At 37.3% G+C, this 71,201-nt stretch overlaps 5 protein-coding genes and 1 long non-coding RNA gene across 6 annotated transcripts; 2 read left to right on the top strand and 4 right to left on the bottom strand.

Annotated features, from left to right (window-relative positions):
* Positions 1 to 6,408: 6,408 nt before the first annotated feature.
* nkx6.1 (NK6 homeobox 1) lies at positions 6,409 to 9,291 on the bottom strand. The gene is made up of 3 exons (XM_016280991.1): positions 8,201 to 9,291; positions 7,905 to 8,077; positions 6,409 to 7,222 (listed from the first exon to the last, which is right to left on the bottom strand). Exons 1-3 carry the CDS (start codon positions 8,736 to 8,738, stop codon positions 6,977 to 6,979), a joined length of 957 nt encoding a protein of 318 aa, XP_016136477.1. The 5' UTR covers positions 8,739 to 9,291; the 3' UTR covers positions 6,409 to 6,976.
* Positions 9,292 to 11,339: 2,048 nt separating this feature from the next.
* LOC107591754 (uncharacterized) lies at positions 11,340 to 11,692 on the bottom strand. Its single transcript, XR_001609902.1, has 2 exons — positions 11,634 to 11,692; positions 11,340 to 11,417 (listed from the first exon to the last, which is right to left on the bottom strand). It is a non-coding gene; the product is annotated as an uncharacterized lncRNA (long non-coding RNA).
* A 20,666-nt stretch (positions 11,693 to 32,358) lies between these two features.
* Positions 32,359 to 36,679, top strand: LOC107591712 (neurofilament medium polypeptide-like). Its single transcript, XM_016280946.1, has 3 exons — positions 32,359 to 33,508; positions 34,362 to 34,486; positions 34,848 to 36,679. Exons 1-3 carry the CDS (start codon positions 32,480 to 32,482, stop codon positions 36,157 to 36,159), a joined length of 2,466 nt encoding a protein of 821 aa, XP_016136432.1. The 5' UTR covers positions 32,359 to 32,479; the 3' UTR covers positions 36,160 to 36,679.
* A 1,858-nt stretch (positions 36,680 to 38,537) lies between these two features.
* On the bottom strand, positions 38,538 to 42,460 carry LOC107591713 (neurofilament light polypeptide-like). Its single transcript, XM_016280947.1, has 4 exons — positions 40,167 to 42,460; positions 39,967 to 40,091; positions 39,558 to 39,883; positions 38,538 to 39,439 (listed from the first exon to the last, which is right to left on the bottom strand). Exons 1-4 carry the CDS (start codon positions 41,208 to 41,210, stop codon positions 38,847 to 38,849), a joined length of 2,088 nt encoding a protein of 695 aa, XP_016136433.1. The 5' UTR covers positions 41,211 to 42,460; the 3' UTR covers positions 38,538 to 38,846.
* Positions 42,461 to 42,540: 80 nt separating this feature from the next.
* Positions 42,541 to 44,441, top strand: LOC107591714 (phosphoglycerate mutase 2). Its single transcript, XM_016280948.1, has 3 exons — positions 42,541 to 43,054; positions 43,493 to 43,673; positions 44,039 to 44,441. The coding sequence occupies exons 1-3, from the start codon at positions 42,638 to 42,640 to the stop codon at positions 44,206 to 44,208; spliced, it is 768 nt and encodes a 255-aa protein (XP_016136434.1). The 5' UTR covers positions 42,541 to 42,637; the 3' UTR covers positions 44,209 to 44,441.
* Positions 44,442 to 52,168: 7,727 nt separating this feature from the next.
* On the bottom strand, positions 52,169 to 58,846 carry LOC107591716 (crk-like protein). Its single transcript, XM_016280949.1, has 3 exons — positions 57,490 to 58,846; positions 55,336 to 55,807; positions 52,169 to 53,859 (listed from the first exon to the last, which is right to left on the bottom strand). Exons 1-3 carry the CDS (start codon positions 57,798 to 57,800, stop codon positions 53,725 to 53,727), a joined length of 918 nt encoding a protein of 305 aa, XP_016136435.1. The 5' UTR covers positions 57,801 to 58,846; the 3' UTR covers positions 52,169 to 53,724.
* Positions 58,847 to 71,201: the final 12,355 nt, after the last annotated feature.

The following is a 71,201-nucleotide window of genomic DNA, read 5'->3' on the forward strand; positions in this document are numbered from 1 at the left end:
TATATATATATATACACACACACACACTTTTCCTCACTTTTGATCAAATGTTTGGAGCTGGACGACACTTGTTTGGCTTCATCGCTTTCCTCCAATAACAGGAAGTACACTATCAGCTGATTCCTGCTCTACCCATAATCCTCTCTCTCTCTCTCTCTCTCTCTCTCTCTCTCTCTCTCTCGCTCAATGTCACTATTGCTGAATGATATGAGATGTGAAAGAGCTTCTCCACAACTTTAATTTCATTAAAAGATATAATACATTCAGGGTGCACTTTATCACCTTTTTATTGTCTTTTTAATTCATCGCACTGGTCCTCTTTGTGTCGGCCATAACTTTTCTCCCGACAAGCGAGGGCTACGCATCTTGCCACACAATACAGCCCTAAATGCATGTATAATAAGGCTTTGATTTCAGTGGCATGCTGGGTCTCCTCAGCCAGCCAGGGAGAAATCTATTACTCCGCTGCCATTTTCCTAAGTGTTTGTACCCTACCATGACCCTGCTACTTTATCTGTTGGTTTTTATTTTCAGAGTGCATGCTGTCCATATGTTACTCTAATAGTTGCTATAATTCTTAGCCAATAGGGCTCATGTTTTATTGGGAGTGAGTTAGAAAAAAAAGAAGAAGACAAAAAAAAAGGACAAGGCAAGAATGCATTTTAATAAAAAACCTCTTTAGCAATACACTAATGGGCTGACATTGATGTATTTGCATAGAGATGAATTATACAGGCCTGGCTTGACGTGACTTTTAAAATATGATTGAGGAGGGTTATTATTGCTGCACTATGCTATGTGTTAGCAGGTTATTTTAGCATGGCTAGTGCTAATAAAATGCAGGACTCAGGACTTGGCCGATGAGGGCAGTTTATTCATGGCCTGAGCCATCTATTAAAGGTGCTCATTTTGCCATTATTCCCCCCTAGACCTCCGCACTATAAGCATTAAACAAAATGCCAACAGCTTGCTTTATGGTTTTTGAATATGATTATATGTATTTCACAGTTTCCACAAAAATATTAACCAATATTTTATTACCTATAATGTTATTTAAACAATAAACAATCAAAAATGTTGCTTGAGCATCAAATCACCATGTGAAATTGATTTCTGAAGGATCATGTGACACTGAAGACTGGAGTTCAGGTTAAAATAGAAAATGTTAATAATATTTCACAACATTACTGCTTTTACTGTATTTTTGATCAAAGAAACACAGCCTTGGAGAGTATAAGAGACTCAAAAGCATTAAAAATCTTACTAACCCCAAATTTATGAATGATATTTTATATGAGATGTAAAATAATGTATATAGAAAATAAGTTTCACTATTAACTGCATGAAACAAAACCTGCCCCTTTTTCCACAGTGTAGGAGTCTTTCCATCAGATTAGTTTAAATGTGCTTATTTTAGGTTGTTTACCACCATCTGATTGTGAATCCAGATTTGCTTGTAAGCCACTGCAACTAGGGGCTTTGACAGATTATGAGAACATCATTAGACAAGATTACAGGAGATTATAAACACTAGTGTGCTCATACCACCCAGGATGCCCTCCGAAAACCTCAGCTCCTGGAGAACAATACAAATATACTCAAGAGACCACACATCAACCTCAAACCTCCACAATCACCTGCACCTCTACGAGTACAAGAGCAATGATTAACCAAACAGTTAATTTGCTTATTTGAAATAGATCATGTGTAAATACAACTTTAATGTAACATGAGAGAAGATTAAACTGTATTATTATGGACCCAACGTAATCATAAGGGTAGAATTAAACGGCAAAATAAGAGAAAATCTTTCATGCATTGAAAATATCGCAGGAAGCTCATTGCCCTGTGACAAGCACCCGGGGTATTCATAATAAGGGATCCCAAGGTGCTCTTTATCAGGACTCTCCAAATGGTTGGGAAAGAGATAAGGCCTAAGGCGCATGTAAGCCAGTGTTCATTCTCTACGCCTGCAGCCTCTTGTGACACAGTCTTGTATGTAATCTCTTGTAGTACACGTTCAACTGAGAGCACATCAATGGGGTTTTTTATCCAAAACACAGTTATCAGCTAAATTAGTCACACCACTAAATGTCAAAAGACATCTTATCAAATGCCACGGATGAAGACATGCTGAGAAAAACGCATGGGACCTGCAGTACAGCTGAGATCCAATGTGTCTTTTTATGCAGCCGGAGATGTTTGCAGGAGTAAAAGAAAAAAATAAGAGTTGTGCAACATTCAGAACTGAAAAATATAAACTGACTTACTTTCAATTAATGAGCCAGGGTTTGAATTTAATTTAAAAGGCCACACTCCACAGGAAGTTGAACTGCATAAACAGGAGGAGGAATTTACATGGCAATTTAAAGAAATTCAGCACAGGTGATGCATTCTGGGAAATGAAGTTCCACCCTGGTCCACAAAAGTTTATCCATTACATATGATATAAACTGAACACAAATATCTAGGTGGAATTTGATCTATCTGTCCTTTTTTTTGTTAAGTTTTTAAGTTTCATTTGTTTGTTTGTTTACATTTCAGAACTTTCAAGCAAGGCAACATTAGTTCAAATGTAAAATTTGCAGTTATATTAATTTCTTTGAATTTCAGTTCATTTTACTTCCTTACAATTCTGCATCTTGTTTGCACTCAATACAATTTGCAGTTATATGAATTTATTTGAATTGCAATTTATTTGAATTCTATATCCTTATATTCAAATTGCAATTCTGCTTCATGTTTGCAGCTCAATAAGATTTGCAGGTCTGTGAATTTATTTAAATTTCAATTCATTTTTTAAAACGTTACTTCCTTACATTCAAATTACAATTCAGCATCCTATTTGCAGCACAATAAAATGTGCAGTTCTACAAATTTCTTTAAATTTCAATGAATTTTAATTCTACTTCCTTACATTCAAATAAAAATTCTGCATCCTGTTTCCAGCTTCATTCAAATTCAGGAATTTAAAGGGCATTTCTGATTTGTGCACTAAAAAATTGGTGATAATGGCCAATCCAGAGATGCATGTCTTCTCAGGTAAAGGCTGTGGAAAGCAACTGCTATTTCTCAACTAATTAACCTCACTTCCAACAAGTGTCTGATGGGAGAGCAGCAGTGACCCGGGATCATGTGGCCAGCTGCAGCCCCAGCACTGTTCCTGAAGCAGTCACAGCACTACATCAGCAGGCACTCAGCAGATGCTAAGATATCTCCCCTGAGGAACACACGCCATGTTCACCACACCTGGACCACGCTGATGGATCATAATTCTACCCAGATCAGGAGAACGAGCAAGCCAGCAGAACCAGATCTTTCCTGCCTATGACTTCCTGTCTATGGTCCACCTGCTCTGCCTCCTTATCTCGCTCAAATGCACGGTTACATAATTTAAGGACATTATATGCAAGTGTCTGAGTTGAAAATTGGTCTATAATAAAATCTACAATGATGTTAAAATGGACGGTTATTGTTTAATTAGTCAAGGAATTTGTTTAACTGTGTCAGTTTAGCCTCTTTCATACTTAATCAATATTGCAAAACCTTTATTATTTGATTTATTATTTTCATTTAGTGCTGTAAATAAATATGGGTGTGTTCAAAATCATTTACTTTCCCTAATTTTCAGTTGCCATTCAGTATTGTTAGTTCTTTTGTATTAGCTTATTTCATGATGTCCTCATTCTGAAATAGCTTTGTACAGTAAGGGGATTAATGAGCATATTCATGAATGTATTTTAATTTGAAGCAATCAGAGATTAATTATTGCAGATGAGAGTTCATTAAGCTTTGACTCAACAGTAATTTGATACCGTATTGACATCAGGTCATTGGCCTACACATGCAGCCAAATAAAGATAGATTCATTGAAGTTTGACATGCTGCAATCTTCGGTGCTTAAGCCTAAGAAAATAATATGCAATGCAATGAAAACAGTATTGATGGTTTTGTAAAACGAACCGTTGAACGGATATAGAAAATAAGAAAAAATATATAGTGAAGTCTTCATTTTGAAAAAAGTTCTCAAATTTCTGTTTATTAAATTGGAAAGTCAAAGTCCTGCTGGGTAAACGCCATTTGATAGACGTCACCAAAGAATAAAAGAGAAATGGTTGTCAATTGAAAAAGGACTTATTGTAGAAAAATACTGAAATGGTGCAAAAAAAAGCATTGCACAATTGGGGGTAGGGGGAGGTTCAAATTGAGCATGTGCTCAGAAAAACTGTTCTGTTTTATTTTATTTTATTAATACAGCCAATTAAACGTTCAATAGTTGTAATATAGTAATATATGTAATATAGTTCAATAGAAAATTGGAGAAACGCTGGCACGCTTAAATGTTTTTGCCTAAACTGGCTTGAAGATAATAGCTGAAACAAGTTTGTTCTCAGGTGTCCTAATTTACACGTTACGGGTATAAATGACAAAATTATTTAGGGAATGGAAATGATCCTTTTCTTTTACAGTTTAATTTGTGCAAAGAAATCAAATTCGAAAAACTGTTCAAATGGCATTCATATCACAGAACCGTGACAGTTTTCATTCTGCGATGCGCTAAAACATCAGGCATTCTGCTTCTTGAGATGCTTTAAATTAAATATCTTTTCTTTGATTAGTAGCAGTTATTAATTTAGTCTAAAATATAGTATTACAAACTCGATTTGCACCGAGCCACACATCCAAGTGCATGAGGCAGAATAAGTTAGTCGCTTTTGTCAGTTCGATAACGTAAAATGCTGAACAGTTAATGGCTGTCCTATGCCTCATGTGGCTATATGATTTATATTTTATTTTATTTATTATTTTTTAAGATTAATAACAGTTTCAAACCATTTCGTTTATTTGGCATGCTATGGACCCTTAATGTCATCATTTAAGTTGTACATCAAAATCTAAATAAATAAATGAGTAAAAAGATTAAATGCGTGCACATGAAATGTAGAATGTTTCGAAATGAATACATTTTTTAGGTTAACTGGAGGTCTGCCTGCTATTATAAACGTAACCTAATAGATAATGCTGCACCGCTTCCAAAAATCGACTCATTTGGGTTAAGTAACTTGTGGAGAAGCATTGGACCTGTTGTCCTTCGAAAATACCCTCTCAAAATATTTTCTGATAGTACAACTGTGCATGGTGCATCATCTAAGTTGTACATCAAAATCTAAATAAATAAATGAGTAAAAAGATTAAATGCGTGCACATGAAATGTAGAATGTTTCGAAATGAATACATTTTTGAGGTTAACTGGAGGTCTGCCTGCTATTATAAACGTAACCTAATAGATAATGCTGCACCGCTTCCAAAAATCGACTCATTTGGGTTAAGTAACTTGTGGAGAAGCATTGGACCTGTTGTCCTTCGAAAATACCCTCTCAAAATATTTTCTGATAGTACAACTGTGCATGGTGCATCATCTCACCTTATGAATTACATTTCTCTGTTGGTTTGTTGAGAACAAATCGGTTGAGTGATTTCCAATTTCCAAAAAACATGATCTAATCGCTCGAATCAGCTGACATATCGAAGCTGTGGAGACCGCCAAAAAACGCTTTCTACTTTCACTATCCCGCCTATATTTGTGCCACCATGCCCTTTTTTCATCGACATTTCTCAATGATCGAAATTTGATCGAAAATTTAGCAAATTTTACTGTAAGTGCGCAGAGTAATGGCGTCTTTATAATAAAACAATTGGGTAAAATATGTGCTCTCACAGAGCAATAAGGGAGAACATGATTATTAATTTACTGAAATGCAAAAATATCAAAGTGTAAGGGCTGTTAAAAACGAATAATGGGCTAATAATAATAATACAAAATATTAAAATGTCTTTGAATAAGCGCTGCCATGTTGATAACTCTTTAGTTAAGGGATACAGCTAAAAATGGTCGTGCCCCGAAAATATCATCCGACATGTCCAAGTTTCTTGTGTTTTAAATGTTTTTTTGTTTTGTTTTTTGCCTTACATGTATTGTGGATCCCCTTAAGGTTTGATGCTGTTTGTTATTGTATTCTATGCTGTTACCTCTATGAGTTCTTGTATTCTACGTTTAATAAAAAAAATAATAAAAAAAGGGATACAGCTTCTTACCGAAGCGAAAGACAGTTTCAAATTGATCACTCACTCATCAGCAAGCATTATTATTAATGCTTGAACACGTTGTTGTAATTTACACACAAAATATTTATATTCTATTTAGTAATAACGAAAAGAAAAATATCCCATATGTTTAACATTTTATTAAATAAAAGTGCAATACACACGAACCTGGCAAGGCGCATTTTGCAGGATTCAAACACTGTTACAAAGTTAAAATATCATAAATTAATCATGAAAAAAATGAAAGAAACATCCTAACATTGGGAAACGAACACTATGCATTATATTACAAATATATGGTTAGGTGTTTGCTTATTTACACGTGTTATGGCCAGATCAATCTCTTGACTGAGCCTCAATTTAGGCTGACGCTCAGATGTCTTTTACCATGAGTGGTAAAATCTGAAAATGATTCTATGTTTCCATTGTTGATTATTTTTAAGAATCAAAGAGCTGAGGCAACTTACACCCATAGAAACAAAAAAAGAACTCAGGTGTGATCAGCACCTATACATATTAATTATATGAAAATGCAAATCACAAAGCCTAAGCCAAAAATTAAACTGAAGTGAAATGAACGAATTCTGCCATGTTTCCTATTCAAAATATTTTACACATAAATATTCACAGTAATATACTTCCTATGCGATACAACTCACGCCGTTAATTTACAAAAAAAGTACCGTTGTCTATGTGTTGAAACGTGTCTATTGCAGACACAGATGCACGTTCAGCTCCACCAATAGTGCATATTCCTCTGATTTGCATCCTTCCTCTCAAACCAGAGCCCAAACTTGGTGAACAAAACAGTAGCCTACATTATTTTTTGACACTTCTTGAAGGATTTGACAACCCATTTCCCGTTTCCAATTTACGAGCTCTCGTTTTCCGACGTGTGAATGATAAGAGCTGAATTTGGTTTGTGTTTTTTCAGTAACTGCGTTATTTTTTCCTCATCCGAATTTGGATCTAAAGGTTTGTTGTAGTCGTCGTCGTCGTCTTCATTTTCCGAAGCCCCTTTCAGCCTTTCGGTCTCTGAATCTTGTTTTTTCTTCGCCGTGGCCATTTCAGCCGCGTGCCGTTTTCTCCATTTTGTTCTTCGGTTTTGAAACCACACCTTTACAATGAAAATGAGTTAAAAACGTATTTGAATCCACACAGAAATAATGATTTATCTCCATCAAAGATAATAAACGGGGCATAATAAATGGGAATTCATCAAAAATTTCGCCCAGAAACATTTAACAAAATCTGCTTCTCACCATGAGAAACAGATGTGTCCTGCCTAACTTGAAAAAGCTGATATAATAAAGAAAGAAAGAAATAACTTGAGTTATTTATTTAAGAGTTAAAGAATTTAAGAGTTAAATAGCCTATCTGTAACAGCCTATAGGCTAACCAACTGCAGTGAGAAAAAATAAAATATTTGAACAGAAATAAAAATCGAACAGGTTTCTGTATGAAATTCAATTGTTTTATTGCAATAAACAATTACAGTGGTGCACGTTGCAATTTTTCAAACAAAATCTAATAATGCGTGAATAACTTTGATATGGATGAAAACAATAGGCCTACATTAAGTCGCATTCGGTCGTTGTATTAAATTTGAATAATCTGATGTAAAGAAAGAAATAGTTGTATAGCCTATAAAAGTTGTCAATTAAAGAGACATATAGGAAGGTTTGAATAAACACATTTACTAGGCCGATCCCACATCTACTTCTCTTCATACGTTCCATGGATTAATGATAATGAAGAATCGAGTCATTGTCATACACAAACTATTAGGACTGTCTTACCTTGACTTGGCTCTCTGTCATTCCTAAAGAGTAGGCCAACCGCGCTCTCTCAGGTCCAGCTAAATATTTCGTTTGCTCGAATGTTTTCTCCAGGGCAAATATTTGCTGCCCGGAAAACGTTGGTCGCGTGTGTTTCCTTTTCCCGTCTTTGTCCAGCAGCACTGAGTTATGATCTGTGAAGGGCAAGATTGAAAATCCAGCTAATTTTATTATTAGGCTACATCCTATTTATGTTTGTGCTTATCGTAATATTTCGGCTCGCTAACAGCCTTCAAGAAAGTTAATCGTGCACTTACGTGGCGAACACGCAAATCTGGCATCTCTCCAGTGTGGGCTTTGCATAACTCCAGGCCAGAATATCGGGGTTCTGCCTGGAAGATCTGTCAGAGGTTTCGGATAGCGAGCCACCGCCACGGCCGCGGCACTGGGGCTGAAATACAGCCCTGGAGGTGGAGGAGGGCTCAGGCTGCTGAAGCGGGGCAGTCCAGACAAGATTCCAGCGGGAGACGATGCCGCCGCCGCCGCCGCTCCGGTGAACATCGAGGGTCGACTGAGGATGTCGTTTATTCCGTGAGGTGTGGCGATTGAGCACTGAGCACCGAAAGTCGAAAGTCCAGTGGATATTTTGATCCCCGGGGACGAGACCGGGATACCACCTGGATTCGGAGAGGTAGCTGTCGGTGAAGTGGAGGATGCTGGTCCAGTGGAAGATAACGGGTAGGCTGGGTAAAGTGGAGTCTTCATCTCGGTCATACTGTGTAAAGCAGCCAAAGGTGGGGTATTGAGTAGGAAAGCGCTCTGGCGAGACCCGTCCATTTGCCCCACCGCTAACATTACCAAGAAACTACAACTTTAACTAAATATTGCGCAAGAAGCAAGACGGTGGAGACCCGAGCAAAACGTAAAAACAAACGCAGAACAGCCGCGGATGACGGAGAGAAAGGGAAAAAACAAAAAAATACTCAAGCCTTTAGAAGAAGAAAAAAAAGAAACTTTTCTCTAAAAAATCCCAATCAGGTATACCGAAGCTTCAGACCCATCTCCTCTGGCAAAATCCATTCCCTTCTTTCAGTTCTTGCAAATATGCCATGATAGCCTACAACAGAGCGGCGTCCTTTCAATGAGAGGGTTTTTGAAATCTATAAATAAAAAGAAAGTCTTTCTGGGTAGTTCACATGAAGATCTGGAAGATAATAAAACATTTTCATCAACCTGCTGTCTTTTGCTGCAAAAAGTCAAAACTTTGAGAGCGTGGCTGGGAAAGTAGAGGGGCTCGGTGGGATGTGATTGGCTAAGGCCGGCAGTGACGTGGCCCGTGTCAGCTGAGGGTCTGAACTGAATTTAGGAGTCTGTCCTCATTGGTTCTCATTTGCACATTAAAAGAGCTGCCATCCGACCCGCTATTAAATACAAAAAGGGGACACAATCAATTTAGTCAATTTGAGATCTATTTCTTAAATAAAGGGGCATCTGCATGCGCAGGTCATGTGAGGCAGTGGGATATCTCATGAGCTTTAAAGTCTCTGTGGACACAGGGTTTAAACACTCCACAGATGAATCACAATACAATCACAGAATGGTGAAGCTTGAATAAATTTACTTCAACTTTGAGAACTAAGGTGAATATTTTTCCTACCTCCTCATCAAAACCCCTTCTGACACTTTTTTCAAATGTATTGGTTTTTGTGTTGTTTGGTTTCGTCTGGGGAAAAAAAACTAAATGCCAATTGAATAAATGTGAAATATTAGAAACTCACAGCTGCATTCTTCTGCGGGTTCTGTGTTTCTGCCTCGGTATATAGGCTATGCCAGCCACAGCGGGCTGTATCTACAGTATATCAAGAGATTTGGACTACCTAATTTACAACACACAACCAGCAGTTTAGTCCATTAAAAAGAGGCTGATTTGAAGTTAGAGAATATTATTTATATATAAAAAAGTTATGCAAGACAAAATGCTAACTACTTTTGCGTCATAGTGTATCCTTTTTTCTACAATAAAACCAGCAGCCTTACGCAAAGTGCAACGTGATGCAGCACCTAGTGGTCAAAATGTGAAATAGCATATAATAGAATGTAGCAACTAAGCCCCTTGTTGCATTAGAAATACATATATATACATATGCACTCATGTGCACATTTACTGTGTACATAATACACTCATGCACATATTTTCCACACAACTTTACAAAAACTATCAGTTTTTGATAGCTTTAATATTTATACTATATGTTAAGATTAGAAATTAGACTACTAAATTCCTTATGTAGTATAAATAACCCCCAAAACAAAAACAAATAACCTGTAAGATGAGCAGATCATGCACATATTTTCCACACAACTTTACAAAAACTATCAGTTTTTGATAGCTTTAATATTTATACTATATGTTAAGATTAGAAATTAGACTACTAAATTCCTTATGTAGTATAAATAACCCCCAAAACAAAAACAAATAACCTGTAAGATGAGCAGATGAGCAGTGCTACATCGCCCTCTACTGGTGAATCTAACACTATACTGTAGAAACAAAATGCTTGGAGGGGCAAAACTTAAAGCAGCACTATGTAACTTCTTCTGTGTTCAAAATTTGCAACATGTATATAATGAGCGAGTACATAACGAATTCATCTACCAAACTGCGTTTTTGTCTTATTCAGAATCACTACGGTACACTTGTAAGTACTTATTTGGACTATTGTAGCCTGGTCGGGTCGTCACCGCTGCGGAGTAACACATACCTGCGTGAATCGCCATAGACATAAACTTAGAGAAGTAGCTCCGGTTGGAATGTTCTTCCGCGGGATGTGTGCAGTTCTGTTTATTAACCGCTAGAGCGCCAACAGTTACATAGCGCTGCTTTAAAAACCAAAATTAGTTTATAGCCAAAACCTAATTTCACCCAGCCTCCTAAAAATGTTGTATGCATATTTCCTATACATAGAGAGATTTATATAGATATTAAAAGAAAGTGAATTTTTATTTTATATAATATTACCATAAATATCCCTCATGTATACTCTGGGTGACTTTGCGGTTTGTCAACGCATTTAATTGGACAAGAATGTATTAAATGTATGAGAGCAACTTGGATAATAAATTAGACCCTTTATTAACCACCTAAACTCAAGGTTTTATCATCACAAACTGATCTTTAACCACCAAGAGAAGCACCATGAGACATCTTGTCAGAGCACTCTAAAGTTCTCAATGATAAAGAGGTTCACAGACTGTAAAGAATCTGTTTTAAACCAAATAAAGCAACCACTTTTTGCACTGCTTATTAGACCCACTAGTAAATAGATTTCTTTTTGACATTTCTGTTCTATCAAATTTTCTTTTAAAATGACTGGTTTTTAGCACAAGCTTACTTATCTTTCAGGCAATATACCCAAAGTCAATAAATAAATCACAAAAAAAGGAGCAGAGTCATTCTGTAGTACGAATGTTGGACTTTATTTACATTTACTCCCGAGCCATAAGTTTCTGCTTCTTCAGTTTCTTCTGAGAAACCTGTGAAGACAAAAACATATATATTTGGTTAGAGCACTCACCAACAACAGCTACTAAGAAATCAAGTCCTTCACACATTTAATGCACAACGGCTGCTCAGAAAACAATTCTTTTCATCATTAATCCAAAGGTGTCCTAAGATGTCATCACTACAGCCAAGTGTACAGTTTGTAGGGTTTTTTTTTTCCCTCTTTAGGAGAACATTAATGTCCATACCTTTTTCTTCTGAGAAACCTCTTCCTCTGGTTTGGGAACAATCTGCTCCTTCTCAGTGAATCACTACGGTACACTTGTAAGTACTTATTTGGACTATTGTAGCCTGGTCGGGTCGTCACCGCTGCGGAGTAACACATACCTGCGTGAATCGCCATAGACATAAACTTAGAGAAGTAGCTCCGGTTGGAATGTTCTTCCGCGGGATGTGTGCAGTTCTGTTTATTTACCATAAATATCCCTCATGTATACTCTGGGTGACTTTGCGGTTTGTCAACGCATTTAATTGGACAAGAATGTATTAAATGTATGAGAGCAACTTGGATCATAAATTAGACCCTTTATTAACCACCTAAACTCAAGGTTTTATCATCACAAACTGATCTTTAACCACCAAGAGAAGCACCATGAGACATCTTGTCAGAGCACTCTAAAGTTCTCAATGATAAAGAGGTTCACAGACTGTAAAGAATCTGTTTTAAACCAAATAAAGCAACCACTTTTTGCACTGCTATATTACCATAAATATCCCTCATGTATACTCTGGGTGACTTTGCGGTTTGTCAACGCATTTAATTGGACAAGAATGTATTAAATGTATGAGAGCAACTTGGATAATAAATTAGACCCTTTATTAACCACCTAAACTCAAGGTTTTATCACAAACTGATCTTTAACCACCAAGAGAAGCACCATGAGACATCTCGTCAGAGCACTCTAAAGTTCTCAATGATAAAGAGGTTCACAGACTGTAAAGAATCTGTTTTAAACTTTTTTTTTACCAAACCCAAACTTTTGAATAATAGTGTACATGTTGCTCAGACTAAGAGGTGTTTTCATGGTGAATTCCAAAGGTGTCCTAAGATGGTCATCACAACAACATGGACAGAATGGTTTTAAAAGGCAGCTTTAAAACAGGACAAAACCTCACCTGAGCACAACGACCAACACCACCGTTGTAACGACGGAAGGGCACACACTGGTGCTTAACCATAACATCCTTCAGGTACTTGTTAGCCTTGCGGATGTGCATGCCTTTGATGGCCTGGGCAGTCTCACGGGTGTTCTGAGGACCAAACATCAAGACAACACTTAATAACAGATCACCAAGTAAACCAGCCTCCATTACTTTACAAACTAGAAATGTGGCTACTCAGAAAATACTTAACCCTTTTCACAAATACTTCAAAAGGTGTCCCAAGTTGGTTATTATTGCAGCCACAATGTACATTTGCAACCTCTGCTTATCCTACAAGCAATTCTATCCAGATATAGAGTGCAGAAGGCGAGTACCATTAAATAAAAACCTCATTCATTCTCTCCATGAGTTCTGAGGTTAAACGATGACAAACCATAAGTGTGATTGCAAAAAATATATAAAAAATTCCCGGTGAAGAATTACACTTCCATAATTAAAATAGCTATTGGAATTTACCAACAAACCGCATCATGTGGTCACTGAATCAGCACTATCATGAAGCCTTGCAAAGGATGCAAATCAAGTCAACCTCAATATAACACTTGCAAATATTTGATTAAAAAAAAAAATAATGTACTTATTGCATATTTTTAAACAAATGTTTGTGAATACGTTTTTGGTGCATAGTTTCCTCAAAAGTGAGATTTTTTTAAATTCCCATGGAATAGAAAATATATTTTCCCCTCTCTGGGCCTTTCATTTATACGCTTTCAGGAAGTTTTACGATCTCAAATCTTCAGAGAGTGTCAGAGAGATGCTCTGTCACGAATGTATCCGAATTACAGCTTCCTACATTTCTTCTGATGATTCCGTTTAGAGCGCACTGGACTACTTGAAATCTTGAAAAATAAGCATCTTCAAAAACAAAAAATCTAAGAAATATTATGGTTTAGCCCTGTATAATTACAAAATATGTATAAATTGTCTATAAAAACAGTTGAACTATTTATTGCAGTGCAGTAAAATATGACATAAAAGTATAGGGGTTATTTTAAGATATAATAAATATTATTTCAATGAATCTATTATTTAATCAACGATAAATAATCTTTCCTCATATTAGGAATATAAAAAATAATGCTGTCAGCGCTAGAGGGCAGCACAGGACAAAAATACGAATAGTCTTCCTTCTCAACGTGTCGGTGAAAAGGCTTAAACATGACACTTGACTTTATTTCGAATTACATTTTCTAATACTCCAAATTTTGCTTTCTTTCTTATTATCAAAATAAAAAATATTACCATTTATAACGTCAGTAATTAACATTTTGGTGCATCTAATTAATCTAATTAAGAGCATATAATTGGAGCATCATAGTTAACATTCATTGTATTAATAATAAATCTATGCAGGAACCCATTATGATAAATTAAATCATTCTAAGTGAGTTACATATAAGTCTACAGCTGCTGTCTGTAACAAATAAGGAAAGAAATGTGTTAAGAGACACAATTGTCATTTATATCATGATGAAACTGCCTGTTGTCATAAGTAATAGGTTGGAAAATGAGACTAAGCAGCAGTAACCCCATGGCATCAGTCAAAGCATTCATTTTGCACAAAACACAAAACATATATGAGACTTGCAGCCAGAGTCAAAAACTCAATATTGCAACCACATTTCCTGTTAAGAAAAGGAATAATTTCCTTTTGTGTGTAAAATGCTGCATCAGTCAGACATTCATCTTTGCTTCCTCTGTTTCTCCTTAATGCAGTGCTTTTGCTATTGGAGTGAGAGACGGTGGATGTGAGCTGTCTGTCACTGGCACAGGTACACGCTGTAGAATTTCATGTCGTTCCCATTAAGATGCTTCTGCTTTTGCTGACTCTTACCTGCACAGAGGTAACGTATCCACTGTGTTTTGGAGCCTCTCACTCGGCCGTATCGAACCGATTCTCTTGTATCCTGCTCGGAAATCTGCTGAAGCTCACATGCAGGTTAAATTACGACGTCCCTTGAGAACAACTTCAGGATGATGTTAGTGCTGCGAATGGTCGACGTGTACCCAGCATTACATTACAGCAGATTTGTTAGCCTTGCATGGGCTTGTTCAGTGCGACAACAATATATTGATCCATTAAACCTGTAGACCTCTGTTATCAAGCCTTTCATATGCTGATCTCATCAAATATCTTATTCTTCTAAATATAGTATTTTGCTTATTGGACATCTGAATGTTGTTGACACTGCATTAGTTTCTGCTCAGTCATATCCTCATGGTACCTTGTCCTACTCGTTCAAGCATTTTTCTGACATGCTCCTGTTCTTAAATAGGAAACCTCATTATATTTCCAGAGAAACCTTCTATAATCGAATACAGTTGTCTTTGTCAGGTAGGAGTTTCTAAGAATTGCGCAATCTATTCTAATCACATCTCCATAAATATCTTGAGCGATTTTCCATTCCATTGAAGGCACTTTATTTTGGTGATTGAATTTAGGCCCAATCTGAAAGAGGTCCTCAGTTACTCTCGAGTTCAGTGCATCCCAGGTTGGACTGATCATATGGCGTCTTCTTATAATTGTAGGCCACCTGTCAAAACTACTATGTGAAAAAAGTCAGACATATGTTATGTCAAGTTAATGAAGTCAGTAAATCACCAAATAATTAGATTTAAATGGGTACTACTGAGCTTGACAATGTAAGTGCAGTCACCCAGCAGGATTTGGTTAATACACATTGAAATATTTTCTCTTAAATACCTTTTATTTCCAGAATACAGTCACATATACACGTAAAAAAGAGAGTGCTGTTATTTTTCACTAAAACTATTATCTATAAAGTAATATATAAAATAACTTTAAATTTAATTTAAAATTAAACCAAATAAAACTAAAAAGCTTTAAAAAAAAAAACTAAATTCAAATCATGAACAAATACTGTAACAGTATATCATTGATACTAAAATACTTGGTTCTTCATGTGAAAAATTTAAATGTTTTGTCATATAATATAATAAAAGGATATATCAATTCTATGAACATTATATCATTTTATATAATATAAATAAATTATATAATATAAATAATTTGCATCAATTCAGCCTCGTTTAATGTTTTATGTAAGTTTATGCTTCAATAAATCAAAGAAATCAAGGCATTCTTCTTAAGCCATATGGGGTAGAATTATTGAAAATATATTTTCTTTGCAGCAAAAGGCAGATCAGCCTTGTTTAATGTTTTATGCAAGTTAGTAAGGATTAGATCAGGCAAAACTGTTGCGATGTGATGGGCCAGCTTACAATAGGTCCCAAGAGTTTTTAAAAAATGTTTTATCCCATCCTAGGTCTTCATGCTGTTTCTCCTGTGAGAGGGCAGTGGGTTAGAGAGCTCTGATTAATGAGAGGCCGGAGGGAGGACAGTCATGCAAGCAAGAGAGAGAGAGAGCATGTGAGTTATGAATTGCATTCCTGTGTAAATGTACAAGACTCTAAGCGCCAGAGTGACTGTTGGTAGAATGAATTGTGATGAACTGCCAGACTGTCGCTGTGATCCTTGGGTGTGTTGCAGCAGCATGAGTCGTGAGGTGTGCTCTTCCTCACGACATCTCTCTTTCTCTCCCTCCTCCTCCTCACTGCAGATAACTACAGAGTGATCAAGAGGAGGGGTGAGACTTTTGGAAAAGGAAAGACTGCAGTACTGCAGAAGCTGGGCGTTGGCTGTGAATTTGAGGAGAGGGAGTAATGCAAGATGGTGAACAAATGAGGCCCAGTGGAACGACTGAATGTTAGAGAGGAGATAAAACGGGAAAGATTAATTGCTAGAGGAAGAGAGTGAGAGAGAGAGAACTAAGAATAGGTTGTATCAACACTTTAGTACTGCCTGTCAAAAGACTGCAACTGACATCTTTAAGTTAACAGTCAATGAGCTTTTAATTGCTTATTGATGGTTTTCAGTGACCTCTTTCACCTTTGTGGGATCAGTTAACCATTTACATACAACACAGGACTGATGCATGTAATAATAAATCAAATAAAAATTAAATAAATTAAGAAGTAAAGCAATATCCAAATGATCACATTTATGAATAATTAGAATTAGCATGGCATGGAGGAATAATACATGGCAAAAATTATTTTAAAAAGTGAATGAATGTAGTTTATTATTAATCAGTAAAAAGCTTACAATGGGAAACTGTCACGGATGAACATTATGATTAATCAGAAATAAATATATTTATGATTGCAAATTGCATAAACAACTGTTAGCATGGCATTGAATAATAAATTACAAATGATTGAAAATTGCATGAATAAACACTTTACTTTAAATATACTATTATTATTATTAATATTATTATGGGACATTTTACCTAGAAATAAAGATTATATTGATTTTTGTTTTGTTTTGTTGTGAAGAACATAAATACATACATGATCAGGGAAAACATGGTTATATCTCTAACAAGAAACATTTTCAATAACAAAAAAAAACCATATGGATTTACATAAACATAAACTCATAAAATAAGATTTCATAAAGCATCAAAAATGTTGTACTTTTTTGTTGTTTATAAGTCTGAGGGATGAAATTAGAGAGTTAAATTCAACAAGAATAAGTGGAAGACACAAAAGAGACCTAAACTGTGAATAAAGAATAAGATAAAAAATGAACAATAAATTCAAGAGAAAGTTTTTTTTTTCATAGTAAAAAGATAATACAGTGGGTACGGAAAGTATTCAGACCCCCTTACATTTTTCACTTTCCGTACCCACTGTATATGTGGTCATTAGATATTGCATCATCAAATCATGTGGGCGGAGTCAAATAATAAGGAAACACCTTGATGAGCAGTTACACCTAGCAATGAACATGATTAAATATAATTCAAACAAAACTCCCAAACGAAATGTGATTTTTGTTTTAATTATGTGTTCAAAATACGCAATAGTGCTTCTATGTGGCATGAAATTTGGAAAGTTTCTGCAACACTGCTGGGATTTTACCAGAACAGGGGTTTGGTAAGAGAAACAGGAAGCTTTGTTTCGATTACTAATAGCTGCATTTAGAGTTTTAAATATTTAATGAGAAGAATCTGCAGAGACCAAACTAGATGCCTGCATTCATCATACTGCAGGAACTGCTCGGGTACATTCGCAAAGGGCTTTCCATCAAGGTCTTGGGCCGATCTCATGAGGTTCAGTCAAATGCGCCATGACTAACAGAGGCACGCACAGTTCTTCACTACCACAGCATTCAGAGGAGGAGCACAAAGCTCACATCTCCCCAGAGAGGAGAGAGAAGTGCTCTATGGCCTGTGAATCTGCCATGTCTTTGATCTCAAAGCAATGCAGGGTGAATTAAACAGCAGTCAAACTATGTGGGATGAAAGCAAAAAAGTTTTCATATTTGAAAAAGCTCCTCCTTAGAATGAAGCCCCTACTTATAGCGTTATATTTCTTTGGTGATGTAATATAACAGCTAGTCAAAGTAGTCTGACTGTGGGGTCCAAAAAGTCTGAGAGCACAATGAAAATCTAGAATTTCAAACCTGGAGGAAATGGAACGTTTTACGATTTTTTAACAATTTATTATTATAGTGTAAAACTGATAAGAAATATAAAATATTATGCACTACTGTATATGTAAAGGTCACTAAACTGTTGTTGTTATTATTATTATTATTATTATTATTATTATTATGTCTCAGATGAACACTATGATGTCAGATGTTGTCACACCCTCATGTTTGTGTTTCCCACTCCTTTTTAGTTGTCAGTGACTACGTTAACATGGACATCAGTAATCTAATTATTTACCTTATTCTAAATAAGCCAATATTATGCTTATGGTGTTTACATGAGTTGCTTTTAGAATATTCCTTTCATGTTCCCGTTTTACATGTTATAGTACATAGTTCGATTAATGGCACACGTCATTACGTCTCACGTGACGCCATCCGACGTCCCCTCCAGAATTTCACGTATAAACATATAGTTCGTCTTCGTGGTGATGTCATGTAGTTTTGGGTGTTTCATTTTTAATTTAATGAAAGCTTCAAGTGCAGTTAATTATTTGTATGTGCATACAGACGACGGTGGGTGTTGAAGCTCTTTTATTTGCCGTCAAACGGTTGAACACTGCCGTGTGTGTATCCTGTCACAAAATGTGGCGAAAAGTAATAATGTGATTAAGGTGTTTACATGTCTGTTCTGCACTTCAGTAATGCAACTAAAATAGGAATACTCCACATGTCTTAATTCGATTTCTGTTTACTTCGATTATGACTTTAGCCGGACTAAGGTAATCAAAAATCTCTGTTTACATGGTAGATTCTTAATCAGAGTATAGTCTTAATCGTATTAAAATCGATGCCCATGTAAACGTACTCACTGTTATTCATTTGATTTCATCATTATGTTCAGGTGTGTGTGTCTCATTATCTTCACTCTTTACGTTCTGTTCAGTTTGAGTTCAGTGTTGGGTCTTAAATTCTTGTGTAGTTGTGTTGGATTGGTTTTCTTTGTGGATTATTAAAATCTGTTGGAACATCATCTTCATCGTCGTGTGTTTGATTACCAAACAAACTTGTGACAGAAGACCCGACCTAAAGGAAGTAAACAAGTAGTGGCGTGCCTAAATCTCATTTTATTTTCCATTTGTCAGTGTTTTGTTTATTTCTGTTTATGAATCACTTTGCCGCCATTAACCTGCTCTGCCTTGAGCATGGATGAATTCCTGGGTCTCGCACATCAGACCACCTTCCCGGTTGACTGCTTTTGCTCATTCCTGCACGCTGGCCAGAAGAAGTGACTGAGCATGCCATCACCCTGGAGCCTGAGCCAATTGAAGCATCTGACCAGGTGTGTGAGCCGGCAACACTGCACATGCCGGAGGGAGTAGTAGTGGAGTACGAGAGAATGGAAAGAAGCCCTGCCCACACTCCCACCGCTGAGGGTGAGCTACAACTGTTCTCTGGAAGCATTTTGGATGATGTTGAAGTTGATAATTTCGTGTATTTCCCTGTATCTGTCTTCCCACTGGTTCAGTCCAGCCCTGACCCTCCTGAATCTCCTGAGCCCCCTGTGTTCCCTCCCAAATTCCCTCTGCCGCCTCCCTATATATCTGCAGTTCTGCTGTCATGTCTCCGCTGGTTTCTGTAAGCCCCTCAGCTCAACCTCAGACAGCACCATCCTGGAGCCTTGTCTTGCCTCAGGGGTTCCAGTCTCCATCTCTGCCTTGGCTTGAAGATCCACTGTCTCCACCTTCAGCCTCCGAGTCCTGGACTCCACCTTGGCTCCAAGCACCCTCATCTCCACCGTGGCCCGTCATCCCACTGGCTCCACCGGGCTACCTCGTCCCTCCAGCTCCGCCTTAGTCAGTCGTTGACCCTTCATCTATATGGGATTCCACTCCTCCGGCTTCACCTCATCCCTCCATCCCTCTGGCTCCGTCTGGCTTGTCCTTCCATCCAGCTCCTCCTTGGTCCTCAGTTGCTCTGGCTCCACCGTGGTCTTCCGGGCCTCAGTCGCAGAAGCCGTCGACTCTTCCTTGGCCCTCCGGACCCATGGTGTCACCCTGGCTTTTCGGCTCTCCATCTCCACCCTGGGCTCCTCCATCGACGTTGTCTCCATCACCATCATGGCCTCCACCTTGGCTCCTCCCTCCATCAACTCCGCTGTGGGCCTCAGCCCTGACTGGACTCTGGAGTGCCACCTGGCTCCTCCTGCTCAAGGCTCCTCCCTGGTCATCTCCTTTACTGGCACCTCCCTGGATTTTGTTTGTCATCCTCCTCCCGGTTGTCCGCCCTCCTCCAGAACCTCCTCCTGCATCACTCTACCTGTGTTATTCCTCCTGCTCGCCGCCTCATGAACTCTGTTTGTGTTTTGTTTGCCGCTCCTGTTTTTAGTTATAGTTATTCATTTGATTTCATCTTCAGGTGTGAGTCTTTTATCTTCACTATTTAAGTTCTGTTCAGTTTGAGTTCAGTGCCGGGTCTTAAATTCATGTAGATTAGTTGTGTTGGACTGGTTCTCTTTGTAGATTCTGCCTTTGTGGATTATTAAAGTCTGTTGGAACTTTATCTTCATTGTGCGTTTGATTACCAAACACTTGTGAGAGATGTGTTTTATTTTATTTATTTATTTTATTGAGAACTGCATAAACAACAAGTATCATAGCATTGGAGGATAACTAAATATAAATTTAAATAAAAATAATTTCTACAGAATCTATTTATTTATAAAAACCTAAATTAAAATTATAACTTATTATTCTTGTAGCCTATTATAATTCTATGTCTCAGACATTTAGACCCCGCTATAGATGAAGTCAGTGGTTTTGGGGTACTTCAAATTATTTTTATATTTGGTTAAACATTATATTTGGTGACATTCTTGTGGTGCTAAATATTTGACACATTTCCCTAAGACTTTAAGTTAATCCACTAAATAATAAATAATACTAATTATTATTTAGTTCCAAATAAATAATCACAATTTATAAAAGCACCAAAATAGCCCAGAATTATTTTTCCATCTTTTTTCTCTCTCCAAAAAAAAAAGAATGGCTGTACCTCCCTATTGAGTATAAAAGCAAGGAGATAGAACAACACAAACAACAACACTTAATAATCACTTAATACTTTTTTCTTATTCTCTCTCTTACTCTTCTCCCTCCCATTTTCTCTCAATTTCTCACGTTTTCCACTAAGCAATATTCCTCCCTCTGTCCATTCTTACACAGCATGCATTTTCCCAAGGTCACCTCAAATCATCTCATAGCCCACGGACAGCTCTAGCTATGGTTCTTATGAGAATATGCAACTATGTATTGAGAAACAATTTTGGAGATGAAGCCAGTATGCTCTCTTCTTATGCAGCTGTCTCAGCAGAATTGTTCAAGTCTGCAAGTCAGCACTATAGTGGCCCTGTGTTCTCGCTGCCCAACAGAGGGCGGTATTATCTGTAGCTGAATGTAACGCAGCACCAACCAAACAAAATCTCACTCACACAAACACACGCTTAGATGAACACACAGGAAGTAAAGCAGCTCTGCAGTGCAGAAAAGAGGCTGCACCATTATCAATTACACCTCCATCTCACATCAGATATCAGCTAGCGGGCCTGCGGACGCAGCACATTTCCCCAAGCCCAGACCAGCCCAGTCCGGAGCCAACAGCAGCAGAAACCTTAGCTGGGTTCCCATTCACAGGGTCCCTATGCAGGGGATTTCTGCAGTACTTCACTTTACAAAATATGTTTATTTGGAACACCAATAAAACACTTAACAATAATAACATTATATATTATATATATATATATGGTGGTTGAAGAAAACAGTCCAAGTTCATTTCAGAAACTCCTGGCATGTTGAGCTTGTCTGTGTAAACATTAACTATCTAACTGGCTCTAGCTAAGACAAAAATGAATTACTGAGATGAAAGTGGGGAAATCTGTCTGTTCTTTTACGTACTGTTAGAAGCTGCTTGCAGGCAAAGAGCCCATACAAGAGCCTAAACAAATACAGACATACTGGACATGTAAAAGGAACTAATATGTACAATTTAGATACTAATATGTATACTTTAAGTAACAATAAGTATCTTTAAGGTACTAATATGTATATTTTAAGGATAAGTAAGGCACAAAGCTTTTAAAAGGGCACTGTCCCATTGACCATTTTTTTACTATTTTTTTTCTGAGAATGTATGAGACAATGAGGCCACCTCTTAAACAATTACAAGACAGCAGAGTTAAGCACAGGATGGTATAGCACAGCACAGCACAATATAATACAGAAAGTGCAACACAGCTCAATACAATCCAGGACATCATAAAACTGCAGAGCACATGGGGTGAACAATAAATGCAATGCAATAAAACACAAATTTTTGAACATGCCAATGCATTAACTAAATATTATGCCTTGATATAATATTATCCTGCTTATACAGTTGAGCAAGTTTGATTGCTTCCATATAAAGGTATAAGACATGACTTATTTTTTTAAATAAAATAAATATGTTTAAATAATGAAGGCCAATGAAGAATGCAGAAAAAATAACGCCTCTCATTTGATAGCAGTTCATAAAAAGCTGGATTCAATTTGATTATTTGCACTCTCAGAAAAAAAAGGTGCAAAGCTGTCGCTGGGGTGGTACCTATTCAAAAGGTACACTTTTGAGCTGAGCTGAATAATGACACTATTGCCTTCTATAGGGCTGCTTTATACTAATTGATTAATTTGGCAATATCAACACTGTTATTTCCCTAGTTTACTGTGAAGCTGCTTTGAAATAATCTGTATTGTATAAAGTGCTACATAAATAAATTTAATTTTTTTCTGTAGGTTACATAAATGCACAGGTGGTGACCAGTTAGTCCTTTTTGCTATTGTAACTCAACAGATTAACTCAAATCAACATTTTCTTTTAAAAAACGTGTCATTCAAAACCGAAACAAAGTTAAAATACAGATTCAAAAAAATAAAAAATCTTTGAAAAAGTAAGTGAAGACGAGATCAAATTTAGTTTAGTATTAATTTCAAACCTGTCACGAATTTTGTTAATAAATCACAAGTTTAAGGAAATGTCTATTGTCATGGTATCTTGTCATTCATGTTATCAATCATAGGGAATCATCCTTTAAATTGGAATGTTTATCAAAGATTATAAATGTTTATAGAAGTTTATAAAAGATCTTACATCATTTTCTTTTTTCTAAAGAATCAAGAAAATGAATTAGTCTGATAGAATTGAATTAGAATCACAGTCATATTTGAACCATGGCATCTCTTATTTTATACGTTATATCCTATGAAACTTGTTTTTTTTCCTTCTTATTATTTTTGTGCATTCTGTCTACATTTCAATGTATATTGCAAAACTAGGTTTTCTGTGCCAAGTTAGTTCGCTTCACAAACTCATTTGCTACCTTTTCTGCTTATTAACATTTTGCATATAGCTTAAGAATGTAAAATATAGGGTATTTGTTCTCAGGCTTATGTTGTGGATTGATTTTTGTATATACAGTATACAGTACATATTTGAATTAGAGAACATTGTCTTAGACCAAAGTCCAAGATTGCACAGAAGAAGTATATGGAGTCTTTTATGAAAACATTAAGCATGATCACACACCCTCTAACTACTAACACCGTGGTATAAAGAATAATTTATATGCATGTGGTTTAAGGAATTGATTATCTTGTGTTTTATTGCGTAGATGATTGTCTGCTTTAGACTCAAATATATATTTAAATCTGCTTACAGTTTGTGGAGTCATTGGACCCCCAGCTGTTTAAAACAAGATAGTAAAAGATTTATGATCCCCACCCTTTTCATTTTTTTATTGCCTTTCCTTGTGGTTTCCTAAAGAGTTGAAGAGTTGAAAATTAATTATATAATCAATAGTTTATTCCTCTTCTCAGTGTATTGTAAGATTAATTATTAATCTTATTAGTTGCACATGCAGTTTGGTATGTGAGAGGTGACTGACGGTGTGGGCGAGTCATGTTTGTAGGCATTTCTAAGACGGTGTTTGACGTTGACTATATGCTAGGACAAATGTATTGAACTTGTTCCTGGCATGGACCGCAGCTCTGACAAGCAGGCAAATCAATTGCTATCTGTGGACCTTCTCTAGTTGCACTATTTCATGGGTTATTTGATGCAAAATAAATAAAACATGGCCTCATATTACAGTTAGAGTGAATAGTAGGCCTACACTGAAACATCTGAAATGAACACTTTCAGCTCTTTTTCAGCATATTTTGAATAGTTGCGGTTCAAATCTTGATCCCTTGGTGTAAATGTACCTTTTTTGTGCCAGATGCAGTTTCTTCCTCCATTTCAGTGTAAAACTTTTGCTCATTCTATATGTAAATAACTCCTGTTTATTGCTATACTGTTCTTTTTTAAAACAATAATGGACACAATATATAAATTGACACTAAAACACACTATCGATCAAAAGTGTGGAGTCAGTAAGTTGTTTGTTTTTTTTAATGAAATTAATACTTCAGCAATATTCAGCAAGGATGTATTATATTGATCGAAGGTCATAGTAAAGACATTTAGATTGTTACGAAAAAATCTATTTTAAATAAATGCTGCTTTTTGTAACTTTATATTCATCAAAGAATCCTGGAAAAATATGTATCACTGGTTCTACAAAAATATTAAGCAGCAACTGTTTCATAAGAAATGTTTCTTCAGCAGCAAATCAGCATATTAGAATGATTTCTGAAGAATCATATGACTAAAGACTGGAGTAACGGCTTTCTATTTTTGATCAAATAAATGCAGCCTTGAAGAGATTTCTTTAAAAAATAAAAAAAATAAAAAAATTAAGTTAGTTTGAAAATAGTAATAATATTAAAATGAATTTGCAAGAGAGAACGGCATAGGAAAAGACTTGAAAGCAAAACTGCAAAACAAATGATTAAACAAATCCATCTTTCAGATCTATATTTATAGTACAGAGAACTAAGAACTAGTTCTGCATAACAAAATACCCAATTGGCTCATGGTCCAAGTAGGAATAACTACACACACAAACACACAACCGCAGCAATGGGCCCAAAAGCAGCATGTGTGACAGAATGTGATTACAAGGCTAGACATCTCAGAGCACAGAGACTTTTTTTTGTTGCAGACTTTCTCTCATTTATCATGTTTTATTGCTATAATTTGTTTTAGTCTGCTGGATAAAGTAATTTTATCAAAAAGTAAAGCAAGCCTTCCACAGTCTTATGACACGATGACTGATCAGTGCACATGTTTAGCCTCTAAAACGGCAGTCATATGGAGACAACAGCATCATTTAGATAGTTGCGCATACATCAAGACAGCAAGAGTCCGTACAAGTGTGTTTGTGTGCATGCATGCATGTATCCCAGTCCTTTTCTGCTGAAAGTCATCTCTTGTTGGCTAATCTAATCTATGAAGGGTAAGCGGTCTCCTTTCCTGTCCCCTGAGAGGGACTATTTGTCGACACAGACATCAGTGATGCGATGACACTCACCTGATGAAGGACTCAAGTTTGGATTGGTTAGATAGGTCACATGACGGAGGGGTCCACTCACAGAGCAGGCTAACTTTGAGACACAAATAAAATGCTAAACTCCGTCCCATTTGCAGATGTAATACAAATAATGCGAATTTCTAGGAAAATATTAATTGTAATAGGCATGTATTGCATTATCAATAGCTTAAGTATGATGATCAGAAAGAAAGGAAGGGGAGAAGGAAAAGGCGAGAGGAAGCTGCTGATGCATTGCAGATAAACTGCGTATGCTGGGCAACCCCTCCCTTTTCTATCCATATGCACCCCCCCCCCCCCCCCCCCCCCATCAGTGATGCGAACGCTCTCCTCGAACGCTCTCACCTGATGAAGGACTCAAGTTTGGATTGGTTAGTTAGGTCACATGACAGAGGGGTCCACCCACAGAGCAAGCTAACTTTGGGACACAAATAAAATGCTAAACTCCTTCTGATCTGCAGATGTAATAGAAATATGCCCAATTTCTAGGAAAATATTAATTGTGATACAGGCATATATTGCATTAGCTGAAGTATGATAATCAGAAAGAGAGGAAGGGAAGAAGGAAAAGGCAAGAGGAAGCTGCTGATGCATTGCAGATAAACTGCGTATACTAGGCACCCCCTCCCTTTTCTATCCATATGCCCCCCCCCCCCACACACACACACCCCCTCTCTCTCTATATGACATCATCACATCACATCCTCCAACCTGATGGTGCCCATGAGGGAGATGTGACTCAGCTTACAGACTAATGCCTTTGCCTCCTATGTGAGATCTGGCAACCCTAAAATACAGCCACAACCTAACCTCTACTCCTCAGCCTTGGTATTTGCTGTAAAAGTATAAAGATGGTGTGAAAATGAGAAAGTAAAGATGACAGCTGACTCATTGAGACTTTAAAAAACAAGACCAAATGAATCCATAGTTTTGACAGTGCTTAACACACTCTATTTGAATTTTTAGTTTGTTACAATCATTTCTGTATTTGCAGGGAGTGGATTTGTTCTACTTATCCACTGCAGGCGTGCACTGTAAAAAAAAAAAATCTGTGACATTTACGGTAAAATACCGGCAGCTGTGGTTGCCAGAACTTCACCGTAAAAAATATGGTAGCAACATTTTAGGTTTTACAGATTTAACTTAAATTCACAATAAATGGCCAATATCTGTTTTGAACCATTGAAATGCACTGATAACCACCAAAAACAGGTGGTGATGAGAAAGTCACACGATGAACCAAAGCTCATCACAAACAGCTTTTCTACGAGCTGAGGAGAGTAGTTCTTATATATAGAATGTGCACACAGTGTCATTCACACAAACACTAAACCCCATCATGGTGACACACATGAAACTGAAATAATGCAATAAACATTAGTTTAACAACATTAGATGTAAGATTAAACCTTAATGTACACATCTAATGAGAAAAAACGAAGAAGAAACATGTTATTTCAACAACAAAAAAAAACATCAAATATGAAGTGTCATGCAGGAAATTCTGGGAGTGTCAATTTACGGTTTTTCACTGTAAATTATACAATGACTTTTTCTTTTTCACTTTCAAAAACCGTATTTTTAACAGTATTTTACTGTAAAATTACATTCAATGTAATTACATTTATTCACCGTATATATAGTATGGAAACTTACTGTTAACCAGTTAACAGGTTTTTACTGTAGCATTTTTACAGTCTTTTACTGTTAAAATCACAATCATTTTTTACAGTGTGGGGTTGGGGAGTGCGTTCAATAACTGGGAGGAAAACTGCAACTAGTCATTCACACTCCTGGGGGTGTGCTAAATGAACACACAGTTTCTCCTGTCATCATTTTATCCAATAGAAAGCCCTCTCCTGGGAAGTTTGACCAAGCATTCAGATCTAACAAATCTGTTTGGCTTTGTGACACCCAAGTGCAAGAGTGAGTGAGTGAGTGAGTGAGAGAGAGAGAGAGAGAGAGAGAGAGAGAGAGAGAGAGAGAGAGAGAGAGAGAGAGGGAGGGAGAGAGAGAGAGAGAGAGGGAGGGAGAGAAAAAGAGAGAGAGAGAGAGAGAAATGAGCTGATGTTCCAGGATGGGGTGATAATAATGGCTGTCTGAATCTTGCCACCTCTGTCTGCTTTTATAGTTCACCTATAAATGATTTCATCATTTAATCATCCTCATGTTGTTCCAAACCTATATGCTGCTTTTTTTCTGTTGAACACAAAAGGAGAATCCTGAAGGATCTCCAAGCCAGTTTTTGTCCCCATACACTGACAGTGACCGCACTAAACAAAGGGAAAAAAGTACTATAAAAGTATTATGAAATTGGTACTGGACTTGGTCTTCTGAAGTGGAATTCAGCTTTATATATACTGTATATATACTCATTATATAAGTCTTCTGAAGCTTTCTGAAACATAACTATTTTGTCATTATTTGGATGTCTTCTTTATCTGATAGAACTCATTTCAGGTACTAGAGTCTCTGGTACTTAGCTGCTAAGTTAAATCAGGTGTGTTTGATTAGGGAGACCAGGACCAGGGCAGAGAAGCAAATGTGGCATCTCAAAAAGCTATCATATGGCTTCAGAATACTTATATAATGCATAATTCATCAGGGGGCACAGTGGAGTGCTAGGGGGTATGTAGAAATGTTTAGAGAAAAATGTTTTTAAAAAACTAAGTTGTTAAATGAAATATTTTCTTAATTATATTTTATACAATACTGGGTCTTTATTCAAAAAAACTATATAGGTGCATTTTAAATTTTAGGATGGGGGCCCTTCCTTAAGTATGATCATATTTGGGGGTCCTTGTCATTTAAAAATTGAAAAACCTACAAAAATGCTTTTATCAGGCTTTTTTATCATCACCACTGTTGTTAAATGAAAAAAAAAAGTTTTAAAATTATCTTTTTGTGTTCCACAGAAAGAAAGAAAAAAACAATACTTCAATAATTTCCCTATGGGTGAACTGTTTCTTTAAATCTCTAGCATCAGTCCTATATTCTCAACACACCTACATTACCATTCAACAGTTTGCGGTCAGTAAAATTGTCCTATGCTTACCAAGGCTGCATTTATTTGAAAAATAAAATACAGTCAAAACAGTAATATTGTGAAATAGTATTACAGTTTAAAGTAAATGCTTTCTATTTGAATATTTTAAAATGTCATTTATTCCTGTGGTGGCAAAGATGAACTTTCAGCAGTCATTAATCCTGTCTTCGGTGTCACATGATCCTTTAGAAATCATTCTAATATGTATGGACAGAAATTTGAATAGAACAGCATTTGTAACATTATAAATGTCTTTGCTGTCACTTTTGAGCCGTGCAATGCATCCTTTAATGCTGAATAAAAGTAATTTCTTTCAAAAGAAAAAAAACAGTATTAGTGTATAATATGCTATTATCAGGCTCATGAATTTACAGAATTTTACTCATGATCCTTATAACATCTACTGCAGTTTTAGAATATGGAGACATGATGTTGAAGCACTTTTTTTGTTTCACCAACTCTCAAGTGCATCGACTGCATGAGTATATACATATATTAAAGGTGTGTCTTAATGAGGGTTGGATTTTGTCCATGACATAGATCGTTAAGGCTCTCTGCTCATATGATGCTGCTCGCTGCTTCCACATTGATATGCTGACTCCCAACGTCTTTGTTCTGCTAACCACCTCAAGGGGCTGATGAGAATAAGGCCATAAATCACAGCTAAAAAGAGACCAGCAGGGGTCTCTCTATAACTTACACACACTTTCAGTGCCAACACACACATTAACACTTGCTGGAAATCTCATGAATAAAACATGACTGGCAGAAAAACACATTGAGAGGGCAAGGAATGGAAAATGTTTAGTTGATGTTAGGTGGGACCTTGAATGAGTCATGAATTACCCAGATCAATGTATTTCCAAATGCTTTCAGACGTAAAGCAATTCTCACATTGTCTACAGATTACTGTGGAGTCATCCGGTCTCGTCAGGAGAAGGAACCGAGCAAAAGAATCCCTCCAGGGCTGATTTAACAGCAGCATCCTCAAGAGATTTAAATCAGCATCAACTATTTCATGCACCGCTACTCTGCATTTGCACCAGAGCTTATCTTGCAATTCAAATTTTTTTTTTTTTAGGTTTTGCACCAAACATATTCACATGACAAGGTCCCATTTGATCCCTTACGTCAGTGTTTCTCAGCCCTGGTCCTGAGCGCCCCCCAACACTGCACATTTTGTATGACTCCCTTATCTGACACACCCATTTCAGGTCCTGGAGTTTCTTTTAATGAGCTAATGAGTTGAATCAGGTGTGTTTGATTAAGGAGACATTGCAAAATGTGCAGTGCTGGGGGGCGCCCAGGACCAGGGTTGAGAAACACTGCCTTACATTAACATTTATGTTCATCTCACTCCACTAATGCACCGCATACCTCCTTCCAGCATTGTTAATTAATAAATCACAGGCTTCTCTCACTGCGTACGTGCCTCATCGCTGTCATACTGATTTGGAGTTCACTGCTCGTCACGTTATAGCTGGATCTCTAATAATGCATCACAGTAGGCTGGTACTGTAAGGGCGTGCTCTGCAGTGTTACTGGTGGCCTGCATTGAATTTTAAACTGCACTGTTCTGTATGGCCACAAAAGTACCTTGAGTGACAGGCACCCAGCTTCTCAGGGATGATTTGCACATTTTGAAGGGATGTTTTTCACTCGGGGCTGGACAGTAGAGAAATAAGGTCACTGAGTTCAGGAGCTCTTCTTCTGCTGCTCTGAATGATTACACACAGGCTAAATCTGGCTTCACATTAATGCTCGGACACAAATCCAATGACAAAGCAAATAGAATAAGTCCTATAATTAATTGGAAATATCTCATTTTAGTCCACTCAGGGGGACAAATTCATCGTCCTCTCATGGTTCAATAAGATTGGTTTGGGACATTGTGATGAATCATTTTGAATTTTTGGTGATACGATTAAAATCTGTGCTGAGCGATGAGAAATACAGGAAATTAGTGGTTGCTAATGCTAGATGTCTGTATAAGGACAAAACGACCTTCAGCACTGCATAGTTCCAAATGGTTGAATTATCTACAGCAACTGCAGTTCTAGATCAATCAATTACCATCTCAACACTCTGTCTCAACTGAAGCATGTATGCTCAAATAGATAATAATAATATTAAAACTTTAAAATGTTTTTGAAAAGCATTGTGCATCCTTGGTATTTTTGAATATTATGAGCCTATTTAAAGCCATCCAACTCATTTTCCTCAGGTTTCATTAGAAAGAGGGAGATCATATCAGCAGATGTGTCATATGTCCTTTAGTTTATCATATACTGTATATTAAAAGCCTGGCCATGTGAAGCATTAAAGGTAAGAAGTAGAGTGCTTTCTATGCATAGCAGGTGTTCTTTTAGAGGCAGTCGGCACTATCTGACATGTCCCAGTCCAACATGACATGTATTTTTTGTCTATTCTGAAAAAGCAGAATTCTGGTTTATAGAAAAAAACCATTTATCAACCAGCACAAAAAGCCAAAGTTACACTATTTACAGCAAATAAAGTACTTGGAATTCCTACAAACTTTAAAGATCATACAATAAAAGTAATATAATGTAAATAAAATACACTTCATGGCTGAATTATTTGAATAATTCTCAGTGTTAAGACATAATGTTATTTCATTATAATTGCATGTTATTGTCCATTTGAAATATATTTAATATGAATACAACAATGTAAAAAAGATACTAAGGTCAAATAAATAATTTAAATAATGTACTGGATTATTGTATTTTTTCCTGTTTGATTTTGTAGTTTTTAGTTAACTTACCATATTACTTGCTGGCTTACTAATTTCTAGCAATTCACAACTTTCAGGAATAGCATGGCATCTTAATATTTTAAATTCAGTCAAGACATTTCTTTTAAATAAATGAGCTCTACAGACATCTATGTTTTTACAGTGCAAGGCACATTGAAAAACAAACCCCTGTTCAGTTATTTCTTGTAAGAACTAAAATTAACTTTAAGTATCATTCAATTTCATATACTCTGCAATGTCAAATTTTAAAAAGAAAAGAGTGTCATTGCATAGAAAGATTAGCACACTACAGTACTGTCCAGCCAAATGCCCTTCAATGTGTTTGATACGGGCCGCTGTCCTTGGTGCTGACTGTAGACGCTCAGTCAGTGATTGGGCTGCGTGCTCAGACGCTGTCTGAGGGACTCTTGAGTACCAATGATGTCACGTCCACTGTAACTGTAGCCCTATAACCATATTGCAATTCTATCCAAACAAACATTGCTATATTTTGTAAGAAATTGTACTTTTACGCGTTTCATATCCACCCATGGCTCGCAAACTGGAGCTTTATGGTGAATTAACAGAAAAGGTTGATCAGGGAGCGTCTTAAAAGTGCATATTCATTTTACATAAAAGTGTAAACATTTTGACTGCGTTTATAAACATTTGATGGCTGATAAAACATAAGTAGGCCTACTGGTTATGTATCATTTTATTATAGACCAAGATTAAACACCACAAACTTTTGGTGTCCTTTCTAAAAACTCTTTCAAAGTCATTTTTTAGAACAATTACAAACAGAAAATATTTTTGAAAGTTATTTTATAAGTCACTGAATATATCGCACACTGGATTAGCCACCCAAGTACTCGTTATGTGTGACCAGGAAGCTGAAACACTGATAAAAAAAATTAATGTAGCAAGCAGGACCCTCCCACATCGAGCTTTTTCGCAACAGCGCCTCGAGTATATAAATGCAGGTCGAGCGGCTATCCAGCGCTGAGAGAGCCACACACCCTACACCTATACACTTCTTTACCTCACACTTCTGTTCATCTGCACGTTCACACCCCGTCCGTCCTGATGAGTTATCCGATAGACACTATAGGAAGTCCCTACCGGAGGATGATGGAAACCAGGACGAGCTATTCGAGCCCCTCCAGCGGGTTCCGCTCCCAGACCTGGTCGCGGGCAAGCCCGAGCTCTTCTTCGTACAAGAGGACCTTCAACGTCCCGGTGGCGCGAGCTTACGGCTCAACAGTTCTGAGCTCCACCGACAGCCTTGATTTCGCTCAGACCTCCATCCTCAATGGAGACTACAAACGCTCCAATGAAAAGGAACAACTCCAGGGACTCAACGACCGCTTTGCCGGCTACATCGACAAGGTGCACTTTCTGGAGCAGCAGAACAAGCAGATCGACGCGGAGATCCAGGCACTGCGGCAGAGGCAGGTGTCGCAGTCTCAACTGGGCGAACTTTACGACCAAGAGCTGCAGGAGTTGCGCTCCATGCTGGAGCAGATCCATCACGAGAAGGCGCAGATCCAACTGGACACCGACCACATTGAAGAAGATATCCAGCGCCTCAGGGACCGCTTCGACGAGGAAGCCCGCATCAGGGAAGAGACGGAAGCGATCGTCCGTGCCCTGAAGAAGGACATGGGTGACTCAGCACTCGTCAAAGCAGAGATGGAGAAGAAAGTACAGTCCCTGCAGGACGAGATCGCTTTTATCCGCAACAACCACCAAGAGGAGATGAACGATCTGTTGGCGCAGGTGCAGGAGTCGCAGATCACCGTGGAGAAGAGGGACTACCAGAAGGCGGATATCACCGAAGCGCTGCGCGAGATTCGCTCGCAGCTGGAGGGCCACTCGACGCAAAACCTCCAGCAGGTGGAAGACTGGTTCGTGTGCCGCTACGCGAAACTCACGGAGGCCGCCGACCAAAATAAAAGCGCCATCAAATCCGCAAGGGACGAGATCGCAGACTATCGCCGCCAGTTACAGTCCAAAACCATCGAGTTGGAGTCTGTCCGAGGAATCAAAGAGTCTCTGGAGAGGCAGCTGAACGACATAGAGGACCGACACAACAATGACCATGCCAGCCTTCAGGTACATAATCGCATGCGCTAAACATAAGCACACTATTTGTTTTTGCCATTTAAACAAACGTGCCATCTTCCAAACTTGCATTTTATAAGTGCTTTAACGTGCAATGAAAGTTGAAAAAAATTTGTATCAAACAGTTACTATATTTAATAGTGTATGTTTTTGTATATTTTTTGTTGAAATCTAAATAATTGAGTAATTACTACTCTGAATATTGTGGTGAACAATGGTTGCAGCCTTGCTGCTGCACTGGTGATGCATCATAAATCAGTTTGGCTTTTAAAATGTGATGCAGCTGTCATCAAGAATGAAATTAAACCACAGTTAAGTCTGCATGGCTGTGTGATGCTATTTCTTCTGAGCTAACTATGGAAAGCAGAGAGACAGGCTGGTCATTCACAAGAGGATTTGCATATGATGCTTCATTACATCATAGGTGCAGTGGAATGGTGTTAGAAAGGGTTAAGGCGAGGCAGACACCCACAATGCAGTCTCTCCCCGCTCTTTGCTGAGTCAGAGCAGAGGCAGGGTTCACTCATTGTGTCCTAGAATCACCTCAGACACAGACTGAATGCACCTAATGGTTGCCCTTGAAGCCATACAGTGATTCTCTGAATTGTAATTTAATTGGTACTGTGAGAGCATTAGCATCATAGACACAAGAAGTTCCTTGTATCATGCCAGGAATATATATATATATATATATATATATATATATATATATACACACACACACACACACACACACACACACACAAATGATCTTGAGATTATCTCGAGCATACAACAGTTTTTCCTGTCTTCAGCAACAGATTTATTTGACTAAACTGTCACAATATTTTGTCTGATGCACTAGGAAACCATCCACCAGCTGGAGAATGAACTCAAGAGCACGAAATGGGAGATGGCACGGCATCTTCGTGAATACCAGGACCTCCTGAATGTCAAAATGGCACTAGATATAGAGATTGCTGCATACAGGTAAGATTGGGATATATTTTGCATATGAGTATATGGTGTAAATACCTTTTATTTTTAGTTATTAATATTATTATTTATCATATGTATTGTTATTAATACATTGCTAATATTATATTTCATATTTATTAACATTTAATATATTATTATTTAAATATTTGTTAATGCAAATATGAGAATGAGAATATATATTATTTTATGCAAAAAGCAGCATTTCCTTAACACTTAATTATATGTATTTTAGCCAATTATATAGCCATACATATTTCAGAGAAATGTCTACATGTAATCTTTACATATAATTATGATAACAGCCTAAATCACAATTGTATCTTCTTCTTCTGTGCCTTTTCTCTTTATGTAGAAAACTTCTTGAAGGAGAGGAGAGCCACTTTAGCACTTTCCCATATCGCCAGGCCGTCACCAAAGGCCCCAAGGTCAAAAGTGAGCCTCCAAAGCTTAAAGTGCAGCACAAGTTTGTAGAGGAGATCATCGAGGAGACCAGGGTGGAGGATGAGAAGTCTGAGATGGATGAGGCTTTGGCTGAGATGGCTGAAGAGTTGTCAGCTGCCAAGGGAAAAGAAGAAGGAGAGGAAGAGGGAGAGGCTGAGGGTAAGGATGAAGAAGGTGGTGAGGACGAAGGAGAGAAAGGAGAGGAAGGTGAAGGTGAGGAGGAAGGAGAAGGAGAGGAGGAGGTGGTCGCCTCTACCCAAGCCAAAGTAGCCTCTGGAGCCCCTGCTGAGGTTGAAGAGGAGGGAGAGAAAGAGGGAGGTGAAGAAGAAGAAGAAGCTGAAAAGGGTGGCAAAGAGGAAGAGAAAGGAGAGGAGGAAGAGGAGGGTGAGGATGAAAAGAAAGAGGACGATGCAGAGGAGGAAGCAGAGGAAACTAAATCTCCCGAAGCAAAGGCCTCTCCTGAGAGTGAGAAAGCAGAGGAGAAGCAGACCAGCGGAGGAGAAGAAGAAGGAGAGGAAGATGGTGATGAGAAAGATGAGGCAGATGCAGGTAGCGACAAAGGATCAACCGGTGAAAAAGAACCAGAAGCAAAGGAGCAGCCTAAGAAAGTAGAAGCAGAAGCGGCAAAGGAAGACAAGAAGGGAAAAGAGGAGAAGGAGGAGCCCAAATCTGAGAAAGAAACAGCAACTGTGACGGAAACCAAGACAGAGACACCTAAATCAGAATCTCCAAAGAGTGAGAGTCCAAAGAGTGAAAGCCCGAAGAAGGAATCACCTAAGACAGAGGCCCCAAAAAAGGAAGCCCCCAAAAGTGAGTCTCCCAAGACTGAGAGTCCTAAGGCAGAACCACCCAAGAAAGAGGCCCCAAAGTCAGCAGATGAGAAAGCTACTAAAAAGAGTGAACCAGAAAAAGAGCCTGAAGATAAAAAGAAAGAGGCAACCGTGAATGGAGACACGGGCAAGAAAGACGAGAAGAAAGAGTCCGATAAGAAGGAGGTGATCTCCAATGGAGTGGATGAGAGCCCAACCAAAGATGAAACAAGCCAGAGAGTGGTGATCACCAAGACAGTGGAGACCACCACCACTGGGGAAGGTGGAGTCAAGCAAGTCACAAAAACTGTTACCGTCACCGAGAAAGGAGATGCGGTGGAGGAAACCGTCCAGGAGAAGGTGGTCTCCAAAACCATGGAGAAGCAGGCAGTGAAGGCTACTGAAGCAGATTAGACCCTAGCGTCCAGCTCCAACCAACTGAAGAGGAACCGGGGAGGAAGCATATCAAGCATTCAACACAACACTAACATAACAAAGAAAGCATAAAGCTCAACAGATGTATTACATTAACCACACTGAAACAAAAACAAGCATAGAGCGAAGCCATAAGATGCGGCTAGAAGCTAAAAAATGCATGTTGAGTGAAAGCTTTAAATGGGTTCTGCTGCATATGCGGTCCGGGACGCCGGGGACTCGCTTTCACTTTTGTTCAAACTGCAATACCTGGGGCAGAGGGCGGTCACTTGAATGTGGCATCTGCATGCCAGCTCAGGGGGGAGTGCGCTCCTCGTTTTTTGAGATAGAAAAATAACCACCCTATGTATGACAGTAATATAAAATACTCGCAGAGCGGTGGGGAATGACATTTACTTTGATTTTGAGCAATGAGGGGTGTAGAGAGACATGTGTTCTGACAAAAGTAGCCTTATAAATATTATCACGAGGACACCAACTGAGCCAAAAATGTAAAAAAGGATGAAGACGATGGTGAAAATAGCCCATGGTCATATACACTCAGTACATAAAGCAACTAAGAAGCTCTTAGCCTTAAACATGCTTTTTACCGTTGTCAGTTATGTTTACTTGATGAGTCCATTTGAAAATAAACCTGTCAGTGCGCACATACATTCTTGTATGCATAGAATTGACTTGAATTCAACTACTTACCGTTAAAGAGGTGCTACCGTTTGCAGTCCCATGTCTTTGTTCATCTGAATGAATTTCTCAGCAGCATTTGCTCAATAAACACCATATTAAAATACACTATTTACTTTGTCGTGTCTTTTTCCTCAGGTGTTTGGTGTTTATTGGTATGCATGATTTTTTATGTACATTATTTGAGAGTGTGGTTTACACATTTGCATACTTGGTTAGTGATGAAAAATATTAAAGTACAGCAATTTAGTTTAAGTTCTGAGTGATTTCCTATGGAAAAAATTTCTTTAAGTATGTGCTAAAAAATACAGTAATCAAGTTCTAAATATCTTTCAAAAAATTATAAATCTTTTAAAAATCATGTAAAACAATGGATGAAAGTGACATATATATGGCTAAATTTTAATTTCTTGAAATTATTTTTGTAAAGTAAATTTTTACGTGATATCAGTCCACCTAGGAGAAGTAAAAACAGCCACCTCACTTCCTTTAGACACTTCCATTAACTGTTGGACAGGTCAGGTGACTAAAATGTGACAGTAATGCTGACTTTTCACGAAACTGGTAATATACTGTATGTTGTTTGTTCAACTTTAAATAAATATTTAAAAAATCTTGGTATTGAGATTCATCACATTTTTGTTCTTTACAAGATCAGCAACTTAAAGATCTGCCTAAAATGATTTACATGTACAGCATATGTACTTTATTTTTATTTAATGTTTTGTTAAACCATCTGTGAGACATCTGCCGAATGCAATTACGTGACAGTTATTGCCCATACTAGCAGCTGTATGTTAGAATTCATTGAGAAAATGTTGCTGCATTGCAGGCTGAGACTGCACCATCAGAGATATACAACAAATACAAATACTACGCAGCTTTCATAATGGACTGTTCAAGGCATCAGTATTGTTAATTGGCCATCATTCCATTAAATATGATACATAATTTAAAAACTAATGTGATAAAACTACAGTGTTTTTGTCATTCCTGTCTAGTCAAAAACATTTTGAGAATTATTTTTGTTGGTTTTGATTGCTTCTATTGTCCTAATTTGTAAGTCGCTTTGGATAAAAGTGTCTGCTAAATGTAAATGTAATTATTTATATATTCAGTATATACTCATGAAATTCTGAAAAGTCTTCTTAAAGGAAATATCCTAAATTTATCAGACAGTAATGACTGTCTATTTTACATTGAACTTAGTGTCTTCAGCAACATCACCCAGGTTTCCATCTGACACTTTGTTTTCTGTGTACTCACATTTTATTCTTGTACTGTCAATTTTAACTCCTGATGTATGTACATTTGTATGTGCACATATAAAGCATTGTTTTAAATGGTTCTATATAAATAAAGGTTTACGTTTTCAGAGGTACCTTTAAACTTTTAAAAGGTGTATACAGCAACAGTTTAAGTAAAGGTCACATGATCCATAAAGCTTTTAATAAATGTCTCACTGGCATTTTTTTATTTATGAAGTTTTCCCACATTAGGAATTACACTTAAAAGTGTTGCAGATTCATACCTTTCATATTTAAGTTTCAAATTTGCTTTAAATATCTAAAGGCATCCATTAAATTAAGCAGAGATTAAAGAACTTCTGTGTAAGGAAATTATTAAAAACTATTACACCCACAAATAATATTAAAAAATCAAAGCAAATCTTTTTGATCATCAAGAAGCATGTTTTTATTGTACTGGCAGCAAAGATTCACTTTTTACAATTGCAAGACCGATGCTTCATTCAAAAATATAATCTACTTCACAAGCATACATTCACTCAGATATGTAGATCATCAACAGCAACATCAGACAATCATTATGTTTTAAACGCTGATAAAGTTGACTGTGGTTTCAAACATTGTATTGCAGTTTGCTCTCAGCACCATTGATCAAGGCATGTTGATAGTTACAGACTGAAGGAGAACTAGAGAAGCAGGTCAGGCTACTGGTATTTGTGCTGTTAAAGATCAGACTCATTACTTTTTCCCCTTGGGTTTCTCAGTCTCCTCCTTTCCCTTTTCCTGCTTTACACTTTCCTTTTTCTGACTCTTGCCTTTCTCACCTTCATCTTTACCCTTTGGCTTTTCTGGCTCTGCCTTTTCTTTAGCTTTGGGTTTCTCTGGCTCTTCCTTCCCTTTATCCTTTGACTCTGGTTCAGGTGCAGGTTCACTTTTCTCCTTGGCTTTCTCTTTGGCTGGTTCAGGTTCGACACCCTCTTTAGCTTTTTCAGCCTTAGGCTCAACTTTTTCCTTCTCTACCTTGTCTTTTTCAGTTTTAGTGTCTTCCTTGTCTGTGTCTGTATCCTCTTTGGCCTTATCAGCACTTGTGTCTGCTTTCTCCTCACTTTTCTCTGCCTCAGTATCCTCCTCTGCAGTCACTTCCTCCTCCTCACCTTTCTCTCCCTCTTCCTCCTCTCCCTCTTTCTGCTCAGCCTCTTTTTCATCTCCTTCCTCTTCTTCCCCTTTAACATCATCTTTTTCTTCAGTCTCCTCTTCCTTGTCTCCTTTTTCTTCTTCCTCTGCTGCAGCTTCCTCTTCCTCTGCTCCAGCTTCCTCTTCCTGTTCAGCACCTGTTTAAAACATTAATTTAGTCATGCAAAACAGTAATTTAGTAATGCACTTCTTGTCAGTATTTAGAATCGTATAATATTCTTATTCTTAATTACGAAAACAGCATCTGAATCTTACCTTCCTCTTCCTCCTTTGTTTCTTCTTCTTCCTCCTTCTCTTCCGCTTCCTCTTCCTTTACTTCCTCCTCTTCCTCTTTCTCCTCCTCTTCTTCTTCTTCTTCCTTGGTAGGACTGGCAGCAGCTTCTTGAGCTTGACTGGATGTGATGGCCTCATGGGCTGAGAGGGATGCACTAACCAGGCGAGATCCAAACAGGTAGGGGGCACCAGAGCTCAGGGTTGACAGTGAGAACATGGGTCGGGAGTAGACGGGACCAACAGAGTAGGCACCAACCAGACCTCCCACACCCACATTGAAGCGAGACTCCTCCCCCTCAAGCAACTTCCTGCAGAAAACAGAAAAGATCACGTGATGAATTGGAAGCATTGACATGAATCCAAAAATCTGACCTTATATTAGTGGTTCTACCTGTAAGCAGCTATCTCAATATCAAGGGCCATTTTGACATTGAGAAGATCCTGGTACTCTTTAAGGTATCTCGCCATTTCATTTTTAGTGGCTCGAAGTTCATCCTCAAGGTCACTGATTGCATCCTGTGGGGAAGGATGGATGTCAAAATAATGATTTGAGAACTCAAATTACCCAAAATTGTGGTTATTAACACTAACCTGCATGGCAGCAATCTCTGTACTCTGCTTGTCCTCCACCTCCCTGAGCTGCTTCTCCAGAGACTCATTCAGGCCCTTGCAGGCATCAATCTCAAGGACACATGCCTGAAGTTGGCGGCGATACTCTCCCACTTCATCCTTGGAGTTCCTCACTGCGTCAGTGTGGTGCGCCACGCTCTCTGTCAGGTGGCCCATCTTCCCACGGAACCATTCTTCAGCTGATTGGATGTTCTTGGCTGCCAGCTTCTCATACTGGGCTCTGATGTCACGTAGGGCACTGGACAGATCAGGCTTGGCGGTCTCTGCCTCAATGGCGATCTGGGCCCCATATTGAATCTGGGCCTGCAGCTCTGAGATTTCACCCTCGTGGACCTTCTTCAGGAATGCTAACTCATTTAGCAACATATCGACCTTTTTCTCCAGCTCCACCTGAGCCAGAGTGCCGTCGTCGGCCTCCTTGCGGGCCTCCAGAAGCCTGCCTTCGGTGTCCTCGCGGGCAACCACCTCTTCCTCGTAGCTGGCCTGCAGGCTCCGCAAGGCATTTTCCATACTCTCCCGGTGGCTTAGCGCAGCCTGCCTCTCCATGCGGGCCTCCTCGACGGCAGCTCTCAGAGCACGGACCTCCTGTTCGTACAGGCCCCTCAGGCGGGAAGGCTCTACATGCCTCTGCCTCAGCAGGAGCAGCTCAGCCTCCAGGGCACGGTTCTGCTGCTCTAGTTCATGGACGCGCTCAATGTAACCTGCAAAGCGGTCGTTGAGCTCTTGCAGCTGGGCCCTCTCCTGAGTTCGCACTGCCCGGACTTCTGAGCTTACCTGGGCGGCGTGGCTGATGTCCATGTCCACAGAGCGGCCAGGGCTGCTCAGCAGCAGACCGGCGGAGGTCCGACCGGGGGAGGCATAGTGGAGGCGGCTTGAGGAGAGAGAAGGGGGATGGGCAGAGAACGTGGTGCGAGAACGACCACGCTGAGAAACCCGGGGGCTGCTCTCCACATACCAGCGCTTGTAAGAGGACGAGTAGTAGGGGTCAAACCCGACGGCACTCATGGCTCCAAAGGATAAGCTGCTCTGTGCCTCAGTACCACAGTCAGCTCGATCAGCCTTCAAACACTGATCTGCTGCTCCTACCGCAGTCAGTGCAGCTTATATAGCCAGAAAGAAGCTCTGACGCAAGTGATTTTCTAAACTCTGACAATGCAGTATCAACAGCAGAGGTAGAGAGAGAGAGAGAGAGAGCTATGCACAGTTAAATGTGCATGTCAAGGAATATAATTTTGTTAAGAAATTATTAGATTTTTACTCTGAAAATATCATAAAACAAAATGCTAAATGTATACGTTCATAAACTCTGTGACTGCCACCAAGGGCATTATTTGCATAAGAAGCTATAATTAAGCAAATCATGCTTTGCATTGTGCCTCGTCACATTATTTTAACATATTATTTAATTATGAACCTAATTATGGTATGTAAATGGCTCAAATATATTCATACAACACGCAGCTTCCACTGCAGATACAGAGATGAAAGCTGGAGGAAGAGAGGAAGAGGGGAGGAGGTGGGGGTGGGGCTGGAAAAGAAGTGAGGAATGGTTACAGCTCTATTTCCAGTGCTTTACCTGTGGAAACACACCATCGCCTCTACTGGATGTGAGGGGTAGTACATACAATATGACACATGAACAAAAAGTGAATGTTTTTCCTAATGCAGACTGAATTGTCCCCCCCCCCCCCCCCCCCCCCATGTGTGTGTGTGTGTGTCTAAATTAGGATTAAATAGTGTTTAAATAGCATTAAAACTTTAATAACTAGTGATAATGAACTTCATAATATAACACAAATAAACTAAATGATTTTTTTTATTGTAAACAGACACTCACATATAAATGCTGCATAAACACATATGTTAATTTCTTTAATAAAACATTATATACAGTACGTAATACTTTATGACATTAAGAAGTTCATTATAGCTAGCTATTAAAATATTAACAGGATACTTAAATCCTCAGCCTGGAAACTCCTGATGTACTCTACATTATGTGGCTTCTACATTCTCTCTCTACCTTTGAGCTACAGTGTTTACTGATGGCCTCTAGCCTCTGAGATCTAAGGCTTACTCTGATCTTTGAACTTTTATTCCACACTTCTCAGTTTAAAAGTCATGTTGCTATTTTGAATCTCTTCACGACCTCTGCCCTTCGAGCAGAAGATAGATATCCGGTCCGCCCCTTTACAAATGAGAGTCAATAGGTAAGTTCAACTGTCATTCTGAAAGTGGAACACTGTGATTGGTTCAAAGCTGAATAGATATGACATATATGACAGGCCACATACCGGAATGCTATAAAAAGAGCAACGCATAGGCACGCTGGGCTCACTGTCTGTAACAGAGTGTGTGCACAACAGCAAGGAGGGCTGTGCTTGGTGGGTTTAGTCTGGAAAATACTGTAGTGAAACCCAAATTCTTTCAAAATGGCTGCTGCTCATCGTCTAGTGATTGTACGGCATGGCGAGAGCTCCTGGAACCAGGAGAACCGTTTCTGTGGCTGGTTTGATGCAGACCTCAGTGAAAAGGGTCTGGAGGAAGCAAAGCGTGGTGCTCAAGCCATCAAAGATGCAGGGATGAAGTTTGATGTGTGCTACACCTCCGTTCTGAAGCGCGCTATCAAGACTCTGTGGACCATCATGGAGGTCACAGACCAGATGTGGCTGCCTGTAGTGCGCACCTGGCGTCTGAATGAACGTCACTACGGTGGTCTGACTGGTCTGAACAAGGCAGAGACAGCAGCCAAGCATGGAGAGGAGCAGGTCAAGATCTGGCGCAGATCATTCGATATTCCCCCTCCCCCTATGGATAAGGACCATCAATACCACAAGATCATCAGTGAGGTAAGAGAAAGATGTTAAAGATAAATATAAAAAAATATTAAGTAAATTTGACACGCACACACACACACACACAATAACTAACATATAGCATTATGATTATAATATTTATTTATATATATATACACACACTATTTTATAAAATATATTGTATATTATAATATAATTAGTATATAATACAAATAAATATTAAATAAATATTATATATATATATTTTTTTGTATATATATATATATATATATATATATATATATATATATATATATACACATTTTTATTTATATATAATAAATGTTAAACTATTTATATATAAAACTATTCATACCTTTAATTCTGGCATAATTCATTCATGCATGTGACACTTTACTGTTATGTCACTCATGTAAAAACTGATGGTGGCATGGCTGAAGGTTCAATCATGTTCCGTTCCTCTTTTACCAGTCAAGACGATACAAGGGTCTGAAAGAGGGTGAGCTTCCCATCTGCGAGAGCTTGAAGGACACCATCGCTCGTGCCCTGCCTTTCTGGAATGAGGTTATTGTACCTGAGATCAAGGCCGGCAAAAACGTCATAATAGCAGCCCACGGCAACAGCCTCCGTGGTATCGTCAAGCACTTAGAGAGTGAGTATCATCCCACCAAGCATTTAGTTTAAAGACTATTTAGGTACTAGGGCGAGTGATGAGTTATATAATAAAACTGCAAGTTAGCTGAGCATATCAAGGAACAAGACAGGAACAGAAACATATAGCATTCAGAAACACATAACGTGTCTGACCACCATGCTTCAATGATCCCAGATGATACAGAGACTATTTATAGCCCTCATTCATACATAGAAGAGATTATGAGGTTTCTGTTACAGGCACAACCTTTCAGCAGAAAGGTTCTGCATTCTCCCTAGAGAGTGATGCACTGTAGAAAGTAAAGGTCAAGGCTTTGAAACCTCAGTGTATATATGTGACAAGATGTTCACGTGCATCTACAGGCATGTCAGATGCAGCCATCATGGAGCTGAACCTGCCCACAGGCATTCCCATCGTCTATGAGCTGGACAAGGACCTGAAGCCCATCAAACCCATGCAGTTCCTGGGAGACGAGGAAACAGTGCGCAAAGCCATGGAGGCTGTGGCCGCCCAGGGCAAGGTCAAAAAGTGAAGAGCTGACACAACCCAGAGACTGAAATACCCTGAACCTAAAAGAAAGGGGCGCACTATTGGACCCAAGTCTGTTTGAAGACCACCAAATGAATGAAAGTGAACACATGACATGGACAGGACTGTCACCCCTCCCCCCAAACATTCTCACATTTTACCACCATTTGTAAACCCCCTTGTGTTGGACTGCCCCATTCTGACACAGCAAATAAAAGTGAGCACCATTTTGTGTACCTCCTTTTTCGCTTGAGTCATTCCTCCCCCTCTTCTTCCCTCTCTGCATTAATTCAGGGATTTCAGCAGAACAGTGCGCTGCTATGTAAGCTGACCCAAAGGGCACACCAAAGAGGTTGCTGAGCTAATTTTGGCAGCCGTCCACACTGTGGTGCAGTGGCGGCTCATCTAGCCACAGTTCTCTACGAGAGCCAGCTGCACATAATGGCTTCAGCATTCAGCACCACATTGCCAGCACCACAATTAGCAGCAGCTCAGGTTTCCTGGTGACAAAAGAACAGGGGTGTGTGTGGATGTGCATGTGTGATGGTCTATGATTGGAAAAGGACAAAGTCGGAATTAGACAGTCAAAAAATAAAAACTTATATTGCTAATTACATGACTAAAACATTTATAAAATAGTATAAATAGTATAAAATAGTAAATATAAATATATACATAAGTGTTTAGATGGATAGATAGATAGATAGATAGATAGATAGATAGATAGATAGATAGATATTCAGTATTCAGATGGATAGATATTCATATAGATAGATAGATAGATATTTGATATTTAGATGGATAGATAGATAGATAGATAGATAGATAGATAGATAGATAGATAGATATTCAGTATTCAGATGGATAGATATTCATATAGATAGATAGATAGATATTTTTATATATTATTATATATGTATACAAATTCCAAATGATATATAAAATAAAATATTAAATAAAAAACATAGCAATTGTATAAATATATAATAATGCATAATTGGCTTTTTATATACTTTTTGTATATAAAATTTAAAAAAAATTATATCTATTTTACCTGGCTTTGAGACAGTTGCTGAAATATATTATGCAGGTCATTGCTGGATTGGTGCTGGTCTAGAGCAATTTTATTTTAATCTATACATTCATCCAAAAATTTAAACTTAAAATATATATAAAATATAAAATAAAATTTGTATACATATATAATATCATATAATTGCTTGTTATATATAATTTAAATTTTTTAACCATATACATTTTTATATTAATTTGTATCTATTTTACCTGACTTTCAGATAGTTTATGCTGATTTGGTGCTGGTCTTACTGATCGATGATGTTGCCATGTTGTTCAGTAATTCAAATGGTCTTTCTAATTAAGCTGGGTGTCCAACTAAGTAGTCTGGAAGAGCTGCCAGCATATCAGAAACCTAAACACAATTTAGGATATGAGATAAGACACAAATAAGCTTTTAGCGAGCCATCAAATTTTAAATGCAGCAATTTTAAAGGCAGTGCTACAAAGTGCAAAAATTATGCAGAGAAAATGATGTTGCAGTAAACTATACTGTTAAACAGTGACCTGGTGCAATGACACAATTTAAAGAGAATTGGTGAGTGTCCAAACTGCTTTACTAAATCAACCCAATACTGCCATCTAACGTTTAACCTATAGCATTACATAATATTCTGGTTCGTCATAGAAAGTAATGGGAGTAAGTACATTTTATACATTTTTTATTCCAAATCTGTTTGTGTAATCTTGGTTTATAGAGAGGGCCATCATGAACTAGAGAGCCAAAATAAACACGGTTAACTAGCAAGCAACAAAAAGTGGCATCTACCCAATTGCAATAAATGTCTTTAAAAAATAAACTTCTTTTGCCTTATGTTTATAGGTTTCAGTCTTATAAAACTAGATTTGTTTGGCCAAAAAATTTTTTTGAATTGTAAAGTTAGCTAATTACCCGGCGTAAATTCATACAGTAAAGCACCAGAGTCCATCACAGTAAGGATGTTTTCATCTTTCAGCTTTCCACAAAAGCTCTTTCTTCCTCTTAGTAAATTCTTATTTCCACAGTTAGTTCTGGTCAAAATGTCGTACCGTTCTTGTCAGGTGGAGTCATTCTTGTTGAAGACAAGAATTCTCTCCTCAGGCACAGAGTGAATGGGTTAGGTTGACTTCAGGAGTAGTGAGATGTTACATGTTGCTCTGGTGAGCGGATTCTTAGGACTCACTTGCTGTGATGTCTCTCACTTGGTTTCCTCAGATTTATTGTATTCAGTCCTGTGTGAAAGTCAGATATTTTGGTGACTGTTATACGTCCAAATGTCTATTCTGGTTATGGCCCTGGTAGCATATTCTCAAATATATTAGTTTGACTCTAAACTATGTGTGCATTAATAATATGTAGGCTACTTAGTTATTTTTTTACCCTGTAAACTTTTGTCCAGCACTACTTAAATATTAAGACAGAAATGTTTATTTCCCTCCATAAATTATGAAAACAAGACCACCGTCTGAAAAACATATACACTGTGTCCTGTTCTAATAGTGTACTGTTTGAGAGATTGTTGTTCACTCCAATATAAATTAAAGTAATACATATACGATAAACTCGATTGCAACCAGTCGTCCTGTCCCTGCAGCTGAAAAACACCCCCACAGCATGATGCTGCCACCACCATGCTTCACTGTTGGGACTGTATTGGACAGGTGATGAGCAGTGCCTGGTTTTCTCCACACATACCGCTTAGAATTAAGGCCAAAAAGTTCTATCTTGGTCTCATCAGACCAGCGAATCTTATTTCTCACCATCTTGGAGTCCTTCAGGTGTTTTTTAGCAAACTCCATGCGGGTATTTTATTTCACCGGCAGATGGCGATATTTCTAAAAGATTAGTCATGTAGTAGCAATATCGCGAGAATCACGAAACGAGATTTGTCGTTTGTCTATTTTACTCGAGAGTTGGGGGGAAAAGGAATGTTTTCTATTAAAAAACAATTCTGAAAAACATTCTGCTTGGAAACCTTAATGTCTATGACTCCATAAAAACGAGTCTCAAAAACTCACGAAAAAACTGTTGCCTTAAATACTAGAATACAACAATAAGACGTTAGTGTGTAAGTATTTCTTCAGTATTGCTGTATCTCAATTGTTATGGGCGTTATATAAATTAAACTAAGTCATTATTATCTCGACCTCTTGTGATATTTAATAACCCAGGCTGGGTGTTTAAATACTATGTTTAGATGAATATTTTTTTTTCATAGGATATAGAAGTTATCTACAAGTCTAAAGATTTGTCAGTTGTCAGTTATTGTACCACAGCTGATGATGCCAGTTTATTCTTATTGACTTTTCAGTCATCAGACTCCCATCTATCCGGGCCTGTTAATTCTCACATTGGATACATTGTATAACACTGCTGTTCAGTGTTCACTGAGGTTACTGGCTATCTATATATTGTACAGAATTGCTTTAAACCTGCTGATTGTAAAACATTATCCTCATTTTAGTTTCTCCATTTTATTTCACCGGCAGATGGCGATATTTCTAAAAGATTAGTCATGTAGTAGCAATATCGCGAGAATCACGAAACGAGATTAGTCGTTTGTCTATTTTACTCGAGAGTTGGGGGGAAAAGGGATGTTTTCTATTAAAAAACATTCTGCTTGGAAACCTTAATGTCTATGACTCCATAAAAACGAGTCTCAAAAACTCATGAAAAAACTGTTGCCTTAAATACTAGAGTACAACAATAAGACGTTAGTGTGTAAGTATTTCTTCAGTATTGCTGTATCTCAATTGTTATGGGCGTTATATAAATTAAACTAAGTCATTATTATCTCGACCTCTTGTGATATTTAATAACCCAGGCTGGGTGTTTAAATGCTATGTTTAGATGAATATTTTTTTTTCATAGGATATAGAAGTTATCTACAAGTCTAAAGATTTGTCAGTTGTCAGTTATTGTACCACAGCTGATGATGCCAGTTTATTCTTATTGACTTTTCAGTCATACACATTTTTCAAGCTTCTACTGACATTTCAGTAGTTAAAATAAGATGATAATAGAAACGTACTTTTTTGGTTGTTCCGAATTATTAAGAATCATTAATGTTCTTAATAATTACATTGCACAGATGTGGTGAAGGTTCAGCTGACTGAGACTAATCAAAGACTAAATATAGGACATCGGTGCTTCTGCTGTTCTGTGCACAGAGATTATTTTTGCACAGATTGTCTGTTAGATGAGGTTTACCTTGCAGCACCTTAACAGAAAAGAAAAATTGAGATGCAAAGTGATTATAGAACACATCTTTATGTTTAATTTTTCCATATTTCAAATGTGCCATTTTATGCTGATATTGGGGCTGTCACTTTAAGAGTGAGCCAGCCACTCATTACGGTAAGGTTCAATCTATAGCAGCAGAATTCTCTTTGGGACAGACTGTTAATGGGCTAAAATGGGCCTTCATCGACCACTGTTTCAGTAGCCCAGTGATGGTTATCAAAAATAATCAATTTCCATCAATCCTGATGAGTGATATCACATTTAATTATGCACAATTAACTTTGCAGAAACTTGCAGATGAAGAGGACTTAGAGTAAACCTCATGTGAGTGTTAAGGTCTCACTGATTATGCTTTTAAAATATGCTTTCTAAACACAGCGAGTATGCGAGTGTTGGTATGTTTAGTTAAAATAACCAAATACGATTTAAAAAAATAAATAAATTCACTATGCAGCCACTCAACAGCATGCTAAAGTAAAGCAGATTTAAATTTGGACAGACTTGCACTTTTTATGGAACATATGCTGAACTGTTGCTTTTATTCAATGTATGTTTCCATTCCATGTCATGCATTACATAAGTGAGTGGTGTCAAAATACACAACCAGTGTTTTCCAAATATAATCAACCATACATCAGCTTTTAAAGTAATAGTTCTGGTAAAAATACAAGTGCATAATCTATAATAACATTTTGTCCAGTCCTTTCACATCCACTGACAATATTTGTTTAGAACTGTTTTGGACTGCTTCGTTTGTAAACAGTGCTTGATCTGTGCATATTATCAATTCTGATGAGTGATATCACATTTAATTATGCACAATTAACTTTACAGAAACTTGCAGATGAAGAGGACTTAGAGTAAACCTCATGTGAGTGTTAAGGTCTCACTGATTATGCTTTTAAAATATGCTTTCTAAACACAGCGAGTATGCGAGTGTTGGTATGTTTAGTTAAAATAACCAAATACGATTTTAAAAAATAAATAAATTCACTATGCAGCCACTCAACAGCATGCTAAAGTAAAGCAGATTTAAATTTGGACAGACTTGCACTTTTTATGGAACATATGCTGAACTGTTGCTTTTATTCAATGTATGTTTTCATTCCATGTCATGCATTACATAAGTGAGTGGTGTCAAAATACACAACCAGTGTTTTCCAAATATAATCAACCATACATCAGCTTTTAAAGTAATAGTTCTGGTAAAAATACAAGTGCATAATCTATAATAACATTTTGTCCAGTCCTTTCACATCCACTGACAATATTTGTTTAGAACTGTTTTGGACTGCTTCGTTTGTAAACAGTGCTTGATCTGTGCATATTTTTCTCCTGATTCAGACAAGGCAACTTTTTTCACTGGAGAAAGGAATATTATGAATAGAGGACTTGTATTTCAGTTGGAAGCAACAGTATGAGATTAAAAATAGATTAATTTAACACAAACAAGCAACTTTTCACTTCACTTGAGTCATTTGGATTACTTGTGGAATATTGTGATGTTTTTATCAGCTGTTTGGACTCTCATTTTCACGGCACCCATTCACTGCAGAGGATCCATTGTTGAGCAAATGATGTAATGCAAAATTTCTCCAAATCTGCACTGAATTCTGATGAAGAAATAAACTCATCAACATCTGAGGGCCTGAGAGTGAGTACATTTATTTTTCATTTTTTTTGGGTGAATTATTCCTTTAAAAGAATGTCAAGTAAATTATATGTAATAAATCTGGAGTCTAATCTGCAACTTTTTCTCATATAGCATTACTTTTACTTTTGTATCTCTGATTCAACTGACAAAGTTCAAATCACCTTCTACAAGCTCCCTAAAATATATATCAGTAAATAAATATCGAAGCCCAGCAACAATTATGCAATTCGCTTTATTTTTAGCTCCTCCATTGCAGTGTCTGTCAGGCTTCCAAAATGGAAACACAGTCCTGGGGTAATGGTTTGATGCTGTCAAGCTTATCTGCACTTGTTTGTGAGAATCTTTAGACCAACACAATCATCTAAAAGCCATGAGCAAAGGCCTTGCAAATAACAATTAGCTGGCTTTAAAGAGTGACTGTATTCTCACTAACAAAACCTGGCATTTGATATATTTCAAAAGTAGGTTATATAATTTGTAATGAATTTTTAGGACTGATTACAGGTTTAAACAAAGAGATCACTTTTAAGGTGAAGTGAGTAATTTCTACATCACCATAACAGAACATTCATAACATTCCTCCCATCTTCCATCATTTACATTGAATCAAGAAATGGTGATATGTCCGCTGTCACTTTTTTGACTATTGACAAACTAGTCTGGTCCAGTTTGCAGCTTATTCTGGCTAGGAACCACCCTTTTTGTATGGGAAATACCAGATTTGTAATCTATTTAGCTGTAAATGTGACTCATCACACTATAGCCTTAAGAAAATGATAGAGCTGCTCAAACAGACTGGAGACCCATTTGTTACTGTTATAGGGGCAAAGAAATGACACACTTTACCTTTAAATAATCCTTATCTGGCCTCCAGGTATTATATCTTCCCCCAAATATTCCTTTGTCAACAGTTGCTACACAGTGCCAAATTGCTGAGGGAGATTGCCATGATGAATTCATGCCAACAGACAAGGAAACACAAGCAACTACTTGGAAAAAGAACCTGAGCCATGAAGAACCCATTTTGCACAACATCACATAACCATTTTGTTGTGATGATGTTGATGCAAACATTACATCAAGGTCACAGACGTATATACTTAAAAGGAAGGGTTCTTGATTTACTGAAGAAACAAAAAGCAAAGCTTGACCTTCATAACTTTCTCTAGGTCATCATAGCATAGGGTTTCTTTTTTTGGACACTTCATTAAAATTCTTTAATTATGTCTCGTCTCCAGAGTACAGTCACAATCACAACTGCTAATAAAAATTCGTAACCAACCTCTTGTTCCAGATACTGAACAGTCTCTAAACAGGCTGTTACGTCACCATTTGGGTGAACAAAATGTCTGTAGAAACAGAAGCTTTGAAATGACCCACTTTAGGACTCAGAAATCTCCAGAATGACATTTGAACTTCTGTTTACAAGGTTCCCATTAAGAGACTGTTCACCAAAGAATTTACTCACCCTCAAGTCGTTCCAAACCTGTATGAGTTTATTTTTTATGCTGAAAAAAGAAGATATTTCAAAGTATGTTGGCAGAATAGGCGATGGTAGTCGACTTCCACTGTTTGGTAACCAACATTTTTCAAAGGTTCATCTCTTGTCTTCAACAGCTGAAAGAAATTCATAAAGATTTGAAACAACTTAAGGGTGAGTAAATGACAGATTTTTCATTGTTGGATGAGCTATCCCTTCAACTACTTCATTTAAAAGACCTTTTCATGAGCAGCCATTTGTGATTACTATTTTTTTTAGGATTCAATGTAGCAGAAACTGCTGGGATGGATATTCATTTGTATGTCTGGTACCAATCTTTAAAATTAGGATGTAAACAATAACACGTAATAAGAAAAAAATTGTATTCACTATGTAAATGTCCAAAACGTTTTATGTATTAAATACTATGATATTTCCAATTTTGAAAATCACTATTTTACACTCCCCTAATATTTACAGGTTTTCTATAACCATGGCATGTCCATATACACAAAGTTGGTCATACACTCACAGAGAAGTAGACATAAATTTTATTTACTCGTTCTGTACATAATGGGTAATACCAGCACGGGTGTTAACCATGGGAAATATTATTAACACATGTAAATGTAAGAAAATAAAAAGGCACAAATTTTCATCTTAAACGAATGAGACCAATAAAAGAAACAAACAGTAATACTGTTAAAGCCTTAGAAAAAAGGGAAAAACTTATGTATTTGAAACCTTAAATTATCTGAGCTCTTCTAAAAGATTTGGGTTGGTCTATTGCAATATGAATGTTTAGCCTTAAATTGATGCTAGGGATGTAAACCAGACAAAGGTGAATTAATTTCAAAAAGGAAAAATAAAGAAAATCAACAGACAGAAATAAAAGACATGACATGAAGCAGCATTTAACCTAAGAGGGAAATCCCTCTTGGCCAGAAGGTCATGCACAGAGGCCACCAGCAGGCTTTTTAAATCCCTTTTTAGAAAACGCCAGTTTATTTCAACACACAGTAAATGATTGATTCAACACCTGGCTAATAAAAGAAACTCAATACAGATGGACAAAACATAAAAGTTGTGTTTATGTCAAGTTACTGTGTCAAAATTGGGCAGAAACCGTCAAAGTTATAGCAGAGAACTTGTGATGTGCAGTAACAGTCAAGAAATGGAGCAAGATCCAGATTTTACTGAATGGGACAATCAGACACTGAATCCAGTCCTCCAAAGTTGAGCTCATGATTTCACAGCTGACATTTCCAGCTTGTCCAATGGAAAAGATGAGGTGTGTTTTTACTCTCCCCAGATCCAATCTCGCATCTAAGGCATCACAACCAGATGCTAAAAGATCCACAGACAAGCCCTTCACCATTCAAAAGATCCCCCGAGAGTCTAGCCACAACCATTTAGCTACACTACTACTGCAATTTACAGATAAGTTATTATGGCACAAATAAAAAGGCTACAGTAGACTAGTCCCACATACTAGTTGAGGAAAAAAATTACTTTAACTGGTGAGTCTGCTTCTAAGGTCAATCAGGAGTGGTGCAGTTGTTGCTACTCTAAGAACCTGCCATTGCAATACCCTACCTTTATCTTCAAGTCATGGCTGTTACCAAAGGTCAGTATCACTAGGATTCTGTGTAACAAAATGTAACAAAAGACAAAATAAAAGTTAAATTTTAAGTGAACAGTTGGCAATCAAACCAGAGGGTATAATGATCCTCATATTTAAGCTCGCAAAAGTCAAAGTTAGAGACAGAAAACTGCATGAGAGTGGCAAGAAGGCTCAGGTCACGTTGGAGGACTCATTTCACCTTGTCACAGGTACAGATGGCCGATGAGTGGAAATAACAGAGTATTAAGGGCAGAAAAAAAAAAAAAAACACTGATTCGCCTGTAACCAGGTGAGGGGGATTAAGAACCGTTTGATTTCGGAGCTGTAAACAGTCAGAAGCCACGCAAATGGTTTGCTTGAGAAATGCACCACGGCTGAGCCCCAAGGCAGGCAAGCATAATACCGGTGGTGACTTGATGGGGCAGCCGGCGAGCTGACAGGGTGCTGACAAGCACATGGACCAGATCATTCGTTCTCATCTGGGTTTTGGGGGTCCAATATTTTCACATGGGTGAAAGGGAATAAACCTCTCCGGCCATTTACCTCCCCTTCCCACTGACCGCTGATGTTCATCCTAGTCACTTTCACAATGTCGCCCACCTGTAAGGAAAAAAACAAACAACGTACAGGTCTTTTAAAGCATTTAGAATAGAGAAAAAATTGAGAGTATGGTATTCACATTATTTTTGTATGACAGAAAAATTATATTGGCTTCTTAAAAAGCGCTGTGAAAACTGAGATTTCATAAAACCCATAATCTATTAAATTCAGGGAAAGCCTGGGGAAAAGATTATGTCCTACCCACCAGAAATCATATCTAAGGAACAAAACATTTTTCAAAGATATGGAAATTCTCTGAGTGCATAAAGCAGTACAGAGTTATCAGTTTACACCTGTTAAAACACAGATGAAAATATCACTCTTATCTAAAAGCATTACTGAAGCATGTTAAGCATTATAAAACCATTATAAAATTATCCTTTTGACACAAATTTTACAGGACTCAGCATATTAACCAACATGCATCAAACAGCTGTTCTAAATCAGAACCTTTTACATTAGGCGATAATAAACTGGCATAATCCTTGCTTCCATATACAGCTGCACTCATATGTAAAATACAGCAGACAGATGGAAAAATTGTGTACAAAACAAAAAAAAACAAAAAAAAAATTGGGGCCAAATGACAATGTAAATACACATCCATGAGTTTCTCAACCTTTTTTCTGCACCTTCCTGAATCAACTGGCACATTCTCAGGCTGACTAAAACATAGCTTATGTAATGTTTCTACAAATGAACAAGGCCTTGCATGTAGAAACGGATAGAGGATTGCTGGAACTTGCCAGGTGGGATGACTAAGTATGGAATTTCATTCTAGACACTGAACAAACCAACAAAAAAATTCTACACTGATTTGGACAAAAAAATAAAGCCTCCCCACTCAAAACTGAACTGTAACTGAGCCTCTGTGCTACAGTTCTTAGAGATGTGCGGCCCATGCAAACGGCAAACTATGAAAAGTAAAAGTAAATGAAAATGGTTTAATGCATTAAAAACCTATTCTAAGCACAGTAACAAACACTTTGGATATTAAGCTTTATTTTTCACTAACAAGTCGATAGATTGGTCTAAGGAAAGTCCCTCAAAAACATAGAACTGAGCAGGCAAATGTGTCATCAAGAGAAAATATTGGTCATTTCACATTTCCATGCTATCAGTACCATCTGACCAAAAGTAATGAAGGGTAAAATCCCTTTAAATGTGTAATCACTGCACCAGTTAAATCTTATGAACCATAGAGAAATAACTTCATTAGGTGTCTATGGCAGCCAGTACTGCATCTTTTACATTGCTATAAATCAACCAATCAATTAGCCAGCAAAAATATATGCTTACTGAATAACCTTTGGTAATTAGTAAACTGAAGGAATGAAATGAAGGTATGAGTTTTAGTGGGCATAAGGCTGCTCATATTATCCCTCATCAATAAAACAACAGAAACGTGCAGATTCACCTCAGCTGGTGCCAAATGCAAATTTTGGTTTTTTGGAAATCCATAATTTAGTTACCTACCTCCAATGCTAAGGCAGTCTTGTCATATGCACATGGCACTCGTTTCTGGATCGCCTTCGCCAACACTGGCCCATTCTGCACAGAAGGCAGTGGGTTGATGACAGCGCCGGGTGTGATGGGAGGAATGGGTGATGGAGTCTGAGGCTGAGCATAGGCGTGTGCTGGCTCAGGGATGCCATAGCTATTGGAATTGCGTGAACCGTGGCCAGGCTGACCAGGATGAGGCGAAGGCCTCACCAGTTTTTCTACGTAGGGAACAGGAATCATGCCTACTCTGCCTTCTTTGTTCTTGGCACTCCACCACTGCTCCTCAGGCTTGTCTAGAATAATTAGGATTTCACCCTTCTTGAAAGGAAGGTCTTCAGCATCGCTACCAGTGAAGTCATAAAGAGTCCGCACATACTCCTGGTTCTCATCTCCGAGTCCCCCGGATGGCTGAATAGGAACACTGGGCAGATGGGTACTGGGGTACCTGTATAATCAACAACAAAAGGAGGATTTTTAACAGCACATCAAAGGGGAAATGCTTAAATCCACTTCTTGCTAGGAGGTTAGTCTTTTGTAATATCCAATCCACTATGTACATGTGCACTTTCACATGTACAGTTAACTTCCTGGTATCTTGAATAGGAATGACTGAATTTCTTTTTAATGCACCGCTCAATGAGAACATTTTAAAACATACAGGAAGGAAATTCAGGGGAATTACAGTTATGTTCAACTGACCACTTTTATCTTGACAATAATAATATGAGGATAAGAATCAATGTGAAGAACAACCTGCAATGCTACGACAAGCTGTTTTAACAGTTATTCATTAAAACCAGTAACACCTATTTTATGGCCACGTTCACAAAGCAGCAGAATACGGTTGACAATCCTGTATTTGAGTCCTTAATACGGTTACGTTCACACACACAGTTCGGTTATTTACAGGTGTCACAACCGCATTCTGTAACCGAACTCATACCCGTAAATTTTCAGGACTCACAACCACATTCTCGGTACACACGCGCTGTGTGAACGGAACAGACTGGACAACTAGTTGTCTGTCACGTTATACAGTGCGAGAGGGAGCCGCTGTGCCGCACAAACACGTGTCTACCGTGTGTTGCGTGTTTTCAGTAACTTACAATGACGGTGAAATGAGCTGCGTGTCGTCTGAACGTTTTAGAGCCCGTCAGTTTTGTGTTCTGCACGCGAATCAAATGCTCCGCTCTCCACCCAAATTTAAAAGCTGCTGTTGGTTAATGAAGATTTGACAAATGAACACAATTGGACCTTTGTCGTGTCAGAAAGTGACAAGACTTTCAGTTTTATGGACGTCGCCATCTTTGATTTTACTTTGGTCACTATCGCTATGGTTACTGGTAAGGAATACGGGCTTGACTCCCGTTGCACGTTCATACAGACAGTATTCTAAACACAACTGTAAGCTGCTGTGAGAACGGGATATTTCACACCTATAAATAAAATGCGGTTGTCAAACCCAAAAACTGACAGTGTGAACGTAGCCTTTTTGTTACTAGTATTTTATAATCACTAGTATGTAAGTCAAAAGTGATCAGTGTGACTTGTATCAACATAAATGTATATTATTGCCATATGGACATTTTCTTAATTGTAACATTGAATCGGCAGTTTCTGTGAACCTAAGCAAACAGTTTTTGTTAGTTACAAACTGCTGCTATTTCAGTTTTACTAGTATTAATTCATAAGATACCGAGACTTACAAGATACTAGCAGCTTTCCCAATTGTAACTAGTAATATTTCTTACCTCACTAGTTACAACTTTTTTACTTGTCATATTTAATCATTTAAAAAGTGGACATTCTGATTGTTTAATTTAAAAAAACAACAACTTGTTAGCAGTTGTAATAATACACTAGTACTAAGTAACTTTGTTACTAGTAGTAACTAAAACAATTTCCAGCACCTAAGAACTACTTGTCACTACTGACACAGTGACTAGTTTCAGCTAGCATCAGTGCTATTATGATTGCGTACAAGTCTCTAACAAGATCCTAGTTAGTTTTAATGAAAGAATGTTTAAACGGCTTGCCACAGCAAATAAGGGGAGGTAAGTGTACATCAGTGAGAAGAGGGGTGGATGATGTGACAATGTCAAAACGAAACGAAGCTCTAAACGTTACCTTGGTGCTGGCTCTATCAGGGTGGTCGTATCCAGATAATGTATTTTATAGAACTCCAAAAGGCCAGGTAGATTATCAAACTCTTGGTCGCCTATCTTGAATCTCTTGTTTGGCAAAGAGTTGATGATATAGTGAGAAACTTTGGAGTTTTCGGACACTGACAGTACATAATCACCAGGACAGGTGGACGAATCTCGCACCAAAAACATCCCGTGTCTCTGTCCCTGTAGCCTATTCTGCGCCTCCTGTCTCGAAACCGGCCCGAAATACCAGCTGGCTCGGTCCGAGGAGTCGAACCGTGCAGACGACATGTTTGCTCAAAATACAACTGTAGCTGATGAATTCGAAGAAAACAGAAATAGGCAATAAGCAATAAATTAAAAACACAAACGCCTATTCTTACAAGTGACCAAACACTTTTTGATCCGACAGTCCTACTGAACCGCAACCTGACGTTTGACCAGACAGGCTGCGACTGGCGTCAACCAACTTTGATGCATCGCTAAATTTCCACCAACACAAGAATCACGACGGGCTTAGAACCGGTTTAAACAACCCCAAAAGTTCGCAAAGAACCCAAAAAACGCGTGTTTAGAATTAAAGTTCCCCTTTCCGCTCTCTCTTCCGTGAAAGCAGCTGCAGCTTATGAGACAATATAACGCATTAGCCAGCTAGCCGTCTTCAGTCACCGTCCGCTCAAGATGAGGCAAACAACGCCATAATATGTTAATAAATCGCTCTGCATGACGATTCAAGGCGACATATGTCGGTCGCGTCCAACAACGAGTCCTTCTTCGTGTATTACACCAAAGTACGGAAGAGTTTTGTCTCTTATTTAGACTCCCAACAGACTTCGAAGGCTGTAACAAAAATGGCGGCCCGCAACACGTCTTCACACACAACGGATTCTGAAATAATCTCCCAACAGAAAGTTTCCCTCCTGGCCCGGCGTTTCCCTATATGAGGCACGACGCTGACACGCAACAAAACGACCAAGAGGATTAAAAAAAATTCAGTTTGTTGTGTTTTCTGTTCCTTCCCAGGATTGGTGTAAAAGCTGCTTCAGTTCCCCACACCGTCCGAGAAATGGCGTCTAGAGGGCGGATCTGCGCGCGCTCCCGGTCTGTCTGATCACCCGTCACAAAAGCCTCGAGCGACTGTTACTTACAAGGAAGAATAAAATGAGTGGCGTGCAGAGGCGCGGCATTTCAAACGCTCTGAACCGCGGATAATGAGGAATATAAGGCACTGACTAGGAGATTGTATAGCTAGTGTGAATAATAATAATGTGAAAGTTGTCATTTGCTATAGTTGTGGTCGAATTTGGGATGGCCCACCACATCTCATCTGGAGACCTGATGTTGACATGGCAATTGAGGTGTAAAAATACTTTTTCACTAGGCCTACTTAAATAAAAGTATGAATATTGTGTGAAGATTTTAAGTAGCATATAGCCACAAACGTTTCTATGTTTAACTGTAAGCTACTTAGGCCTAAGTTTTAATTAGTAAAAAAAATAGGCTATAATTTTTGTTTTGAAACAATAGCTATATTGTTTTGTTTGAATAATAACTATAAAAGTGCTTTCACATTTAGCATTGTTCTGCAAAATTTCACGGACGAAATCCAGTCTAAGCAAGTTATCGTTTTTGGTGTGAATGGGCCTTAACTAAATGGTTTTAATAACTGTTATAATTGTATACGAATTGGGAAGTCCCCCACAACTATAATGATAAAGACACAGAGGAACGAAATCATTGGAATCACTTTCAGAGCAATTTTTGCCCCATCTGATGAATGATAAAAACATTGACCAATCAATGTTTCAGAATCCACCTGACTTAAGTATTTAAAATGGCAGATGACAAAACTGCAGAGTGCACTTAGAATAAACAGAATGTTATTGTGTTGGTGCAGACACTAATATAGTTATAATAATTATGGTGTGAACACTGACAGGCCTTTATTCAGAAATGTTACACCTCTGGATATGAACAAATGGTTTATTATGTTGCGCAAGTTTCTGGATAACATTTCCTTAGTCATCTTAAATACAAAAAAGAAACCGCAATCATACTAAAATCATTTTACAAGCTTGCCAAATTCAAGGATTATTTCCTTTTCTTCCTTTTAATAAAGAAGAGCTATTTACAATGACGGATGAAACTCCAACTTGCGCATAACCTGGCAACATCACCTCAAGTCTTAAATGTTAATAGATTCAGAATTAATTCATAATGTTTTGCATCTCCAGTTCTCAAACCTTTCCTTGGGTCAATGGTGCAACAAATTTGTCTGACATTATCAAAAGAGAAACCTTCTAACACTCCTGCAAGGTGGAAATTAATCTGAATGGACACATGAGTCTTTGCTCAAGTAGACACACACACACACACACACACACACACACCAAGTGTACAAATGGTCAGAGATGGAGTCGCAAAGTTGTTACTTGCCAGATCAAACAAAGCCAAAAATGCCTTAAAACTAGCGAACCTACTGGTTAAGGCCCTACAAAAACTGTATAGCTTTTGCATGAATTAGCACACATTTCTGAATATTACACACACCCTCAATGCTTCAAATTCCTTTCAAAACCAGAGGATGCTGAATCATCAGTAGTCACACTCTGACACTGTTATACTGCTTTAATACATCACATCCTTTTCAAAGATGTGATCATGGTTTTGGCAAGAACAAAAGTCAGTAACAAAATATAGATAAATATTTTTTTAGTTATTATATCATATACTGATATCATATACTGACCCATCAGTCTCCCTGGCAACTTCTGCTCACTTAAAGTTGCAGCGGTTAGTCAAGAATATGACCAGAATGTACCGTATTTGTCACACAACTGTGAGTCTTAAAGTACCAACCAAAATTACAGGGCCCTGATGCAACAAGGGGTAGCCTAAATGACATGCTCAAATTCTGTCAGCCTGCCATCAACATTCAGTATTACTGACCATGGCAATCAAATGAAAAGGAATAATTAATACAATACTACAGTAAGTGAAAATACAGTGAACTTTGGGCAAGAAGCCAACATTCAACCAATGTGTGAAAAATGCGGAAGGAAGTTGTTTTTTTTTCTTCTTCATTTGACATGTCACCCCTGGCTTGTCTGTCTAATAACCACACCCCAGAGCTAACACATATCTGAAAATGAAAATAAAAGTCAGTAATGGTTAACTAAATTGTGCCACCATTGAGTTCATGTCAGAATTATAGTTAACCAAAAAAAAACTAAAACAATAAAATACACTTTTGTTACTTGAAATGTAAAATATAATGAAATATAAACATGTAAAACATTTAAACTTATTTTATTAGTTGCCAAGGCAACATTTCTTGTTTTCATTTATTATATATAGTTTGTCTTAATAAAAGATAACTTCCTAAAATAAAAAAAATTAAAAACTACATATTGAAAAATACAAAAATATAAATGACAAAAACACAACAAAATTATTAAAATGGTCACTAAAATGAAAATGGAATATACAAAAACTAAATCTAAATCTAAATCTATCTATCTATCTATTACATATGTCATATATAAATCAACTAAATCTATCTATCTATCTATTACATATGTCATATATATAGGTCCATCTTCTAAATGGTGCAGTAAACATGTCTGATATATATATATATATATATATATATTTATAATTTTATTCTCAGTTCTTTATTTTTTATAATGGATAAGCACACTGGGTATAAGCACCCAGTGAAACTCTCAACACACCCTCGGAGACAACATGGTACAGTAACCAACAATGCAATGGCTCATTCAGTTAAGTCATATTTATTTGTATAACGCACGCATTTCACAACACATATTGTTTCAGAGCAACTTTACAGAAAATGCACGTTTTTCTGTTACAAAACCAGAATAGTCTTTATAGGAGTGGTTATCAGAAAGAACAGTTGAAGTATAGTACAAATTATAGTATTTACAAATACCATATATGCATTTAAGCAAACTTTGTGTGCATTTTAAAGCAATGAAAATGTCATCATTTTGTATCTGGAGTCCTCAATTCACAGGTGTTGGGTCATATGAACTCTTCATAAGAGGCTAGTTTAAAATAGAATAAAAAAAACCTTCATTACTGCAATCAAAGGATGACATGCACATTCAATAATTAACGTATGTTGATAGCCCGTTTTCACTCTTATCTTAGTGTTATTTACATTTTAAAATGGTTTATTGTTCGTTTCTGAAAAAGAGACGCAAATAGAGACGGTCCCTAAATCGAGCGTGAATAAGAAGCTAAGAAATGCGGAAGCGTCGCGTTTTTAAGGTGGAACGGCTAGCGTCAATAAGAAGCTGCGAATAAGAAGCTGAATTCAGCCTCGTGTCTTCTCTCCACTCCGATATTGCTTGTGCGCACTCAGACTGTGTGCAATCGCGATCTCTCCGTGCTAGAAAGTATTTCTCTTTGCTCCTAGATTAAACTTTCAAACTCAAAATGTATCAACCATTCAGAATAGATCCAGGCCTGACCGATGAAAATGCTATTGGAAATTTGATTGGCTGGTGTTATTTACATTTTAAAATGGTTTATTGTTCGTTTCTGAAAAAGAGACACAAATAGAGACGGTCGAGCGTGAATAAGAAGCTAAGAAATGCGGAAGCGTCGCGTTTTTAAGGTGGAACGGCTAGCGTCAATAAGAAGCTGCGAATAAGAAGCTGAATTCAGCCTCATGCTGAGAAGGCCATTCTTTGTGTTCTTTTTGAAGAATTTTCAGAGCCTGATGAAATCGGTATAAATACGTGTTTAATACTGCAAAATACCCTCGATGTTACAGTTACTGCCCTTGCCGTCCAGAATAAAAGAGAACATCCCAATCGAGTGAAGGTATTTGTGGAAACTGTGGTTACTAATTATTGTGATCCAACATTTGCCTCGCATTTCAGGATGAAAAGACGAACATTTCAGGTGAAGGATAATCCACTACTTACCTCCAAAACTGTGTTATGATCTATATTGGTGCAGCTTGAACTTGCAGTTTGAGCTTGAACTTGCCCCAGTTGTGTCACTTTAAGACAATCAAATAGTGCTGTTTTTGATTAAGTGTGTGTATGTGTGTTTGTGTGTTTAATGAATTTGTTTATATAACTAGTAGGCAGAGGTGGGACCAAGTCATTGTTTTGCAAGTCACAAGTAAGTCTCGAGTCTTTGCATTCAAGTCCCGAGTCAAGACAGACAAGTCCCAAGTCAAGTCCCGAGTCAAGACAGGCAAGTCCAAGTCGAGTTGCAAGTCCTCAGCTGTAAGATTCAAGTCTTAAACAAGTCATTAGTGCTTTTTGCCCAAATTAGTGTCTCAGTATTAATTACCATATCAAATTCATAGTAATTTATATCAGGAAGGCAGATAGAATATGTTTGACATAGTTCAATTTCATGTGAGATGGGTGCCCTTAGTAAAACTACTCAAGTTCAGTTTAGGGATTGTGCCAAAATAGGATAAACAGTAAAAAAAAAACTATTTTATTAGTAACAGAATAGCAAAGACAACATAATTTCATAGAAATAACAGCCGCAACATACTTTGCATGAATAACACGTTAATAACAAAGGAATAACACAGTAATAAAACAGAAATAGTTCAGTAATAACAAAGGAATAACACAGTAATAACACAGGAATACACAGGATTAACACAGAATTAACACATTAATAACACAGGAATAACTCAGTAATAACACAGTAATAACACAGAAATAACACAGTAATATCACAGTAATAATGCAGTAGTAACACAGGAATAACACTAATAACAGTAATAACAAAGAAATAAAACGGGAATAACAGAAATAACTCAGTAATAACACAGAAATAACACAGTAATATCACAGTAATAATGCAGTAGTAACACAGGAATAACACTAATAACAGTAATAACAAAGAAATAAAACGGGAATAACAGAAATAACTCAGTAATAACACAGAAATAACACAGTAATAACACAGTAATAATGCAGTAGTAACACAGGAATAACACATTAATAACACAGGAATAACACTAATAACACAGTAATAACAAAGAAATAAAACGGGAATAACAGAAATAACTCAGTAATAACACAGAAATAACACAGTAATAACACAGTAATAATGCAGTAGTAACACAGGAATAACACATTAATAACACAGGAATAACACTAATAACACCGTAATAACAAAGAAATAAAACAGGAATAACAGAAATAACTCAGGAATAACACAGTAATAACACAGTAATAATGCAGTAGTAACACAGGAATAACACATTAATAACACAGGAATAACACTAATAACAGTAATAACAAAGAAATAAAACAGGAATAACAGAAATAACTCAGGAATAACACAGTAATAACACAGAAATCACACAGGACTAACACAGTAATAACACAGTAATAACACAGAAATAACAGAAATAACTCAGTAATAGCAGAAATAACTGGATTAACACAGTAATAACAGAAATAACACAGGAAATGCACAGTAATAACACAGGAATAATTCAGTAATAAAACATAAATAACACAGTAATAACGCAGTAATAACACAGAAATAACTCAGTAATAACACAGGAATAACACATTAATAACACAGGCATAACACAGGAATAATTCAGTAATAAGACAGGACTAACACAGTAATAACACAGGAATAACACAGGCATAACACAGGAATAATTCCGTAATAAGACAGGACTAACACAGTAATAACACAGGATTAACTCAGTAATAACACAGGAATAACACAGTAATAACAGAAATAACACAGGAGTAAATCAGTAATAACAGAAAATATAGCTGCAAGCAGCAATTCCGGGGCCAAGCCCAAGAAGGGCTGTAGCGCAGCGCAGAGCGGGAAGAGCAAAAACGGCAGAAATGGAACATACATAATGAAGAACAGATAGGTTCAGAAGTACAGAAGTTCAGATGAGAATGATCAAAAACACGTTTCTGATTCAACACGAACACACAAGGGAAATCCAAGGTCTGGAACAGAAACAATGTTACCCACCCTGGAATCGAACCCACGACCTTAAAGGTTCTGGCCCAGTGGCTTAGCAGAGTGCCCCACTCAGTTGACACATGTTCAACAGACCGCAGAAGAGAGGTTAAGGTGTGAGAATGAGCTCACAAAAGCATGACTTAGCATTTTACACAAAAGCACAATTGAGATCCTCAGATTCGGCATGACCCAAGGAATCCATAGACATCATGATTTTCTGACTAACTGTTCAAAAGTTATAAGGCAAAATTGGAATTTTTAGTATGTCACGACCCTTAGGTGGCGCTGTTCCCACATTTGGCATGGACACTCAGATCATGTTGTTGATGAAGCATACCAAGTTTGGTTTTGATTGATCAAAGGTTGGCCGAGATACAGCCTCTGAACCAATTTGGGTCGACCTCGTTAACTTCACAACATCATAACTTTTTTTTTCATTAGTAGTCAAAAAATTTTGTTCAGTCATTTCTATGCAGCTCGGTCCAAAGATCATATTATCAGAATTTGGGCAAAATTGGGCAACATTTCTGGGAGGAGTAGCGAAAAAACAGTTTTTGATTTACTTCAATATGGCGGACAGACACCCAGTTGGAAAATGACAAATGAGACATTGTCAGAATCGGCATAACCCAAGGAACAAAATATCATAAATATAACTAAATTTGGACAACATTTTCAAAAGTTATAAGTGTTTTTGCAAGAATTGTTATAGCTCTGGAACACTAGGTGGCGCTGTCTTCAAACTTCCGGGGTACAGCAGGGACATGGTGTTGATGATCCCCACCGATTTTTGAGCAGATATGTCCAATGGTTCAAAAGATATGGCAATTTATGACAAATTTCTAAATGGCGGACAAGTGGTTCAGGCAATATTTACATGCACAGATTCGGCATGACCAAAGGAATCCATAGACACTAAGATCATAATTTTCTGACTAATTGTTCAAAAGTTAAAAGTGAAAATGTACATTTTTGGTATCTCACCACCCATATGTGGCGCTCTTCCCAGCTTTGGCAAGGACCCTCAGATCATGGTGTTGATGAAGTGTACCAAGTTTGGTTTCAATTGATCAATGTTTGGCCGAGATACAGCCTCTGAACCGATTTCGGGTTGACCTTGTTAATAAATTCACAACTTCATAACTTTTGAACAAAGATGAATAAAAAAAATTGGTTCAGTCATTTCTGTGCAGCTCAGTCCAAAGATCATGTGAGCCAATTTTGGGAAGAATTGGATAAATATTGAAGGAGGAGTAGGGAATAGACTATTTACTGTACTTTTCAAAATGGCCACTACTGTAATAGGTGGAGTCTTAATGTAAGCAATTGAATGTGATCTCCATGAAAAGAGTAATCATGTGTACTAAATTTCATTTTTCTAGAATGAGGGGTTCAAGAGTTATTATCATTTCAATATTGAATTTTTGAACTGGTGGTGGCACTATAGAGTTAGTTCTAGAGACCCCAAAGTTGGTCAGATCACTATTCATGGCCATCACTACAATTGTGCAAAATTTCATAATATTCCTATGTTCTGTTCATAGGGCGGCCATAGAACCCCATTGGGGAAAAATAATAATAATAATAAAACATACAGATACAATAGGAGCTACAGTCCTTCGGGCTTGGCCCCTAATAACAGAGGAATAATACAGGATTAACACAGTAATACCACGGTAATAACACAGCAATAATTCCATAATAACACATTAATAAAACAGGAATAATACAGGATTAACACAGTAATAACACAGTAATAAAACAGGAATAACACATTAATAACAGTAATAAAACAGTAATCAACACAGTAATAACAAAGAAATAATACAGGAATAACAGAAATAACTCAGGAACAGCACAGAAATCACACAGGACTAACACAGTAATAACACAGGATTAACACAGTAATAACACAGAAATAACAATAATAGCTCAGTAATTGCAGAAATAACAGGAATAACACAGTAATAACAGAAATAACACAGGAAATACACAGTAATAACACAGGAATAATTCAGTAATAAAACAGGAATAACACAGTAATTACACAGTAATAACGCAGTAATAACACAGAAATGACACATTAATAACCCAGGAATAACACAGTAATAACACAGGAATAACAGAGTAATAACAAAGGAATAACAAAAGCATAACACAGGAATAACACATTAATAACACAGTAATAATTCAGTAATAAGACAGGAATAACACAGGATTAACTCAGTAATAACACAGTAATAACGAAGTAATAACGCAGGAATAACAGCAAAAACAACTAACAGAGGAATAATACAGGATTAACACAGTAATAACACAGAAATAACACAGGAATAGCTCAGTAATTGCAGAAATAACAGGAATAACACAGTAATAACAGAAATAACAGGAAATACACAGTAATAACACAGGAATAATTCAGTAATAAAACAGGAATAACACAGTAATTACACAGTAATAACGCAGTAATAACACAGAAATGACACATTAATAACCCAGGAATAACACAGTAATAACACAGGAATAACAGAGTAATAACAAAGGAATAACAAAAGCATAACACAGGAATAACACATTAATAACACAGTAATAATTCAGTAATAAGACAGGAATAACACAGGATTAACTCAGTAATAACACAGTAATAACGAAGTAATAACGCAGGAATAACAGCAAAAACAACTAACAGAGGAATAATACAGGATTAACACAGTAATAACTCAGGATTAACACAGTAATAACACAGAAATAACACAGGAATAACTCAGTAATAGCAGAAATAACAGGAATAACACAGTAATAACAGAAATAACACAGGAATAATTCAGTAATAAAACAGGAATAACACAGGAATAACACAGTAATAACGCAGTGATAACACAGTAATAAAACCGGAATAACACATTAATAACACAATGATCAACACAGTAATAATGCAGTAATAACACAGGAATAACACAGTTATAACAGGAATAGCTCAGGAATAACACAGAAATAACACAGAAAATACACAGTAATAACACAGGAATAATTCAGTAATAATACAGTAATAACACAGAAATTACACAGTAATAACACAGTAATAACAGAAATAACACAGGAATAACACATTAACACAGAAATAACAGGAATAACTCAGTAATAGCAGCAATAACAGGAATAACACAATAATAACAGAAATAACACAGGAAATACACAGGAATAACACAGGAATAATTCAGTAATAATACAGGAATAACACAGTAATAACACAGAATTAACACAGTTATAACACAGGAATAACTCAGTAATAACACAGGATTAACACAGGAATAACACGAATAACAGAAATTCTCAGGAATAACACATTAATAACACAGTAATAACACAGAAATAACACAGGAATAACTCGGTGACAACAGAAATAACACAGGAATAACAAAGTAATAGCAGAAATAACAGGAATAACACGGTAATAACAGAAATAACACAGGAAATACACAGGAATAACACAGGAATAATTCAGTAATAATACAGGAATAACACAGTAATAACACAGAATTAACACAGTTATAACACAGGAATAACTCAGTAATAACACAGGATTAACACAGGAATAACACGAATAACAGAAATTCTCAGGAATAACACATTAATAACACAGTAATAACACAGAAATAACACAGGAATAACTCGGTGACAACAGAAATAACACAGGAATAACAAAGTAATAGCAGAAATAACAGGAATAACACGGTAATAACAGAAATAACACAGGAAATACACAGGAATAACACAGGAATAATTCAGGAATAATACAGGAATAACACAGTAATAACACAGGAATAACACAGGCATAACACAGGCATAACACAGTAATAACACAATAAAACAAAATACTTTTCACTCCTCAACATTTCTATCAAGGTCCTCGAAGTAGAAAGTCGTTACTATGTAGCAGCTTTGAAAGTCAGTGGGTGATTTTTTTCTTCTCTAAAATGTGACTCTTTTTTTTCTAGACAGCTTATCAGTAACCACTCTTGTAGGGCTACATGAAATGATTTCCCAGCATTTTTTGAACACTGCCCAGTTGCAAACGTGATATTTATTTAAAAGCTCTTTATTCCAAAGATACTACAAGCTAGTAGGTGTAATGTGTTCTAAGTTGCATCAGAGGTATTGCAAGTATTACGTACAACAATAAGTGCATTGACATAACAGTGCATTGACATAATTTTTTTTATTTTTGGTACTTAAGTACTTCTAAAAGCAAGTACTTCTGTACTTTTACTTAAGTAAAAATCTGTCTTTACAACTTTTACTTGTAATGGAGGAATATTTGACCAGCAGTATCTGTACTTTCACTCAAGTAATAGAGTTGAGTACTTTGTCCGCCTCTGCATGTGTGCATAAGAATAGCTATATGCTTCTAGGTGTTATATCTAAGCCAATGAGACATTATTTGGAACCTCAATGAAAAAGATTTTAAAATATGTGAGCAGAAACACAGAAAGAACTGCTTTGAAATAACTCGAAGAAATTACTGCAAGCATACTTTGCAAGTGAGAGGAAACATGCAATATGGATGTAGACAAACTCATGAAGACAATCATTCAAAAATGCTGTGCTACCATCCTTTATAAGAATAACAAAGACAAAATCATTTAATAGAAAATTGTTTTGTATGTTCAATGTTATGTTTATAATATGCATAGTTGATCGCTAAATTTAGGGGCTGTGTGCGCTATTGGCCTACAGACTGATTTACAACACATGAATTCATTAATTTATCCTGAAAGAAATGGAAGTGACATGAGTGCCTGCAATAGAAAAATTGAGTAGCCTATATTTTTATAGTTATATATATATATATACAATACTCATTTTGTGAAAGAAACACTTCTTCAAATTATATTTTAAATTATCATTAGGCCTATTGCTGTTTGCTCACTTCAGACATTAGGCCTAATGTGCATTTTTCTTCTTCAAATTATAGCTAAATGGTTTGCAATGATTAATTTTAAATCTAGATTAAATCAAGGTTTATCTAATAATTCTGTTGCACCAAACTTCAAACCTTTAAAAATAAGCAGGTTTACATTTTAACCCATCATTTTGATCGGATTTAAGTTATATTTAAGATTAACTTTAATCCTGTTGCACCATAACTTTAAACTCAGATTATGGATTAACTTTAAATTTAACCCTTAACTGCATACCTCGGGTCTTTAGCGACCCGGGACATCATTCTCTACCCTCTCCCTCCTTCATTTTTTTAAGTTAGACATCAACTTTTTTAGTATTCCTCAATCTATTAATTATAAACAATATAACAAGAAAAAAAATTGTAAAATATAAAAGAATGCCAGTTTTCTGATTAATTTAATTAATTGATTAATGACGTTTCACTCATAATTACTGCAGGCATAAAACAAATGAATATCATCAGCAAAAATTGAAGTGGTTTGAATGGCTTTACTGCAGAGCAATTACTATATGCAATGAAATATAAATGTTACTGTCATTTGATGCTGGATGTGGTGAATAAGCTGCCAGTGATCAAAATATTGAATATGAAGTCATTGAAAACGATAGTTTTGAGAATATGGCTGAGATCGCGAACATGAGGCAGATGCTGAATGTACTGTGGAAGTGTGCTCTGACGATGACAGCAATGGTAAAATCATCTGCTCAAATTGAACCCTTTTAAGTTTCAGAAGGTAACGAAATATGCTTAATTTTATTCTTCTGTAATTGTTCTTAAAATATCAAGAGAGTTTTTTGCTATTGCCGCAGTTAAAGAACGATCCATCCGTGCTGTATATAGGTCCGTGTCGCTAAATATGGGATTACAATTCTGCCACAATTCTGCGCGTGAAAGATATTTTTTTGTGGAGAAAATGTTTGTCTCGCTTGCTCACCTGATGCCCGCCCTCAGTGCTAGCTAAATGCCAACAGCTCCTGTGCTCAACACAACCCAGCGTTACAATGTGCCATAGTTCCAGCCAATCAGAGACCGAGGCTGCTAAATTCTGATTGGCTGCCTTGACAACCAATCACAACATTTCTTGCATTACCTCGACAGCAGAAGAGGAAAAATACAGTGCATGCATAATTATTATGCAAGTTGATATTCTGATTATATTTTTTTCCAAGCACATTTGACCAATAATTATAACTATAATCTTGTATTTAATCACTTATAATCTATATATTATTGTTTATGAAGGCTGGAAGTGAAAAACGCCTTATATTCAGGTGTGCATAATTATTAAGCAGGTTATCTTCTACAGATAAAATCTCGAGATGGACTAAAAATGAACTCCCAAAACTTACTGCCAGATTCTGGAAGATCAATTCTTCAAACAGTGGTACAAGAGGATGTGGTGCTGGTCCTTCAAGAGTCACTCTCAACTTATCTGTCTATAAAGTATATATATATCTTCAAGTATTTTACTACACTTCAGTATGTTATTCTTATTAAGTAGGGGTAATTTTTTAGGTTTCTATACTTCTCCTAAGTCTCAGAGAACCTGACACCTTGTACTTCTGGAGACTCCAGGTAGGTTGCAGTTCTGGAAAATGGTGGCGCTGGAGACTAAATGGTTCCTGGTGATTTCACACCTAACTCTTCATCTTAATTCCTAATTCTTTTGTGGTTAACATGCATCTTTTCTTCTCCACATGTTTTTGACTGACCCTGCTGACCCA

This window comes from Sinocyclocheilus grahami, unplaced genomic scaffold (assembly GCF_001515645.1).
Source record: "Sinocyclocheilus grahami isolate Dianchi unplaced genomic scaffold, SAMN03320097.WGS_v1.1 scaffold145.1, whole genome shotgun sequence".
Lineage (NCBI taxonomy): Eukaryota > Metazoa > Chordata > Actinopteri > Cypriniformes > Cyprinidae > Sinocyclocheilus > Sinocyclocheilus grahami.

What these genes read in the sequence shown, in the direction of transcription:
- LOC107591712 (XM_016280946.1), top strand. Translation starts at nt 32,480, where the DNA reads ATGAGTTATCCGATAGACACTATAGGAAGTCCCTACCGGAGGATGATG. An exon ending in ATGACCATGCCAGCCTTCAG is followed by an intron (nt 33,509 to 34,361) that starts GTACATAATCGC and finishes CTGATGCACTAG; the next exon opens with GAAACCATCCACCAGCTGGA. An exon ending in ATAGAGATTGCTGCATACAG is followed by an intron (nt 34,487 to 34,847) that starts GTAAGATTGGGA and finishes CTCTTTATGTAG; the next exon opens with AAAACTTCTTGAAGGAGAGG.
- LOC107591716 (XM_016280949.1), bottom strand. Translation starts at nt 57,800, where the DNA reads ATGTCGTCTGCACGGTTCGACTCCTCGGACCGAGCCAGCTGGTATTTC. An exon ending in CTGATAGAGCCAGCACCAAG is followed by an intron (nt 55,808 to 57,489) that starts GTAACGTTTAGA and finishes TTGATTATACAG; the next exon opens with GTACCCCAGTACCCATCTGC. An exon ending in AGACTGCCTTAGCATTGGAG is followed by an intron (nt 53,860 to 55,335) that starts GTAGGTAACTAA and finishes TTTTCCTTACAG; the next exon opens with GTGGGCGACATTGTGAAAGT.
- LOC107591713 (XM_016280947.1), bottom strand. Translation starts at nt 41,210, where the DNA reads ATGAGTGCCGTCGGGTTTGACCCCTACTACTCGTCCTCTTACAAGCGC. An exon ending in ATTGAGATAGCTGCTTACAG is followed by an intron (nt 39,884 to 39,966) that starts GTAGAACCACTA and finishes TGTTTTCTGCAG; the next exon opens with GAAGTTGCTTGAGGGGGAGG. An exon ending in AACAAAGGAGGAAGAGGAAG is followed by an intron (nt 39,440 to 39,557) that starts GTAAGATTCAGA and finishes TGTTTTAAACAG; the next exon opens with GTGCTGAACAGGAAGAGGAA.
- LOC107591714 (XM_016280948.1), top strand. Translation starts at nt 42,638, where the DNA reads ATGGCTGCTGCTCATCGTCTAGTGATTGTACGGCATGGCGAGAGCTCC. An exon ending in ACCACAAGATCATCAGTGAG is followed by an intron (nt 43,055 to 43,492) that starts GTAAGAGAAAGA and finishes CTCTTTTACCAG; the next exon opens with TCAAGACGATACAAGGGTCT. An exon ending in TATCGTCAAGCACTTAGAGA is followed by an intron (nt 43,674 to 44,038) that starts GTGAGTATCATC and finishes GTGCATCTACAG; the next exon opens with GCATGTCAGATGCAGCCATC.
- nkx6.1 (XM_016280991.1), bottom strand. Translation starts at nt 8,738, where the DNA reads ATGTTAGCGGTGGGGCAAATGGACGGGTCTCGCCAGAGCGCTTTCCTA. An exon ending in CAGATTTGCGTGTTCGCCAC is followed by an intron (nt 8,078 to 8,200) that starts GTAAGTGCACGA and finishes TGCCCTTCACAG; the next exon opens with ATCATAACTCAGTGCTGCTG. An exon ending in TGACAGAGAGCCAAGTCAAG is followed by an intron (nt 7,223 to 7,904) that starts GTAAGACAGTCC and finishes TTCATTGTAAAG; the next exon opens with GTGTGGTTTCAAAACCGAAG.